Below are 72,089 nucleotides of genomic sequence, written 5' to 3' on the forward strand. Positions count from 1 at the left end.
TGCCGGTAGTGTAAAATGCTGGGTCCCAGTTAGCCAGTCTAGTATGTATTTAATTTGGGCTGCCCCGCAATATGCCTCGAAGTTGGGAAGCGCAAATCCCCCTGAACCAATCTCTGCCATCATCCTGGAAGCTTGTATTTTATGCTTTTTCTTTGCCCACACAAAGGAAAGGCATGTTTTGTTTAGCTGAACTAGGTCAGTCTTATGTATATTTTCCGGTATCATTTGGAACAGATAAAGAAGCTTTGGGAATATAATCATTTTAATTAAAGCTATCCTTCCCGCCATCGAGACAGGTAATTTACCCCATCTAAGCAACATCTCTTGTATATCCTTAATTAGGGGGTGATAGTTCAGTTGATACCATTTTTTGGGGTCTATCGAGAGTTTAATTCCCAAATATGTGAAGGAGTCTGTGACGTGTTTGAAGCTAAATGGTAAGTCTATGTGTGTGGACTGTTTGTTCAACCAGATCAATTCCGATTTGTCCGTGTTTACTTTGTAACCCGAAACAAGGCCAAATTGGTGTATGATTTGCATTATTTGTGAAATGTTTTCTTTCGGGTTCTGGATGTAGAGTATCATGTCGTCCGCAAAAAGCGACAAGTGACACTTTACTTCTCCCACCCACAACCCTTCTGTTTCTGTCCTTATTTTTATGGCCAGGGGCTCGATCGCCAGATCGAAAAGCAGGGGTGAAAGTGGGCACCCCTGTCTGGTCCCCCTGCCCAGTTGGAAGGGGGGAGAGGGGGTCCCATTGACTAGTATGGATGCCTTAGGGTTAGCGTAAAGTGCCCTGACCGTGTGCGCGAAAAGACCTGTGATACCAAATTTGTGCAGTGTGTAATAAAGATGATCCCATAGGACCATGTCAAAGGCCTTTTCCGCGTCCACCAACAGCGCACACGCTGCCTGCGTCCCCCCTCCCCTCTCCCCTCTCTTGTTCCAGAAGTGTGTTAGAATGAATTTGAGTTTTCTGAGGTTCAAAACTGACGAGCATCCCTTTACGAAGCCCGTCTGGTCCGTGTGTATTAGAGTGGGTAAGGCTATTGCCAGTCTGTCTGCTAGAATTTTTGTCAGTAGTTTATAGTCCTGATTCATTAACGATATAGGGCGGTAAGATTGAGGTAAGAGTGGATCTCTATTCGCTTTGGGAATAATGCTAACATTAGCTTCTGTGAAACGGTCATTTGGGGTGACTTTACCTGTCATAATTCTGTTATAAAGTGCGGTTAAAGTTGGCGTCACATTCACTCCCAGCAATTTATAATTGCTTGTATGCTCAGTGTGGTTGTATGTATTGTGTCTCCCCCTCTAATGGCCATGATATATCTGTTGGGTTTGGTAAGTTTGGTAAGTCTAGCTAGGAACTTTCCCATTTTGTCTCCAAATCTGTAGAATTTAGCTTGCATTGCTGTCATTCCCCTCATTGTGTCTTGGTTGAGTGCTGTGTCTCTCTCAGCTTTTGCTGTTATGTAATTGTGTTTAGTGGTGGTGGTAGGATTACGCAAGTATTTGTTTCTGGCACTCAACACTCTTCTAAGTAATAGCTCCGTTCTTACTCTCATCTTTTTTAATTTGCCTGCCGCGTATGAGGTTATTACTCCCCTCATGACTGCTTTGCTTGCCTCCCAAAACAATTGGATGTGATCTTTATGTGCGTTGTTTAAGTTCATATATGTTCTCCACTCCCCTACCAGTGTATTTTTGAAGTTAACATCCCCGTAGAGATATTTCGGGAAGAACCATCTATGGGGTCCCTCCCTTCGTGGTACCAGGTTAATTTTGAGACTGATAGGTGCATGGTCTGAGATTGTGGGAACGTCAATGTTTACGTCGGTGATGTTGGGTCCCAGTGAGTGGGTTGTCAAAAACAAATCTATCCTTGAAAGTGTGTTCTTAGCTGGGGTTGAGCAGGTGTAATTTCTCTCTTCTGGGTGTTTGTCTCTCCATATATCTGCTAGTGCTAATGAGTTTCGGAATTTAGATAGGATGAGGGATTCCCTTCTAGTGTTGCGTAAATTAGTGGTATGCATGATGTTGGATGTGGGGTCTCTGAACCTGTCTGCTGGGGTCTGCGGGACTATGTTGTAGTCGCCACCCAAAATCAATTGGGTGTCTGCAAATTGCAATATTTTGCTGCTTAAGTCTCCCCAAAACTCTTTTTTGTTAGTGTGTGGGCCATATACCCCCCCAATAGTTAAGGGTTTTTTTCACACTGTACTTTAATGAGTATGTACCTCCCATCCGTGTCTACTTGTTGTTTGTCAATAGTATATTCAAGGTTTTTCCTAAAAAGGATAGCAACTCCTCTTGCTCGCTTTGCCTCATATGTTGTATGGATCACCTCCCCTACCCACCCCTGTCTCAATTTTTGGTGTTCGATGTTTGATAAGTGGGTTTCTTCAAGGATAGCAATGTCAGCTTTCTGATTCCTAAGGTATTTAAGTATGGCCTTTCTCTTTATAGGGGATGTGATACCCCCCACATTCCATGACACAATTTTCATGTTTTGTATCTCTAGGTATATGCAAGCTAGTCAGTTTAATAGTAATTTATTTTTGTGATTGTGTTTTGTGGTGTTCTTACTTACTGCTGGTTGGTAGAGGGAGAGAGTACAGTCTTACCAAAATGCCTGGATTTCGATCAATTCCCTTTACCCTGGCTCTGCAAGTAGAATTCACAGTTAGATGTCTATCAATTTCTTTAGCTGTAATGGTGAGTTATAGTATGTAGGCAGGAAGTTAGATATCCTTTGTGAAACAATAACACAGATACAACAAGTTAGCAACTAAATAAACAAGCTAACAAAAACACAGAACAACTGAATAACTGTATAAATGAACTTCAAATAATCCCACTAGCCCTCCCCCCCTCCCTAGTCTCTAGTTTGGTTATTTAATCCGTGGTAATACCACTTTGAGTTCTTAACAACCCTCTTTTAGGTCAGTTAAGGCTGTTAAGCCTTGGATGTCATTTGTCCCAAGAGTCTTAAAATACTTTCCTGTTTCAAGTTTCAGTGTCCTCTTCACTTCTCTCTCTTTGCATGTTGCCTAGGGGTCTTTTCACTTGGTCCAAAAATATCTGTAAATGTTGTGGGGTTTCAAACACTTTCGGACCTTGCGTTGTTTGCAGCCTTAGTTTGGCTGGGTATAGCAGCGCCACTGACTCTCCTTGAGCTATTAATTCTTTACAGTATGGCTAGAATTCTCTCCTTTTCTTCGTGACTTCTGCCGAGTAATCTTGAAAGATGTATATCTTTTTCTCTTCGAATGTGACATTTGGCATTTGTCTGTAAGCTCTAATCATCGACATTTTGTCCTTGTAGTTAAGGTAATGCACCATTATCTGTCTTGGGGCTCTTTCCTCTACATTATCTCTCTGCAACATTCCAATTCTGTGGGCCCTTTCAACCACACATGGTATACTAGAGGTTGGGAGTTTTAAGAGGCCTGGGAGAATTGTTTCTGCAAATTCTATCAAGTCCCTTGATGGGACGGATTCTGGAACTCCAACTATACGGATATTGTTCCGCCTCGACCTGTTTTCCAAGTCTTCCAGCTTGGCTTGTAGCATCTTGTTTTGTTTTTGGAGGTTGGTGATAGATGATGAAGTTTCTCTGTGTCTTTCCTCACTCTCTTCCACTTTCTGCTCTACACTTGTGAGACGTGACGAGAAAGCTTTAAAGTCTGTTGAGAGCGTGTCCATACCAGTCTGGAGCTGCTCAATCTTGGGTAAGAAAAGGGCAGAGAGTTGGGATACTATTGGGTGTGTATCTTGTGCAGGAAGATCAGAGGCATCTGTTCTTGTATGTTCTATTTCTGGAGTTTCTATGTGGTTTTTATTGCGCCTATCTGGCTGTTTCTGCCTTCCCGACATTGTGTCAGTCTTTTTATGGTATGGCGAAAAATATCTTTGCATGCAAACAGGTCTAGTTTCAAGGACTACTAAATGAAGAGTGAAGTTTTCTAGGTTCAAAACATGTGTCTGAAATCAGTATTTTCCGGCGATACAGAGGGTTTTCAGGAGGGGGGGGATTATGGCTGTTTTTTAGTGTGCCATATTCGCTGCTTGTCTCACAGTTTAGAAATTCAAGAAAAGGGGAGCAGTGCGAGTGGAGCAGATAGTGTGGCTGTTTTTGTCAATCTCTACTGTTCCCTGCGATCTATTTGTTGTGTTTTCTGTTGTCCCCTTCCTCCCCTTTAGAGTGGGTCTTGTTTTACTCTTGTCCGAGTGATGTAAAGGGTTGAGAGTTCTGGATGTCCTGTGTCTTGACGTACGGTTTTCCGGGAGTTAAACCGCAAATGTTTTGTTTTTTACTTTTCTATTTTCTAGCTTGCAGTCTCTAAATTTTTTAGTGGGTAGTTATTGTGCAGTGCTTTATTAAGTCTCTAATTGCCACAATTCCTGAACTACTGTATGAGGGATCTGTGGTAAGTGAGGAGCTGAGCTCAAAATGGCACTTGATTTCGCGCCCAAATGCTTATCGCTGTAGGATATGTGTGTCGCTTGTCCCTTCAGACCCAGCTTTAGTGCCCCAATCACTTACAATGTCTCTATTCGCTCACTAGTGTTGAAGTTTTTTCCTTCCCAGTGAGTGGTAGCAGCTGCTGCCGTCCACCATTCGGCGATATTTCGTGTGTCCCTCCGATGTGGAGCTTGATGGTTGCTCCGTGCTCTATCAAGGGTCCGACGGTTACCTTGGGAGATACCGCCTAGGATTTGAGCCGTGGGGCGCTTAAAGCAGTTAATTCACTCGCTTTTGTTCTCCGTTTACACGGAGCTCCTTTCCCCTGCGTCTTGCTGGTGCGCCCGCCCACCGGAAGTCTCTAAGTTATTTAAAATGTTATGCTCTATCTGAATCATGAAAGTTTAATTTTGACTAGACTTTTCCTTTAAGCACCAGACTCCTCCTCCAGCCTCCTGCACCTTCCTCTTAAAGGGACAGTCAACACCAGAATTTTTGTTGTTTAAAACGATAGATAATCCGTTTATTAGCCATTCCCCACTTTTGCATAACCAACACAGTTATATTAATATACTTTTTACCTCTGTAATTACCTTGTATCTAAGCCTCTGCAGACTGCCCCCTTATTTCAGTTGTTTTGACAGACTTGCATTTTAGCCAATCAGTGCTGACTCCTAGGTAACTTCACGTGCGTGAGCTCAAGGTTATCTATATGACACACATGAACTAACGCCCTCTAGTGGTGAAAAAACGGTCAAAATGCATTCATATAAGAGGCGGCCTTCAAGGTCTAAGAAATAGCATATGAGCCTACCTAGGTTTTTCTTTCAACTAAGAATACCAAGAGAACAAAGCAAAATTAGTGATAAAAGTAAATTGGAAAGTTGTTTAAAATGACATGCCCTATTTGAATCATGATAGTTTATTTTTTACTTGACTGTCCCTTTAAGGAGATATGAATGTAGAAAGTCCTCAGCACCTAAGAGTAAAACTCATAATTATTTTATTTCAGCATCCAGATAAAACAAGCTGCAACGTTTCGGCCATCTTGGCGTTAATCATGCATATACCCCACACTTCACAACCTTAATTTATAATCAGTAATTTTATTCAAACATTATACAGATGAGTTTAAGGGACCGATTTATCAAGCTCCGTATTGATGCCCCTGTTTCAGCGCGGTCTAAAGAGCGCTGCTCCATAACTTGTCCGCCTGCTCTGAGGCTGCGGACAGAAATCAACCCAATCGAATAAGATCGGGTTGATTGACTGCCCCTGCTAGTGGCCGATTGGCCGTGAATCTGCAGGGGGCGGCATTGCACCAGGAGTTCACAAATGCTGTCACCATTTATCGATGTGCAGCGGACATGATACGCTACTTCATACCCCTAAGTGATCAAGTTGCTTTAACAAATCTCTATTGCCATCTAGTGGTCTTTCAACTTATAACATGTCGATATCAACTACTGTTATATGGAATAAGCTAGAACACCACTGCATAGAGTTAAAGCACAATACAATACTCCTATTGCCAAAAAAAACAATAATGAAAATCAATAACCTGATCAAATACTATTAATAACAAACTGAATGGCTGAAACGTTGCAGCTTGTTGTATCTGGATGCTGAAATAAAAGAATTATGAGTTTTACTCTTTGGGGCTGAGAACTTTCTATATTCATTTTTGATTTGAGGGGTAAACAGTAACCCAGCCTGGAGTAGGGCCTTCCTTGCTAGTTACTAGTTCATGTGCGCCATATAGATAACATTGTGCTCATGCCCCTGGAGTTACCTAGGAGTCAGTACTGATTGGCTAAAATGCAAGTTTGTCAAATAAACTGAGATAAGGGTCAGTCTAAAGTGGTTTAGATACAAGGTAATCACAGAGATAAAAAGTATATTAATATAACTGTGTTAGTAATGCAAAACTGGGAATAGGTAATAAAGGGTAGACTGTCCCTTTAAGGAGAGGGAGTTTGCTAATTAAGAGTGAGCAGTGGTGAGGCTGCACAGTCTCCTCCCTTTTCTTCTTCTTCTGCTGCATAGAAGCACATCGTAACTGTATCCTAGCAGTGCCAAGCTGTATAATCAGTGGTTTTAATTTGGCTGGAACCTCCATTAGATAGGACTTACTAGCTGTATATCAGCATTGCAGGAGTCCATTGCTGCCCCCTGCAGTTGATTGCTCAGCAGTAACTGCTAAAATACAAAAGTGTTCTTGTATTCACTCTAACTTCTTGTTTCTCAGCCTGTGTACAAGTTCCCTGGGGGTCCCTTAAACACTGACAAGGGGTACTCCAGCACTTGCATTTTATTCTTGTTTGCCCTGATGCAGAAATCAATGGTACTCAGTTGTATAATAAAGAACTCCTAAGTGGCCTAATTGGAATTCTCTGACTGGCCTGGTTTCCAATTTACTTAAATTATCATATTTTGCACAGTCTTTTTATATTCAAACTTTCTGCGGTAAAAGATCTACTAAGCATGTGAACAAGCTCACAGGGTATATGTATACTAGTCTGTGATTGGCTATTGGCTGTCACATGATATAGGGTGCTGGAAAATGGAAGAAAAAATAAATTTGGCACAAACAAATCTACTGCTTATTTGACATTCAGAGTAGGTGTTATTGCATTGTCTTTATTATGCACTTGTTAATTATTCAATTCTGCTGCTCACTTACTGTGACTAACTCACCTGCAATAAGGTAGGGAAATCTACAGTTCCTGGCTGGTTAGTGACATTTGAGAACAAGAGCTGAGAAATGATAATAAAAAATGTGTCACAGGGAAAGTGCCAAGTAAAGTGTTCTATACCCAGGTATGCCACATGTCATGTCATGTGACATAGACATAATTTAATATTTGCTGCTCCAAAATGTACACAGAATTGTTACATTTGCATTCAGTAAAACTTGATTTTAAAATAAATTCCTGAATACACAAAATATATCAGATACCATGGCCTCTAGTTATGAAGGTCTGTCGGATCTGGAATCAGGTCCGACAGACCTCGCTGAATACGGCGAGCAATACACTCTCCGTATTCAGCATTGCACCAGCAGCTCACAATAGGCCGCCAGCAGGGGGGTGTCAATCAACCCGATCGTTCTCGATCGGGTTGAATTGCGGCGATGTCTGTCCGCCAGGTCAGAGCAGGTGGACAGGTTATGGAGCAGCGGTCTTTGTGGCCGCTGCTTCATAACTGCTGTTTCTGGCGAGCCTGCAGACTCGCCAGAAACACAGGGCATCAAGCGCCATACGGAGCTTGATACATATGCCCCTATATGTCAAAATATGTCACTTTCTGGCTTTCTGTGGTATTCAATAATATTTACGTGTTGCACTTGAGGTACTTGGTACTACAAACATGTATACCTGCAGGGGTACATGCTACAAAAAAGGTTGAGAAACATTGATATAACTAGCTGTGCATTGGCACTGCAAGAGTGGTACTGCCCTGTTTAAAGGGACAATCTAGTCCAAAATAAACTTTCATGATTCAGATAGAGAATATCATTTTAAACAATTTTCCAATTTACTTTGAGCACCAATTTTCTTTGTTCTCTTGGTATTCTTAGTTGAAAGCTAAGCCTAGGAGATTCATATGCTAATTTCTAAGCCCTTGAAGGCCGCCTCTTCTCTCAGGGCATTTTGACACTTTTTCACCACTAGAGGGTGCTAGTCCATGTGTGTCATATAGATAACACTGTGCTCACGCACATGGAGTTCAGGTGAGCCAGCTCTGATTGGCTAAAATTGATGTCTGTCAAAAGAACTGAAATAAGGGGGCAGTGTGCAGAGGCTTAGATACAAGATAATCACAGAGGTAAAAAGTATATTATTATAACTGTTATTTTATTAGGGAGCTTAGAGTAGGTGTAATTAGCTTAAAATTCTTGTAATCTTTTTTTATTTTTTGTAATTTAGTGTTTGTTTTTTGTAATTTAGTTTAGTTTATTTAATTGTAGGTAATTGTAGGTACTTGTAGTTAATTGATTTAATTTATTTATTGATAGTGTAGTGTTAAGTTAAATTGTAACTTAGGTTAGGATCTATTTTACAGGTAATTTTGTAATTATTTTAGCTAGGTAGCTATTAAATAGTAAATAACTATTTAATAGCTATTGTACCTAGTTTAAATAAATACAAAGTTGCCTGTAAAATAAATATAAATCTTAAAATAGCTACAATATAATTATTTGTTATATTGTAGCTATATTAGGGTTTATTGTACCGGTAAGTATTTAGCTTTAAATAGGAAGACTTTAGTTAATAATATTTAATTTATTTCTTTAGATTAAAATTATATTTAACTTAGGGGGGTGTTAGGGTTAGACTTAGTTTTAGGGGTTAATACATTTATTAGAGTAGCAGCGAGGTCCAGTCGGCAGATTAGGGGTTAATAAGTGTAGGTAAGGTAGCAGCGATGTTGGGGGGGCAGATTAGGGGTTAATAAATATTATGTAGGTGTCGGCGATGTTAGGGGCAGCAGATTAGGGGTTCATAGGGATAATGTAGGTGGCGGCGGTGTGCTGTCGGCAGATTAGGGGTTAAAAATATGTATTATAGTGGCGGCGATGTGGGGGGACCTTGGTTTAGGGGTACATAGGTAGTTTATGGTTGTTAGTGTACTTTAGAGTACAGTAGTTAAGAGCTTTATAAACCGGCGTTAGCCCATAAAGCTCTTAACTACTTACTTTTTTCTGCGGCTGGAGTCTTGTCGGTAGAGGGTCTACTGCTCACTTCAGCCAAGACTCTAAATACCGGCGTTAGGAAGATCCCATTGAAAAGATAGGATACGCAATTGGCGTAAAGGGATCTGCGGTATGGAAAAGTCGCGGCTGGAAAGTGAGCGTTAGACACTTTCCTGGCTGACTCTAAATACCAGCGGACGGACAAAAGCAGCGTTAGGAGCCCTTAACGCTGCTTTTGACGGCTACCGCAGAACTCTAAATCTAGGCGTTAGTTATATCTAAGTAAGATTACAAACACAGAGATTTTTCTAAAATAAATTGGCTCCAAAATTCACTTTCTGTTATAAATTGCTCCATCTAGTGGCTAAAATCAGACATTTCATCTCTTAAGTTTTATATTGTCATATAGCAACATGGAAAATGTCCTACAAAATTACCATACTCTGAGTAGTATATGGGGTAGATTTATTAAGTAGCAGATGCTTGCTGGAAACATAAGTTAAGAAGCAGCGGTCGCCAGATGTCTGTCACAAAAATACCAGAATTAATACAAAGAAATTGTTTATATATATATATATATATATATATATATATATATATATATACAGGTGGCCCTCGTTCTACAACGGTTCAATTTACACCGTTTCAGAATAACAACCTTTTTTTCCAGTCATGTGACTGCTATTGAAAAGCATTGAGAAGCAGTGCATTTATTAAAATAGCCAGTAGGTGGAGCTGTCCACTTGTGTTGCAACAAAGCCAAGCAAGCTGAAATTAATCAGTTTAACCAGACCTGAGCTATCGAGCAGATTTCAAAGGAACAAGATCTTCCTGTCTGTAAAGCAGTGCAGATTGGAATGCATAGAAAGAACCGTTTGCAGAAAAATGCAAGTGAAGTCTGTGTTGTGTGATTATTTTATTAGGTTTATAATGCTGTTTAGCAAAATAGCAAAAAAAAAATTAATTCAACTTAGTTTAATTATATATTCTGTGTTGTGTGATTATTTTATTAGGTTTATAATGCTGTTTAGTATTTAAAGTCTTAATTTCAAAGCTTTAAAAATAATATATTAGGTGTTACTTATGACAATTTTAAGAGTGGTTTGGAACCTAACTCCCTCACTTCCCATTGACTTACATTATAAACTGGGTTTCAGTTTACAACGGTTTCGATTTACAACCATTGCTTCTGGAACCTAACCCCGGCGTAAACTGAGGGCTACCTGTATATATATTAGTATTAGTACACAATATTATTATATCATACATATATTATTAAATATGCTTATATAAATTGTATATGTATATATATATATATATATATATATATATATATATATATATATATATTTATATTTATGAATACAATATATTATATTTATATATATTTATATCAATTATTTTTTTGTGTGGGTGGAAGGGCGATATTAAAATATAACAATTCTGAGACTGAGGCATACCACATTGTTTGATTGTATTTATTTTTTTGTAGAGACTAAGGCATCTACTTATCAAGCCGTCAACTTACTTGCATTCAACGGCACCAATACACTCGCCTAAGATCGTCTAACATCTCTGCCGCGGACCTGAATACGTTCTCCAAAATTATAAAAAAAAGCAGAGGACTGTTGTTAACTAACAGTCATCGATCTTGCTGCTCTTCGTCTTTTTCCCAGCTTTATTGGTACCCTGTCCACTTGTGTTGCAGCAAAGCCAAGCAAGCTGAAATTAATCAGTTTAACCAGACCTGAGCTATCGAGCAGATTTCAAAGGAACAAGATCTTCCTGTCTATAAAGCAGTCCAGATTGGAATGCATAGAAAGAACCGTTTGCAGAAAAATGCAAGTGAAGTCTGTGTTGTGTGATTATTTTATTAGGTTTATAATGCTGTTTAGCAAAATAGCAAAAAAAAAAAATTAATTTAACTTAGTTTAATTATATATTCTGTGTTGTGTGATTATTTTATTAGGTTTATAATGCTGTTTAGCATTTAAAGTCTTCATTTCAAAGCTTTAAAAATAATATATTAGGTGTTACTTATGACAATTTTGAGAGTGGTTTGGAACCTAACTCCCTCACTTCCCATTGACTTACATTATAAACTGGGTTTCAATTTACAACGGTTTCGATTTACAACCATTCCTTCTGGAACCTAACCCCGGCGTAAACTGAGGGCTACCTGTATATATATTAGTATTAGTACACAATATTATTATATCATACATATATTATTAAATATGCTTATATAAATTGTATATGTATATATATATATATTTATATTTATGAATACAATATATTATATTTATATATATTTATATCAATTATTTTTTTGTGTGGGTGGAAGGGCGATATTAAAATATAACAATTCTGAGACTGAGGCATACCACATTGTTTGATTGTATTTATTTTTTTGTAGAGACTAAGGAATCTACTTATCAAGCCGTCAACTTACTTGCATTCAACGGCACCAATACACTCGCCTAAGATCGTCTAACATCTCTGCCGCGGACCTGAATACGTTCTCCAAAATTATCAAAAAAGCAGAGGACTGTTGTTAACTAACAGTCATCGATCTTGCTGCTCTTCGGCTTTTTCCCAGCTTTATTGGTACCCTGTCACTAAACACCCACACTATACTATACTGTTTAACCCCTATACCGCCACTCCCGGAGCCCACCGCAATTCTAATAAATGTATTAACCCCTAAACCGCCGCTCACGGACCCCGCCACAACTAAATAAAGTGTTTAACCCCTAAACCGCCGCTCCCGGAGCCCACTGCCACCTACATTATACTTATTAACCCCTAATCTGCCACCCCCTACACCGCCGCCACCTACATTATACTTATTAACCCCTAATCTGCCGCCCCCTACACCGCCGCCACCTACATTATACTTATTAACCCCTAATCTGCCGCCCCCTACGCCACCGCCACCTACATTATATTTATTAACCCCAAATCTGCACCCCCCCTACACCGCCGCCACTATATTAAATTTATTAACCCCTAAACCTAAGCCTAACCCTAACACCTACTAACCTAAATATAATTTAAATAAATATTCCTATCATTAAGTAAATTAAATATACCTGTAAAATAAAACCTAACCTAAGTTACAATTACACCTAACACTACACTATAATTAAATAAATTCCCTAAACTAAATACAATTAAATAAAATTATCTAAAGTACAACCCCCCCATTAAATTACAGCAAATAATAAACAAATTACAAGATTTTTAAACTAATTACACCTAATCTAATCCCCCTAACAAAATATAAAAGCCCCCCTCCCAAATAAAAAAACCCTACCCTACACTAAATTACAAATAGCACTTAAAAGGGCCTTTTGTGGGGCATTGCCCCAAAGTAATCAGCTCTTTTGTAAAAAAAAATTACAACCCCCCCCAACATTAAAACCCACCACCCACACAACCAACCCTACTCTAAAACCCACCCAATACCCCCTTAAAAAAAACTAACACTAACCCCTTGAAGATCACCTTACCGTGAGAAGTCTTCACCCAACCGGGCCGTAGTCCTCAACGAATCCGGCAGAAGTGGTCCTCCAGACGGGCAGAAGTGGTCCTCCAGACGGGCAGAAGTCTTCATCCAGACGGCATCTTCTATCTTCATCCATCCAGCGCGGAGCGGGTCCATCTTCAAAACATCCGACGTGGAGCATCCTCTTCTGACGACGTCTTCTTGTTGAATGAAGGTACCTTTAAGTGACGTCATCCAAGATGGCGTCCCTTCAATTCCGATTGGCTGATAGAATTCTATCAGCCAATCGAAATTAAGGTAGAAAAAATCCTATAGGCTGATGCAATCAGCCAGTAGGATTTACGTTCAATCAGGATTTAAGCCAATCAGCCAATAGAATGCAAGCTCAATCCTGTTGGCTGATTTGATCAGCCAATAGGATATTTTCACCTTTAATTCCAATTAGCTGATAGAATTTTATCAGCCTATCGGAATTCAAGGGATGTCATCTTGGATGACGTCACGTAATGGAACCTTCATTCGGGAAGAAGACTTCGATTGAAGAGGATGCTCCGCGCCGGATGTCTTGAAGATGGACCCGCTCCACACCGGATGGATGAAGATAGAAGATGCCGTCTGAATGAAGACTTCTGCCCGTCTGGAGGACCACTTCTGCCGGCTTGGATGAAGACTTCTCCCGGCTTCGTTTAGGATGGATGTCCGATTGTCCGGTCTTCAAAACTGGAAGTGGATCTTCGGGGGTTAGTGTTACTTTTGTTTAAGGGTTTATTGAGTGGGTTTTAGTTTTAGATTAGAGTTTGGGCAATTGAAAAAGAGTGAAATGCCCTTTTAAGGGCAATGCCCATCCAAATGCCATTTTCAGGGCAATGGGGAGATTAGGTTTTTTTAGTTAGGGTTTTATTTGGGGGGTTGGTTGTGTGGGTGGTGGGTTTTACTGTTGGGGGGGTGTTTGTATTTTTTTTACAGGTAAAAGAGCTGATTTCTTTGGGGCAATGCCCCGCAAAAGGTCCTTTTAAGGCTATTGGTAGTTTAGTTTAGGCTAGGGGTTTTTATTATTTAGGGGGGGCTTTTTTTATTTTGATAGGGCTATTAGATTATGTGTTATTAGTTTAAATATCTGATCATTTTTTTGTGTAATTTAGTGGATTTTTTTGTAATTTAGGTAATTGTATTTAATTTAGGTAATTTATTTAATTTTAGTGTAATGTTAGGTGTTAGTGTAACTCAGGTTAGGTTTTATTTTACTGGTAAATTTGTATTTATTTTAGCTAGGTACTTATTAAATAGTTAATAACTATTTACTAACTATTCTACCTAGTTAAAATAAATACAAACTTGCCTGTATAATAAACCCTAAGCTAGATAACACCCTAACATGAACGGGGTTCATGTTAGGGTGTGAGGTGTAAACATACATTTTGTTTCCCCATAGGAATCAATGGGGCTGCGTTACGGAGCTTTATGCTGCTTTTTTGCAGGTGTTAGACTTTTCTTCAGTCGGCTCTTCCCATTGATGCCTATGGGGAAATTGTGCACAAGCACGTAAAACCAGCTCATCGCTGCCTTAAGCAGCGCTGGTATTGGAGTGCGGTATGGAGCTCAATTTTGCTCTATGCGCACTTCTTGCCTGTTAACGCCGGGTTTTTGTAAACCTGTAATACCAGCGCTGTAGGGAAGTGAGCGGTGACAATAATGTGCAAGTTAATACCGCACCCCTGATAACGCAGAACTCGTAATCTAGCCAAAAGTAACTTACCTGTGAAATAAAACCTAAGCTAGCTACAATATAACTAGTAGTTATATAGTAGCTAGCTTAGGTTTTATTTTTATTTCACAAGTTATTTATTTTAAATAGACTAGTTAGTAAAAAATAGTTATTAACTATTTACTAACTACCTAGTTAAAATAAATACAAACTTACCTGTGAAATAAAAATAAAACCTAAGCTGCCTTACACTAAAACCTACAAAATAAAAAAACAACCATTACAAAAAATAAAAAACACTAAAATTACAAAAAATAAAAAAAAATACCATTAACAAACAAAATTATCCAAAACAATAAAAATTATTTTAAATCCTATTGGCTGATTCAAATTGAACAGCCAATAGGATTTAAGCAGCTCTTATTCCTATTGGCTAATTCAAAATGTTCAGGTAATAGGAATGCAATAGTACCCCAGTATAAAAGGGGTACCTTGCATTTCAATCCTCAGTGTGCGGTGGGCGATCGCATGAAGAGGACCTCCACGTCGGATTGATGGACCTCTGCCTAGACCTCATATATATATTATATATATATATTATATATATATATATATTATTTATATATTATATATATATTATATATATATATATTTATATATTATATTTATATATATTATTCATATATCTATATAAGTTGAAGGGAAAACCAGGCGTGTGGCTGGGCTGGAGGGGGCGTGGCTAAGCTAGAGGGGGCGAGGCTGGGCCAGTCTCTACAAATTTCCAGGGCCGGCCCTGACCTCCTCCCGGACTTCGGCCTGGACCTCCGCGTATCGCCGCTCTGCCTCCGCAGGGATGAAGAAAATGCTGGTCCCGCAATGGATGAAGATGTAGCCACCTGAATGAAGATTGAGCCGCCGGGATGAAGATCTTTCAAGCAGGACTTCAACAACTGTGAGTACCTAAAAAGTGGTTAGTGTTAGTTATTTTCAAGGTTTTTTGGGGTGGGTTTTTTTTTAGATTAGGGCTGTAAAAGGTCCCTTTTAAGGGCTGTAAAAAGAGCTGAATGCCCTTTTCAGGGCAATGCCCATACAAAAGCTCTTTTCAGGACAATGGGTAGATTAGGTTTTTTAGATATTTTTTTATTTTTATTTTGTGGGTTTGGGGGTGGGTGTTTTTTTTTTAATGTTATTGGGTCTTTGTATTTATTTGTGAGCAAAAGAGCTGTTTAACTTCAATGTCCTAGAATAGGCCCTTTTTTAAGGCTATTGGTAGTTTATTATAGATTAAGTTTTTTATTTTGGGGTGTTTGTTTTTTTAAATGGGTATTAGAATATGAATAATTTTTATTACTTTTGATAGTTCGTTTGTTACTTTGTGTAATGTTGTTTTTTTTTTCGTTTTGGGGTGGGTTTTTTTTTAGATTAGGGTGGGCACTCTTAAAAGAGCCGAATGCCCTTTTAAGGGCAGTAAAAGTACTGAATGCCTTTTTAATTTGTGGGTTTGTGGGTGGGTTTGTAATGTTAGTGGGTCTTTGTGTTTCTCTTTTTTTAGCAAAAGAGCTGTTAACTTTAGGCCTTTTAAGGGCCCTTGGTAGTTTATTATAGATTAGGGAATTTTTTTATTTTGGGGTGTTTTTTAAAAAAAAAGGTTTTTAGAATAGGAATAATTTTTATTGTTTTGGATAATTTTGTTTGTTATTTTTTTGTAATGGTAGTTTTTTTTATTTTTTGTAATTTTAGTGTTTTTTATTTTTTGTAATGGTAGGTTTTAGTGTAAGGCATCTTAGGTTTTATTTTTATTTCACAGGTACTTTTGTATTTATTTTAACTAGGTAGTTAGTAAATAGTTAATAACAATTTACTAACTAGTCTACCTAGTTAAAATTAATAACTTACCAGTGAAATAAAAATAAAACCTAAGCTATCTACAATATAACTATTAGTTATATTGTAGCTAGCTTAGGTTTTGTTTCACAAGTAAGTTACATTTAGCTAGATTACGAGTTTTGCGTTATGGTGAAAAAGCAGCGTTATCAGGTTATACACTTTTTTGGCCTTAACGGAAATCAACTTACGCAAATTGCGTAAACTCTTTTTTCAATGGGATTTTTATAGCGCCGATATTACAAGCTTTTCCTGGGAGGCCAAAAAGTGAGCAGTACACCCTATACCATCAAGAATTGTAACACATTCTAAAGTCAGTAGTTATGAGCTTTACGCTACAAAGCTTTAACATAAAACTCATATCTAAAGTGCTAAAAAGTACACTAACACCCATAAACTATTTATTAACCCCTAAAACAAGGCCCTCCCACATCACAAACACTAAAATAAAATTATTAACCCCTAATCTGTCGCTCCGGACATCCCCGCCACTATAATAAACATACCCCTAAACCGCCACACTCCCATATCGCAAACACTAAATATTATTAACCCCAATCTGCTACCCCTAACATCGCCGCCACCAATCTACATTTATTAACCCCTAATCTGCCATCCTCAACGTCGCCGCCACTATACTACATTTATTAACCCCTAAATCTAAGTTAAATTGTATCTAGCTTAGAGTTTATTTTTATTTTACAGGCAAGTTTGTATTTATTTTAACTAGGTATAATAGTTAATAAATAGTTATTAACTATTTAATAACTACCTAGCTAAAATAAACACAAATTGACCTGTAAAATAAAACCTAACCTGTCTTACACTAACAACTAACCTTACACTACAATTAAATAAATTACCTAAATTAAATACAATTACCTAAATTACAAAAAACAAACAAACACTAAAGTACACACAATAAAAAACAAATGACAAGATATTTAAACTAATTACACCTAATCTAATAGCCCTATCAAAATAAAAAAGCCCCCAAAAATAAAAAAAGGGCCTTTTGCAGGGCATTGCCCCAAAGAAATTGGCTCTTTTACCTGTAAAAAAAAATACAAACAACCCCCCAACAGTTAAACCCACTACCCACACAACCAAATCCCCAAATAAAACCCTAACTAAAAAAACCTAAGCTCCCCATTGCCTGAAAAGGGCATTTGGATGGGCATTGCCCTTAAAAGGGCATTTAGCACTATTGTACCCAAACCCTAATCTAAATCTAAAACTCACCCAATAAACCCTTAAGAAAACCTAACACTAACCCCCGAAGATCCACTTACAGTTTTGAAGACTGGACATCCATCGTCAACGAAGCCGGGAGAAGTCCTCAACGAAGCCGGGAGAAGTCTTCATCCAAGCTGGGAGAAGTGGTCCTTTAGACGGGCAAAGTATTCATCCAGATGGCATCTTCTATCTTCATCCTGATGGCATCTTCTTTCTTCATCCATCTGGTGCGGAGCGGGTCCATCTTCAAGACATCCAATGCGGAGCATCCTCTTCTTCCGACGACTCCTGACGAATGAAGGTTCCTTTAAGTGACGTCATCCAAGATGGTGTCCCTTAGATTCTGATTGGTTGATAGAATTCTATCAGCCAATCGGAATTAAGGTTGAAAAAATCCTATTGGCTGATGCAATCAGCCAATAGGATTGAACTTCAAGCCTATTGGCTGATCCAATCAGCCAATCGGATTGAGCTCGCATTCTATTGGGTGTTCCAATCAGCCAATAGAATGCGAGCTCAATCCTATTGGCTGATTGCATCAGCCAATAGGATTTTTTCAACCTTAATTCCGATTGGCTGATAGAATTCTATCAGCCAATAAGAATCTAAGGGACGCCATCTTGGATGACATCACTTAAAGGAACCTTCATTCATCGGGAGTCGTCGGAAGAAGAGGATGCTTTGCGCCGGACGTCTTGAAGATGGACCCGCTCCGTGCCGGATGGATGAAGATAGAAGATACCGTCTGGATGAAGACTTCTGCCCATCTGGAGGACCACTTCTACCGGCATGGATGAAGACTTCTCCCGGCTTTCTTGAGGACTTCTCCTGGCTTTGTTGACAATGTATGTCCGTTCTTCAAAACTGTAAGTGGATCTTCGGGGGTGAGTGTTAGGTTTTTTTAAGGGTGTATTGGGTGGGCTTTAGTTTTAGATTAGGGTTTGGGCAGCAATAGAGCTACATGTCCTTTTAAGGGCAATGCCCATCCAAATGCCCTTTTCAGGGCAATGGGGAGCTTAGGTTTTTTTAGTTAGGGTTTCATTTGGGGGTTGGTTGTGTGGGTGGTGGGTTTTACTGTTGGGGGGGTTGTTTGTATTTTTTTTACAGGTAAAAGACTAAATTTATTTGGGGCAATGCCCCGCAAAAGGTAGTTTAGTTTAGGCTAGGGTTTTTTTGTTTTATTTTGGGGGGGCTTTTTTTATTTTGATATGGCTATTAGATTAGGTGTAATAATTTTAAATATCTTGTAATTTGTTTTTTTATTTTGTGTAATTTAGTGTTTGTTTTTTTTGTAATTTAGGTAATTGTATTTAATTTAGTTAATTGTATTTAATTTAGGTAATTTATTTAATTGTTGTGTAAGATTAGGTGTTAGTGTAAGACAGGTTAGGTTTTATTTTACAGGTACATTTATATTTATTTTAGCTAGGTAGTTAGTAAATAGTTAATAACTATGTACTAACTAGTCTACCTAGTTAAAATAAATTCAAACTTGCCTGTAAAATAAAAATAAACCCTAAGCTAGATACAATGTAACTATTAGTTATATTGTAGCTACCTTAGGGTTTATTTTACAGGTAAGTATTTAGTTTTAAATAGGAATTATTTCGTTATTAATAGTAGGTTTTATTTAAATTTATTTTAATTATATTTAAGTTAGTGGGTGTTAGGGTTAGACTTAGGTTTAGGGGTTAATAAAGTTAGTATAGTGGCGGTGATGTTGGGGGCGGCAGATTACAGGTTAATAAATGTAGATAGGTGGCGATGTTAGGGGTTAATAAATGTAGATAGGTGGCAGCGATGTTAGGGGCGGCAGATTAGGGGTTAATAAATGTAGATAGGTGGCGGCGATGTTAGGAGCGGCAGATTAGGGTTTAATAATTGTAGGTAGGTGGCGGCGATGTTGGGGGTGGCAGATTAGGGGTGTTTAGACTCGGGGTTCATGTTAGGATGTTAGGTGTAAACATAAAATGTGTTTCCCCATAGGAATCAATGGGGCTGCATTACTGAGCTTTACGCTGCTTTATTGCAGGTGTTAGGCTTTTTTTCAGCCAGCTCTCCCCATTGATGTCTATGGGGAAATCGTGCACAAGCAGGTATAACCAGCTCACCCCTGACTTAAGCAGCGCTGGTATTGGAGTGCATTATGGAGCACAAGTTTGCTCTATGGTCACTTCTTGTCTTTTAACCCTGGGTTTATAAAAACCTGTAATACCAGCGCTGTAGGTGAGTGAGTGATGACAATAACGTGCAAGTTAGCACCGCACCCCTCATAACGCAAAACTTGTAATCTAGCCATTTGTGTTTCGATTTAATTATTTTAAGTTAGGGGGTGTTAGGTTTAGGGTTAGGTTTAGGGTTAGGTTTAAAGTTAGGGGGTGTTAGGTTTAGGGTTAGGTTTAGGGTTAGGTTTAAAGTTAGGGCGTGTTAGGTTTAGGGTTAGGTTTAGGGTTAGGTTTAGGGTTAGGTTTAAAGTTAGGGGGTGTTAGGTTTAGGGGTTAATATAGGTAAGTTACTTTGTATTTAGATTTAGGGTTAGATTTATCAAAGTGATTCGCCTGTAATTGCGGGCAAAATAAGGCATACGTTAGGTTTAGGGTTAGGTTTAGGGATTAATATAGTTTAATTTATGCTATTGCGATCGGGTCTTCAGACCGCTGCTCTATAACTTGTGTTTCTGGCGAGTCTGAAGACTTGCCAGAAACATGGCCCTTCAAGTTCCATACGGAGCTTGATAAATGGGCCTCTATGAGTGCTAAGCACTTTCCCACCTGGGTGCTAAGCTGTTTAAAGTTTTTTTTTATTTTTTATATTTTGAAATATATATATTTTTTTAACTTTTTTTCAGACCCTCAAGACTTAGTTAGGTTAGGCGATTACCTTTAAAATGGTGGGTCTTGGGGGTCTGTAGCTGCTTAGATACCTGAGATACAGGCTTCTAAGCATCATGCCCCTTTTTCCTATTCTCTACATTGTTATTTTTAAATAAAGTTGCGCGGTAACGTCATCACATCATTGTGCGTGACGTCAACGCACATAACGTGAACCCCCAGCGATGCCTGTCACTATACAGGCCCGATCACCGGGGTGGGAGTGGGTGGAAGCCCCCAGATCTCCTTCAAGGTGGGAAAGTGCAAGTGACGGCTCTGAGCCGTCGTTAGCACCAGAGTGGGAAACTCTGCGACGGCTCAGAGCGGTCATTAGCACTAAAAGGGTTAGGCTATGTGAAATAAATAGTAACTGTTTTATAGGGCTTTACTTTTTTTTTTTTACGTTTGCCAGGTATTTTGTATTGGGCTATGATGTAGGATACTTGGAACAGTTCTGCTCTATGCATGGGTAATTCCTAATTATTTAAAAAAATTGGGGAGAGGGGCAGAGGTATCATGTGGCACACTTAGGATAAGAGCCTAGAAACACTGATTGATTGACTGATCCAACATAAAATATAACTTTTATTAGTATAATTGTAAAATCAGTGAAAACACCAAATAAATAAAATAAAATTATATAAGGCAAACACATAAAGAATATCCTGATAGGAATAATTTGTTCCAAAATTTAATATGTGTGTGGTTAGCTAGTTAGCACTGGTTCTCATGACCCGAAACACAAATATATGTCGTTCCATAAAGTATTAGAGACACACAGGGCTCCATGTACGAAGCAGTGAAAGCTGCTCCGGAGCCTTTGCGGGGCAGGTTCGCATATGCGAGCCTGCTTCCCGCAATGTAAGAAGCAGCGGTCATTAGACCGCTGCTTCCTACACCCTACGCCACCTCTTAGGTGGTGAAGCAAAATCACAGAGAGCACACTCGCTCTCGGTGATTGACAGCCCCTTCAGTCGCATGATTGGTCGCGTGATTGAAGGGGCGGGCATTACACACTCCAATGAGTGTGTAATGATACATATGGGCAAGCGGATCAACAGATCCGCTGCCTGTGTGTAGCGGAGGCGGGCGGACAGCTTCGCAAGTTAAGAAGCTGTCTGCCCGCCGTTTAGTACATGATGTCCACAGTCTCTTATGCCAAAATTCAAATATATAGGGTCATGGTGAGACTCAATCTAGCATAATTACAGTCTAGCATAACCTAATCTAAAATATACAAAGATTAGCCCTTAAGTCAGTTATATCAGGCACCAGATTCTAACCTTCAATCCAAGATCTCTTAAAGGGACAGTAGCCAAGCACCAAGACATGTGTTGAGTTAAACCTTTCTCTGTTTCACTATAAACATATTGGGCCATATTATGAGTGGAGCGCTATTTAGCTCTTCGCTAGAGCGCTAATTGCGCTGTAAGTGAACTTTTTGTGCTTGTTGGGTTGCACTGGTATTAGGAGTTGAAAGTAAAAAGTTATCACTCTTGTGCTAACCCGACATGCGCAAAAAGCTGAGCTTACAATACTGCGAGCTTAATAACTTATTTCACATAGAATTCAATGGAGGAAAAAAAAGGAAAAACCCTAACACACTATTTGCACGCAAACCCGATTGCATATTCTCATGTGCGGTAAACCGACAGGAGAATATGAATATTTCCCATTCCAATGTTCTTCACATAAAAGAATATATTTTATTAATTCATAAGTATATATATATATATATATATATATATATATATATCACAAAAAGGGATATATATATATATTCTAGTTCTAGTTCCTGTGTGCTGTAAGTTTTTGGCAGCCCGTCTGGAAAGAAAGGTGATCTCCCGCTGGGCGAGGTTCCTCTTAGGTATCTGAAAAGTATGGAACAAGACAGGTGCACAGAGGCACACTTCGTGTACTACGTTCAAGCTGTATAGACAAATAAAAAGGTGAAAAATCCACGCTCACCTGATGTATCCTCACAATATGAGGTATATAAAGTGCCTTTGTGTTAGTGTGGTCTTCCTCCTTTCGATCCTCTGCTCCTCCACGTCTCCTCAGATGTCCACAAGCTGCTTCAGGCAGCAGGCCTCTTTTTCTGAAGTATAGCTTCGTGTAGATGGATATGGGGATAAGGGGTTGGGATAGACCTATATGTTTATATATACTATAACCATATAAACACCACTAACAGATAATATATAACCATAAATTTAATAGTGTTGTAAAAGTTCACATCAAATACCCAATTAGGGGCATAAACAAACAGTATGACGATCAACAATTACATATAATTAAAAACTAAAGAGCCGTAGTCAGACCGGTTATAAGATCCAATGTGCAGATCGATAAACCTGGGCCAGCTAATTCGCTCTATTCTGTAGAAATCCAACTAAGGAGCACTAAAGGATATTCTCCAGACTGCCACACTGAGATCAATTGTGCAGCAGCTGAGTCCTTATGCAGCTCCGTTTGCGCTCTCGTGTAGTGTACTGACGTTTGGTGGGGGCGGGGCCTAACGCGTTTCGTAACTAATGGGTTACTTCATCAGAGGTCAATTGATCTCAGTGTGGCAGTCTGGAGAATATCCTTTGGTGCTCCTTAGTTGGATTACTGCAGAATAGAGCGAATTAGCTGGCCCTGGTTTATCGATCTGCACATTGGATCTTATAACCGGTCTGACTACGGCTCTTTAGTTTTTATGTATATGTAATTGTTGATCGTCATACTGTTTGTTTATGCCCCTAATTGGGTATTTGATGTGAACTTTTATAACACTATTAAATTTATGGTTATATATTATCTGTTAGTGGTGTTTATATGGTTATAGTATATATAAACATATAGGTCTATCCCAACCCCTTATCCCCATATCCATCTACACGAAGCTATACTTCAGAAAAATAGTCCTGCTGCCTGAAGCAGCTTGTGGACATCTGAGGAGCCATGGAGGAGCAGAGGATCGAAAGGAGGAAGACCACACTAACACAAAGGCACTTTATATACCTCATATTGTGAGGATACATCAGGTGAGCGTGGATTTTTCACCTTTTTATTTGTCTATACAGCTTGAACGTATTACACGAAGCGTGCCTCTGTGCACCTGTCTTGTTCCATACTTATATGTATTTTGGTACTATATATATCAGATATATACAGATATATATAGGAATATCTATTTAGAAATACTTAGAACATATTCTGCTATGTTTTCAGTAAATACAGAGTTAAACCCTTTATTGAAAATAAATATTGCATAAATATGTTTTTACATGTTTTCATCTACTTAACTGCAAAAGGCTCCAATGTCTATATATGTGTACATATGTATTTATGTGTTTTTCATGTGTATATATATATATGTCTGTAAATACATATATACACATATAAATAAATAAATACATAAATTCATATGTACACAAATATATATATAGACATATAGACATGTATGTTATATGCATACATATATATTTTTAGATATGTATATGTATGTTAATATTGAAGCCCTTTGCCTGCCTTTTTTACTAACACCTGAGACCTCATATCTTTGATAGTGATGTCGCGAACCTAAAATTTTGCGTTCGCGAACGGCGAACGCAAACTTCGTCAAATGTCCGCGAACCGGCGAACCGGGCGAACCGCCATTGACTTCAATGGGCAGGCGAATTTTAAAACCCACTTGGATTCTTTCTGGCCACAATAGTGATGGAAAACTTGTTTCAAGGGTACTAACACCTGGACTGTGGCATGCCGGAGGGGGATCCATGGCAAAACTCCCACAGAAAATTACATAGTTGATGCAGAGTCTGGTTTTAATCCATAAAGGCCATAAATTACCTAACATTCCTAAATTGTTTGGAATAACGTGCTTTAAAACATCAGGTATGATGTTGTATCGATCAGGTAGTGTAAGAGTTACGCCCGCTTCACAGTGACAGACCAAACTCCCCGTTTAACGCACCGCAAACAAACGCAAACAGTCCATTTGCACAACCACGAGATCGATAGATTTGATAGATAGATCCATAGATTACATAGATCAATAGATGCAATATACATTTGATAGATACCAATTACATAGATCAAAAGATGCAATATACATTTCATAGATACAAATTAACATAGATCAAAAGATGCAAAAAATATGTAATTATTTACACTACTGTTATAACAAATATGATTGGTGGCACTAGTTGGCAAGTGGGCCTGGCACACACGCTGGCAGGCAGGCAACTGTAATTAGATTACACTAGCTGACTGATATTTCACAGTCAAAAAATTTATTTTTTAAAATATTTACAATACTGTTATAACAAATATGATTGGTGGCACTAGTTGGCAAGTGGGCCTGGCACACACGCTGGCAGGCAGGCAACTGCAATTCAATTGCACTAGCAGACTGATGTTTCACAGTCAAAAAAGTTTTTATTTTAAATATTTAAAGTACTGTTACAACAAATATGAGTGGTGCCACTAACTTGGCAAGTGGGCTTGGCACACACGCTGGCAGGCAGGCAACTACAATTAGATTACACTAAAAGACTGATGTTTCACAGTCAAAAAAGTTTTTATTTAAAATATTTACACTACTGTTATAACAAATATGATTGGTGGCACTAGTTGGCAAGTGGGCCTGGCACACACGCTGGCAGGCAGGCAACTGTAATTAGATTACACTAGCTGACTGATATTTCACAGTCCAAAAATTTATTTTTTTAAATATTTACAATACTGTTATAACAAATATGATTGGTGGCACTAGTTGGCAAGTGGGCCTGGCCCACACGCTGGCAGGCAGGCAACTGCAATTAAATTGCACTAGCAGACTGATATTTAAGTTTTTTTTTTTTTTTAAATTTAAACTAATGTTACACCAGATAGGAGTGGTGGCACTCAGGATGGAAGTAGGCGCAGTATGTGCTGTGAGCCTGACACACAGGCTGGCACTAGTGGCACGCTGGCCTGGCAACTAAAATTAAATAACAATAGCAGACTGATGTAAAAGTTTTTTTTTTTTAAATTTACACTGTTGTTACACCAGATATAAGTGGTGGAAAACAGAGCTATTAATCACAGTATATGATGTGGGCCTGACACACAGGCCTGATGGAAAATTAAATTAGATTACACTAGCAAAATTATGTCAAAGTTTTTTTTTGTTTTTTTTTTTAATTTACACTAATGTTACACCAGATATAAGTGGTGGAAAACAGAGCAATTAGGCACAATATATGCTGTGTACCTGACACACAGGCCTGATGGAAAATGAAATTAGATTACACTAGGAAAATGAGGTAAAAAAAATTTAAAAAAAATTTACACTAATATTAAGCAGATATAAGTGGTGGCACAGAAGAATTAATCACAGTATATGCTGTGAGCCACAGGCTGACAGGCAGGCAAATGCATATAAAATTACCAAAACCCCCCCAAAAAGACGACTAAAGTTATAGCCCTAAAAAGGGCTTTTTGGGCTGAAGTTCTAGCCCTAAAAAGGGCTTTTTGGGGTGCTGTCCTTACAGCAGAGACTAGATGAGTCCTTCAGGACTGTAGTGGACACTAAATACACTAGCCTAGCTATCATTTCCCTATAATATCAACAGCAGCAGCACTAAACCTCCTCTCACTAAGACAGCAGGATCGTTATGACTCTAAAATGGCTGCTGCCCAGTAGCTGGGAGGGTCTGGGAGGAAGTGTCTGCTGCTGTTTGGCTGAAATGTGTCATCAGACTGTGAGACACAGGGTCAAAGTTTCATCAATGATGACTAATATGGGGCGGATCGAACATTGCATATGTTCGCCCGCCGCGGCGAACGTGAACAAGCTAAGATCGCCGGGAACTGTTCTCCTGCGAACAGTTCGCGACATCACTAATCTTTGAGTCTTTTTTTTTTTTTTGCAATATGTTTTAAAAATAATTTTTATTAGATGTTGTTATTATGAGCGTAACTGTACTTTGTAATGTATTTTTAATGTGTTTTGTAAAACATTTTTGTTTTGTGAAACAGTTAAGCAGAGCTCTAAAGGACGCAAAACGAACGAGAAAACCCAATATCACTTGCACGCAAATGTTTGAGCTTCACTCGTAATCTGGCCTAGTATAGATAGTTTTTTATGTTAATTTGCCAAGGGTGAAAAGTGGATTGATTTTAACAAAGTAGAATCAGTGATATTTAATTTAATTTCTTATGTATGTATGTTTTATGTTGTACAATAAATTACAATATCACCTTACTACTGTATTTGCTAGCTGAAAAACCTTTAGCCCAGTGAGAGAAATCTTTTTAGTTATACAAAACCTATTGCTCAAAGGGACATTTCTTTCAAGTGTCTTATTAGTTTCCAAATCAGACATAGGGGTAGATTTACTGTAGCGAATCATGTCCGCCCAATATCGCTAAATGACAACAGCATTTAACATTACACAAGCATTTCTTGTGAAATGCTTGTGCAATGCCGCCCCCTGCACATTCGTGGCCAATCGGCCGCTTGCAGGGGGTGTCAATCATCACAATCGGATCGGGATTATTGCAGTCCGCCACCTAAAAGGTGGTGGCCAACTTAAGAAGCAGCGGTTTTAAGACTTAACGTACATTTCCGGCGACCCGTAAACTTTGGGCGTAGAAAGCAGCATCCGATGGTTGTTAAATCTACCCCAAGTTTTATTTCACCTTAAAAAAGTAGTTGAGAATGTATTTTATAGTCAAGAGCCACCTAGAACATTGAACCAGTCCCACTCCTGGTAGACTAATTCAAATTGTTATGAGACAGAAGTAAAATTCTAAGAACTAGAATTCTAGATTGAAAATTTCCAGGCTCATGGGTTTGTCAAAGTTTGTCTTAAAAAAAAGCAATGCATACAAATCAAATTATTGGGTTAATTTGAGCAAACTTGGATCTGTGCTTCAAGAGGAGCCTCATACTTTGGCTTTGCCTAAGGCCTCATTAACTCTAGAACCACCTCTGCTGACCACCTTCAAAGTGTTGTTCATGGTTCACACAATGTGGTGCCTTCTTGACTTATACTTTATTGTGGAATGGCTCTGTCTATTATGCTCTGGCCTCTTTTGATTTCTCCTTGGCCTTTCACACTTTATCAGATACCAACTCTGTTTCTCTCTGACCTCTCTATATTTAATATCTCCCATGTCTTGAGCTTGGCAGAGTCTTGGTCATCTGCTGGCCGTACTGTGGTGGCACATGTAGGGACACACATAGGATCCTGCAAGCCAAAAAATAATATAGTACTTGCAGCAGTACCCCCTGGTATTCCTGGTCGATAACTAGTCATGTCGGCATCAGTTAGGGGTACTCTCGGGTGCAGGCTCCAAAATGGGAAAACAAATTATAAGGAAAAATGCTACACGTTTCAGCCTGTATACGGACCTTTTTCAACCCTATATTATGAAAAAAGTTTTTTTTTCTTTTTTTCTCTCCAAACGTTTTTCATAATATAGGCTTGAACAAGGTCCGTAAATGGGCCGAAATGCATAGCATTTTTTCCTTGTAATTTATTTTCCCTTTTTTGGATCCTGCACCCAAGCGTAAGAAATAATTAAAAGTTAATGTTTTAACTCTGTTACTCTAGGGAGCTGTTAGTGCACTCGTAACCTTCTAATTTGTGACACCCTCAGGGGTGCGACACTATTTGTATGTTGTACCTTGTTTAGAGAGCGGAAGCACCAGGTCATTTTACCTGATATGCCCTTTAATTTGCATAGTGCCACACTACATAGTATGGGCACAGAGGTGGTCCCTTCCATAACACTTATTAAAGGGTAGTGGGAATCATGGGAGGGAATGTTAGACAAAGATGCCATCTGTCACCTCCCTGAAAAATTTGGAACGTTTGTGAGCCCTTTTACTTCTCATTAGACTTTTTTTTTCCTCTCCTACATACCTGTCTGTTTACCTCTGGAATTTTTAGCTCACTGTGGCTCCTCATAGTTTATCTACTCTTTCTCCGATTTCTTTGTAATTAAAGGGTATACACTAATTTTCATATAACTGCATGTAATAGACACTACTATAAAGAATAAGATGCGCAGATACTGATATAAAAATCCAGTATAAAATGGTTTAAAAACGTACTTAGAAGCTTTCAGTTTAGCTCTGTTGAAAAGGTAGTTGGAAAGCCCACTGCAAGTGGGAAATAAGACACTCCCCCCTCCCACTTCTTTTGCATATGAAAAGACCCTTTACACAAACAGGAGTAGCTGACGGTATTCAAATAAAACTTTGGGGCTTGGTTAAGAGTCTGAAAATCAGAGCAATGTTCTTTAAAAATAAGCAAAATTATAATTTTTTTTAAAAAACAAACTTTATGGGCTTTATAAATATATCATCTACAAAACATTTATGCAAAGAAAAAATGAGTGTATAATGGCCCTTTAAATATCTCCTCTTATTTTGCAAGATAAATTAATGTAACTAAATTTAATGTATGTTTTAGCCAAAACAGGAAACCTCATGGTTTCTTTTAGGCTACAGTATCTGTTCCACTGGTCTACGCATCAGAATAATTGTACTTTTTTATACTAGTGAGGTTTTCTCTTAAACCTCTGTCACTTTCCTATCACCTCTCTCTGTAACATGATGAATGCTTTGTTTCTGCTCTTTATAGTTGGAGTCTTGCAAGGTAAGACCTGGGGAGAAAATATTTTAGTAAAGAATGGCTTTATCTTGTTGCATTTCAGATACGTTATGAAGGGACCTCATGAGTTGTGGTATTGTGCAATGTTTAGATATGATAAGACTCATAATTCTTTTGTGTTGTCTCTACTCATTTAGGGATGATTCCAATATGTTAGTAATGCTGTCTAAAATCCTTGTATTCAGCCCAGGGGATCTTAGGCTTTCTTATCTAAGGCATTTCAAACCATTGATGCACAGCCACTTAAAGAAACAATCCACACTAAAATTGTTATTGTTTAAAAGATAGACAATGCCTTTACTACCCATTCCTCAGCTTTGCACAATCAACATGTTATATTAATATACTTTATAACATTTAAACCTCTAAATGTCTGCCTATTTCTAAGCCACTACAGAAAGTCTATTATCACATGCTTTTTGTATTAGCTTTTCACAACAGGATACTGCTAATTCATGTGAGCCATATAGATAATATTGTGCTCTTTCCCGTGGAGTTGTGCAGGACACAGCACTAATTGGCTTAAATGCAAGTCAATAGATAATGAATAAATAACCATGTGATCAGGGGGCTGTCAGAAGAGGCTTAGATAGAAGGTAATCACATAGGTAAAAATTATATTAATACAACCATGTTGGCTGTGCAAAACTGGGGAATGGGTAATAAAGGTATTATCTATATTTGTAAACAATAACAACTTTGGAGAAGTCTGTCCCTTTAAATTTATCAGCCCACACAAATTACAAATATAATATGACAAGAAAATAGAATATAACAAGAAAACCTGGTTTTCTTATGCTCCAGTTGGGTAAACATGAAAAAAATATATATATATAAAACAGATTTGTCTGATTTTTTCAAGAGGGTTTATGCACATTATCATGGAAATAAAATATACATAGTCTAGTAAAATATGACAGCTAATTGATTCATTAATGGTGATAACGGCTTTAAAGGGACAGTATACACTCATTTTCATATAACTGCATGTAATAGACACTACTATAAAGAATAAGATGCACAGACACTGATATAAAAATCCAGTATAAAACTGTTTAAAAACTTAATTAGAAGCTTTCAGTTTAACTCTGCTGAAAAGGCAGTTGGAAAGCCCATTGCAAGTGGGAAATAAGACACTCCCCCCCCCCTTCTTTTGCATATGAAAAGACCTTTTACACAAACAGGAGCAAGCTGGAGAAGGTAGCTGACGGTATTCAAATAAAACTTTGGGACTTGGTTAGGAGTCTGAAAATCAGAGCAATGTTATTTAAAAATAAGCAAAATTATAATTTAAAAAAAAAAAAAAAAACTTTATGGGCTTTATAAATAGATCATCTACAAAACATTTATGCAAAGAAAAAATGAGTGTATAATGGCCCTTTAAGAGTTTGAATGCAGGTTGTTCAATTAACCAATACAATTTATTCAAGACATTTGAAAAAAAATATATGATTACATTTAGTTGTTTATTAATTATTATTAATTATTATTAACATTAACTTTCAAGAAAAAAAAGTGCACCGTTAAGATAATAATAATACATAATTTATTTGGAACTCAGAAGCAGATTTGCAGATAGGATAGCACATAACAGTGTTATATTACAGAATACAGTATATAATACAGATGCAAATAAACATGTAATAGCTAGTAAGCTCAACAATGAGTCTGGCTAATTAAAAGGATACTAAACCAAATGATTTCTTTCAAAATTCAGATAGAGATGCCGATTTAGCAAATGCATCGCTAAATGAAATGCTTGTGCAATGCCGCCCCTACACATTTGCGGCTAGCAGGGTGTGTCAGTCATCCTGATCGTATCTGATTGGGATAATCGCGGTCCGCCACCTCAGAGGTTGCAGACGAGTTAAGGAGCAGCGGCCTTATGACCGCTGCCTCTTAACGCTTGTTATTATTATTATTGTCAGGTACTTGTAGGGCGCCAACAGATTCCACAGCGCAGATTCCGCAGTGCGGCGATCGGGAAACATCAGGGGGTAGATTGCAGCATCCGTTGCTACAATAAATCTACAATAGAGGGGCATATTTATCAAAATAATAAAGACCGCTGCTCCATAATCTGTCCGCCTGCTCTGAGGGCGGTGGACAAAAATCAACAGAAATCAATCCAATCGTATATGATCAGGTTGATTGACTCCCCCTGCTTGCTGCCAATTGGCCGCAAATCTGCAGGGGGTAGTTCACAAGAACTGCTGGTGCAATGATAAATGCTGAGAGTGTATGCTGTCGGGATTTATCAATGTGCAGCGGACATGATCCACTATATCGGATCCTGTCCACTCGCACCATCATAAATAGGCCAGAGAGCATGCAAATTTAAGCAACTTTCTAATTTACTTCTATTGTAAATTTTTCTTCATGCTCTTGGCATCTTTATTTTTTTTTAAAAAAAGAAATGTAAGCTTTGGAGCTGGCCCATTTTTGGTTTAGCACCCTGGGTAGCGCCTGGGTAGCCAGCTCCTAAGCTTACATTTCTGCTTATTCAAATAAAGACAATGAAGAAAAATTGATAATAGAAGTAAATTAAAAAGTTTCTTAAAATTACATGCTATGGGGCCTATCTATCAAGCTCCGAATGGAGCTTGAGGCCCCGTGTTTATGGCGAGTCTACAGGCTCGCCAGAAACACCAGTTATGAAGAAGCTGTCTAAAGAACGCTGCTCCATAACGCTGTCCGCCTGCTCTGAGCAGGCGGACAGACATCGCCGGAATTCAACCCAATCGAGTGCGATCAGGTTGATTGACACCTGATTGGCCGCGAGTTTGCAGGGGGCGGTGTTGCACCAGCAGCTCACAAGAGCTGCTGGTGCAATGCTGAATACGGAGAGCGTATTGCTCTCCGCATTCAGCGATGTCTGTCGGACCTGATCCGCACTGTTGGATCAGGTCCGACAGACATTTGATAAATTGCCCTCTCTATCTGAATCATGAAAGAAAAAATGTGGGTTTAAGCAAACAAACAGTCCCACTCATTTTGCACTTTATCTGGCAGGGTCTCACTCACAGACTGTCTACGTATCTCAGATCTCTGCAGTGACCACCACAGAAGGTAGCTCAGTCACCCTACAGTGTAACTACACCCTCAGTGAGGGAGAGATGGCAATCAAAGGCTGGTTAAAATGGTATCGACATTTTCTAAATGGGCCTGAGGTCTCTGATAAGAACCCAGATTTTAAAGGACGAGTTGAGAGAACAAGTCAGAGCGATTTCTTCAATAAAAGATCAGCCAATATCGTGTTGCACAGAGTGGAACCCACAGACACTGGGATGTACATCTGTAATGTTGCCTTTAGCCTTGAGAAATCAGCATACGGCAACGGGACATTCCTTAATGTGACAGGTAGGTTATAACTTCATTTCTGCTTCATATAACAGTGTGTGATGCAAATGTATTGTAATTACCAAAAGATAAAAAATATTTGTACATGGTCTACGAAGAGCTAATCAGAACATTACAAATAGAATGAGAGGGGCACACACCTTACCTACATCAGGGGCTAATGTGACAGCACAGGTACTAACAGTTACATTAAAAATAAATGACAGCACACCTCCCTATTAAATTTATCCTTTCTTCTTTATTCCATAGGAAGCAATACAATGACAGCAGTGCACAGGCAATACAATGACAGCAGTACACGGACAATACAATAGTAGCAGAACACAGCAAAACAACTGCAGCAGTACACAGGCAATAAAAGGACTGCAGTACAAAGGCAATACAAAGACAACAGTACACAGCATTGCAACGGCAGCAGTAAATAGGCAATACAAAGACAACAGTACACAGACAAACAACATCAGCAGTACACAGGCAATACAACAGCAGCAGTACACAGACAATACAACAGCAGCAGTACACAGATAATACAACAGCAGCAGTACACAGGTAATACAACAGCAGCAGTACACAGACAATACAACAGCAGCAGTACACAGACAATACAACAGCAGCAGTACACAGATAATACAACAGCAGCAGTACACAGGCAATACAACAGCAGCAGTACACAGACAATACAACAGCAGCAGTACACAGATAATACAACAGCAGCAGTACACAGGTAATACAACGGCAACAGTACACAGGTAATACAACATCAGCAGTACACAGGCAATACAACATCAGCAGTACACAGGCAATACAAAGACAACAGTACACAGACAATACAACAGCAGCAGTACACAGGCAATACAAAGACAACAGTACACAGGCAATACAAAGACAACAGTATACAGGCAATACAACAGCAGCAGTACACAGGCAATACAAAGACAACAGTACACAGGCAATACAAAGACAACAGTATATAGGCAATACAACAGCAGCAGTACACAGGTAATATGTTGTCTAATTAAATAGGGGGCGCCCTTATAGTTATAACGATACAATATATTGTTGTTACAAATGTCAAATAATATACTAAAGAGTTACTTTAAATGTGGACCTATCCACTCAATTGCCAAAACGGGCTATTACCCAATTCTTATACAAGCTATTTTGTTAAATATTAAAACAACAGTTGGTATGATACCACAGATATATATGGCACAATTTTGATAGAAATATATATAAACAGAGACAGTAGTGTATAACCATATATATAGAAACATGAAGTAGTGTATAACCATATATATAGAAACATGAAGTAGTGTATAACCATATATATAGAAACATGAAGTAATGTATAACCATATATATAGAAACATGAAGTAATGTATAACCATATATATAGAAACATGAAGTAGTGTATAACCATATATATAGAAACATGAAGTAGTGTTTAACCATATATATATAGAAACATGAAGTAGTGTATAACCATATATATAGAAACATGAAGTAGTGTTTAACCATATATATAGAAACATGAAGTAGTGTATAACCATATATATAGAAACATGAAGTAATGTATAACCATATATATAGAAACATGAAGTAGTGTTTAACCATATATATAGAAACATGAAGTAGTGTATAACCATATATATAGAAACATGAAGTAATGTATAACCATATATATAGAAAAATGAAGTAGTGTTTAACCATATATATAGAAACATGAAGTAATGTATAACCATATATATAGAAACATGAAGTAGTGTATAACCATATATATAGAAACATGAAGTAGTGTTTAACCATATATATAGAAACATGAAGTAATGTATAACCATATATATAGAAACATGAAGTAGTGTATAACCATATATATAGAAACATGAAGTAGTGTATAACCATATATATAGAAACATGAAGTAATGTATAACCATATATATAGAAAAATGAAGTAATGTATAACCATATATATAGAAACATGAAGTAATGTATAACCATATATATAGAAACATGAAGTAATGTATAACCATATATATAGAAACATTAAGTAATGTATAATCATATATATAGAAACATGAAGTAGTGTATAACCATATATATAGAAACATGAAGTAGTGTATAACCATATATATAGAAACATGAAGTAGTGTATAACCATATATATAGAAACATGAAGTAATGTATAACCATATATATAGAAACATGAAGTAATGTATAACCATATATATAGAAACATGAAGTAGTGTATAACCATATATATAGAAACATGAAGTAGTGTATAACCATATATATAGAAACATGAAGTAATGTATAATCATATATATAGAAACATGAAGTAGTGTATAACCATATATATAGAAACATGAAGTAGTGTATAACCATATATATAGAAACATGAAGTAGTGTATAACCATATATATAGAAACATGAAGTAGTGTATAACCATATATATAGAAACATGAAGTAGTGTATAACCATATATATAGAAACATGAAGTAATGTATAACCATATATATAGAAACATGAAGTAATGTATAACCATATATATAGAAACATGAAGTAATGTATAACCATATATATAGAAACATGAAGTAATGTATAACCATATATATAGAAACATGAAGTAGTGTATAACCATATATATAGAAACATGAAGTAGTTTATAACCATATATATAGAAACATGAAGTAGTGTTTAACCATATATATAGAAACATGAAGTAGTGTATAACCATATATATAGAAACATGAAGTAGTGTATAACCATATATATAGAAACATGAAGTAGTGTATAACCATATATATAGAAACATGAAAGTCTCTTATGATGTTGATGTGATCGATGGAGGCAGCAATCTGTGAAGGACCCAGCCTAGATCCAAGAACAGCAGTCTAGAAGAACAAGAAGAAACAGATGCACCACATGGCCCAATATTGCTTGATCCAAAGATATAATAATAGTGTTTATGGTTACACTTACATGTGTTGTAGCACTCCAAATAGTGCAATGGGAGCAGTCTGGGATCTTTAACAGTCACCTAGAAGACCGACCTCTTAAGATAAATGTATGACCTGTGATAGAAAGATACAAAAGACACAGAGGTGCCTATATGGCCTAGTATAGCCAAGGGTAATGCAGACAGATGGTATAATATGCTTAAGCCTGATGAAACAGCCACTGGCTGAGAAAAGCGTTGCTTGTTTTTAACTTTGTTTTAAATAACGTAAGTTTATTACTTTCAAACACTTGCTGCCTATATTTGAATTTATTGGACCAACTTTTTGGCCCCTTGGATCTTCTGGAGGTTTGGTGTCTCCTGCTTGCCCTGAACAAGTCTGTTGGGTGACTGAATTGATCCCATCCTGTTTTACTAGCATCATTGGAGATGCTACAACAAATGTGAGTGCATATTATACCATCTGTCTGCATTTCCCTTGGCTAAACTGTACTAGGCCATATAGGCACCTCTGTGTCTTTTGTATCTTTCTATCACAGATCATACATCTATCTTAAGAGGTCGGTCTTCTGGATGACTGTTATAGATCCCAGACTGCTCCCATTGCACTATTTGGAGTGCTACAACACATGTAAGTGTAACCATACACACTATTATTATATCTTTGGATCAAACAATATTGGGCCATGTGGCGCATCTGTTTCTTATTGTTCTTCTACACAGGTAATACAACATCAGCAGTACACAGGCAATTCAAAGACAACACTACACAGGCAAAACAACAGTAGCAGTACACAGGAAATATAACAGCAGCAGTACACAGGCAATACAAAGACAACAGTACACAGGCAATACAAAGACAACAGTACACAGGCAATACAACAGCAGCAGTACACAGGTAATACAACAGCAGCAGTACACAGGTAATACAACGGCAACAGTACACAGGTAATACAACATCAGCAGTACACAGGCAATACAACATCAGCAGTACACAGGCAATACAAAGACAACAGTACACAGGCAATACAAAGACAACAGTACACAGACAATACAACAGCAGCAGTACACAAGAAATACAACAGCAGCAGTACACAGGTAATACAACAACAGCAGTACACAGGCAATACAACAGCAGCAGTACACAGGCAATACAAAGACAACAGTACACAGGCAATACAAAGACAACAGTACACAGAAAATACAACAGCAGCAGTACACAGGTAATACAACAGCAGCAGTACACAGGTAATACAACATCAGCAGTACACAGGCAATACAAAGATAATAGTACACAGGAATTACAACAGCAGCAGTACACAGGTAATACAAAAGCCACAGTACACAGATAATACAACATCAGCAGTACACAGGCAATACAAAGACAGCAGTACACGGACAATACAATAGTAGCAGAACACAGCAAAACAACTGCAGCAGTACACAGGCAATAAAAGGTCTGCAGTACAAAGGCAATACAAAGACAACAGTATACAGCATTACAACAGCAGCAGTAAATAGGCAATACAAAGACAACAGTACACAGACAAACAACATCAGCAGTACACAGACAATACAACAGCAGCAGTACACAGACAATAAAACATTAGCAGTACACAGGCAATACAACAGCGGCAGTACACAGGCAATACAAAGGCAACAGTACACAGACAATACAAAGACAACAGTACACAGTCAATACAACAGCAGCAGTACACAGGTAATACAACAGCAGCAGTACACAAGCAATACAACATCAGCAGTACACAGGCAATACAAAGACAACAGAACACAGGCAATACAAAGACAACACTACACAGGCAAAACAACAGCAGCAGTACACAGGAAATACAACAACAGAAGTACACAGGCAATACAACAGCAGCAGTATACAGGCAATACCAAGAGAACAGTACACAGGCAATACAACAGCAGCAGTACACAGATAATACAACAGCAGCAGTACACAGGAAATACAACAGCAGCAGTACACAGGTAATACAACAGCAGCAGTACAAAGGCAATACAAAGACAACAGTACACAGGTAATACAACAGCAGCAGTACAAAGGCAATACAAAGACAACAGAACACAGGCAAAACAACAGCAGCAGTACACAGGAAATACAACAACAGAAGTACACAGGCAATACAACAGCAGCAGTATACAGGAAATACAACAGCAGCAGTACACAGGTAATACAACAGCAGCAGTACAAAGGCAATACAAAGACAACAGTACACAGGTAATACAACAGCAGCAGTACAAAGGCAATACAAAGACAACAGTACACAGGCAATACAAAGACAACAGTATACAGGCAATACAAAGATAACAGTACACAGAAAATACAACAGCAGCAGTACACAGGTAATACAACAGCAGCAGTACACAGGTAATACAACATCAGCAGTACACAGGCAATACAAAGACAACAGTACACAGGTAATACAACAGCAGCAGTACACAGGTAATACAACAGCAGCAGTACACAGGTAATACAACATCAGCAGTACACAGGCAATACAAAGACAACAGTACACAGGAAATACAGCAGCAGCAGTACACAGGTAATACAACAGCCGCAGTAAACAGGTAATACAACATCAGCAGTACACAGGCAATACAAAGACAACAGTACACAGGCAATACAAAGACAACAGTACACAGAAACTACAACAGCAGCAGTACACAGGTAATACAACACCAGCAGTACACAGGCAATACAAAGACAACAATACACAGGCAATACAACAGCAGCAGTACACAGGAAATACAACAGCAGCAGTACACAGGTAATACAACAGCAAACCAAAACAGCAGCAGTACACAGGTAATACAACAGCAGCAGTACACAGGCAATACAAAGACAACAGTACACAGGTATTACAAAGACAACAGTACACAGGAGATACAACAGCAGCAGTACACAGGTAATACAACAGCAGCAGTACACAGGCAATACAAAGACAACAGTACACAGGTCATATAACAGCAGCAATACACAGAAAATGCAACAGCAGCAGTACACAGGCAATACAACATCAGCAGTACACAGGCAATACAACAGCAACAGTTGACAGGCAATAAAACAGATATCTATCTATCTGTCTGTCTATATGTCTATCTATCTATCACCGAGATTACGAGTTTGGCGTTAGCCTTTAAAAGCAGCGTTGAGAGGTCCCAATGCTGCTTTTTACCTAACGCTGGTATTACGAGTCTGACAGGTAGAGGCTCACCGCTCACTTTTCTTCCTCGACTCGAGGCTACCGGAAATCCCCTTACGTCAATTGCATATCCTATCTTTTTAATGGGATTTGCGTAACGCTGGTATTACGAGTCTTGGAAGAAGTGAGCGGTAGACCTTCTCCTGGCAAGACTTCGACCGCATTTAAAAGTCAGTAGTTAAGAGTTTTATGGGCTAACGCTGGAACATAAAACTCTTAACTAAAGTGCTACAAAGTACACTAACACCCATAAACTACCTATTAACCCCTAAACCGAGGCCCCCCCACATCACAAACACTATAATAAAAATCTTTAACCCCTAATCTGCCGACCGGACATCGCCGCCACCTACATTATACCTATGAACCCCTAATCTGCTGCCCCTAACATCACTGCCACCTACATTATATTTATTAACCCTTAATCTGCCACCCCCAACGTCGCCGCCACCTACCTACAATTATTAACCACTAATCTGCCGACCGGACATCGTCGCCACTTTAATAACTGTTTTAACCCCTAAACCGCTGCACTCCCACCTCGCAAACACTAGTTACATTTTATCAACCCCTAATCTGCTGTCCCTAACATTGCCGACACCTACTTACATTTATTAACCCCTAATCTGCCACCCCCAACGTCGCAGCTACTATATTAAAGTTATTAACCCCTAAACCTAAGTCTAAACCTAACCCTAACCCCCCCTAACTTAAATATAATTTAAATTAAACGAAATACATTTAACATAATTAAATAAATGATTCTTATTTAAAACTAAATACTTACCTATAAAATAAATCCTAAGATAGCTTAGGATTTTATATTTATTTTACAGTTATTTTAACTAGGTACAATAGTAATTAAATAGTTATTAACTATTTAATAGCTACCTAGCTAAAATAAGTACAAAATTACCTGGAAAATAAATCCTAACCTAAATTACAATGACACTACACTATCATTAAATAAATTACCTAAACTACCTACAATTAATTACAATTAAATACAATAAACTAAATTATGAAACAAAACAAACACTAAATTACAGAAAAAAAATACAAGAATTTTAAACTAATTACACCTAATCCCCCTAATAAAATAAAAAAGCCCCCCAAAATAATAAAATTTCCCTACCCAATACTAAATTACAAATAGCCCTTAAAAGGTAAGTAATCAGCTCTTTTGCCTGAAAAAGAAAAATACATTACCCCCCCAACATTAAAACCCACCACCCACACTACTCTAAAACCCACCCAATCCCCCCTTAAAAAAACCTAACTCTAACCCCCTGAAGATCTCCCTACCTTGAGCCATCATACTTTCTATGCACCAAACCTAAAGAGATTAATATTGCAAGGAAACACACCGTTTTATTGTAAAATATTTAAGAACTGCCTTTTCAAAGTAACGGAACTTTTTAAATGGATTGAACAAGTTGATTGGCTGAAATACTAAAAAGCTGGTTTTGAGCAAATAACGTCTGGAAAACATCGCATTGTTCAACAATAATACGTTGCAATATTGCTTTGACCATAACTTGTTGCAATTTTGCCTTGAATTTATAAAAAACGACTTTTAAGTACTAAGCAAGTATCCATTTTAAAATAATTGCAAGAATTGTTGCATTTTTGAAAACACATACAGCTAGATTTAGAGTTTTGTCGGTAAAAAGCCACGTAGCTAACGCTGCTTTTTTTGCCAACGCACCCTTCCAACAACGCTGGTATTTAGAGTTGTCTGAGGGGCTGCGTTAGGCTCAAAAAACGGAGCATTGAGTCTAATTTAGCTCCACTTCAACCCTCAATACCAGCGTTGCTTACGGTAGCGGTAAGCTGGCAAAACGTGCTCGTGCACGATATCCCCATAGGAAACAATGGGGCTGTTTGGGCTGAAAAAAAAACTAACACCTGCAAAAAAGCAGCGTTCAGCTCCTAACGCAGCACCATTGTTTCCTATGGGGAAACACTTTCTAAGTCTGCACCTAACACCCTAACATGTACCCCGAGTCTAAACACCCCTAACCTTACAATTGTTGAAGAAATAATTAACATCAGACAGCTGTTCCAAATTAATAAGGTTATAATTGTACAATTAAACAAAATTACAACAAAATGACAACAGGTCATTTTACAGTAATACAGCGTGTGGCGCGCAGCATCAGATAAGGAACAGTGTCTCTTTTTATAGCCCATGTGCTGTGCCTCAGAGAATCTTCACAGTAAGCACCTTGTGGTCTTCTTCTTATCTTGTCCATACAAACTTTGGGTGTTACTGTAGCTGAAAAGTTCTATTTTGTATGCACAACAGAAAAATAGCTGAACTGACAAAAAGAAATGTAACTGTTTATAAATGTCATGTCATTCTAACACATGAGAAAAATATATACAGAATTAAAAAATATTTTTCCTTAACATTTCTCACCCTTTTGATAATTTTATTATCACATGTATTTATCTATTAGCTTGCGTTTATTATCACATGTATTTATCTATTAGCTTGCGTTTATTATCACATGTATTTATCTATTAGCTTGCGTTTATTATCACATGTATTTATCTATTAGCTTGCGTTTATTATCACATGTATTTATCTATTAGCTTGCGTTTATTATCACATGTATTTATCTATTAGCTTGCGTTTATTATCACATGTATTTATCTATTAGCTTGCGTTTATTATCACATGTATTTATCTATTAGCTTGCGTTTATTATCACATGTATTTATCTATTAGCTTGCGTTTATTATCACATGTATTTATCTATTACCTTGCGTTTATTATCACGCCATTATTACTTTGTGTCTCTCATTTGACTAACTAACAACCTTCCTACCTGGAAATGACCCCTTAGACAGACTGTATATCACTGAGTATACAGATAAGCTACATAGACAGTGGGATGCTGAGTCTCCATTCCAGATCTGCCTACATAGTTATCATTTCCTCTAAGCATTCACACATCTTTATTGGTTACACGCAAACACACAATATGCAATCTCTATCTAAACAGATAACAACAGCAGCCAGAACTGCATCCCTTCACAGGCCTGGGTCCAAATCCTGTAGTAGGCCCAAAGCTGATGAGGTGCAATTATGGGACCCCCTCGCAGAGATGAGATCTTCCACCTGTCTCCTAAAATGACTGGAGGGTCTGCAGAGAAGGCAGGTAGCTGAACTAGGTTATCGGTCGGTCATCTCTGTAGCTGTTGTATCATCACCCTAAATAATCGGTATCTTCATCTTTTTCTGCAACGAGAAACACAAATCATTAACAATTTCCAAACAATTAGGCACATTAGAATTACTCCTATCACTACCACTATGGGTTTTAAAAGATTTGTAAGCATATTTTTAAACCAGGTTCCAATCGATCCCATCCTTCCTTAGCTATATCTCTATATCTTTGTTGTAACTCTTTTACTTGCAGTCTCATTAATAATCCCATCCATAATACTAGTATATTTGTTAATTCTATTTGCTATCTCAATTCCCCAACCTGTCCAGGCAGGGAACCACATCCAGGCTTTATCTGCAGATGAGAATAATTCTTATTTATACCTTGTTTAAGGACCATTGGAATAATCTTACCATCTTTCCCAGCCATAGTTGAAACCATCTCATATTGTTATATAACTGAGTTTGACAGCTCCATTCATCATTGTCTGTCTGTTCAAGACAGGAACATCCAGGGGCACACAAAGCTTTTTATGTTAAACAAAAACATAAACTGTTAGAATCAGCAGTTAATGTATCACATGGTTCTTCGTTAGGTTCCATATTAAATGTTAAGGTAGCATTTCTACAATCTGTTTCCCCCCACATATACCTTGGGCAAACTTAATATGCAAGCTTTCATGTTTGCTATGTAATTAACATACATTGGCCCAAGACACATTATAGCTATAGAAACTATACCAGCAAGTTCTAAGTATGTACCTTGATCTGAGATAGCATTATGAACAGAGTTATCTATATCTATTTGAACATCATAGCTGTAATCTGTCACATTTAAATCATTAATTGATATTGGTACACCTATTAAAGGGATTCCTTTATGATTAGCAGGAACATGAGAGCATATCCAACAGTCTGTGGCATTCAGTTGCTTGGCGGTTTGTTGGTGTAAAAGCCAGATGGAATTTGTCCGTTTGTCACCCTTCACTGGTGTATAGAGGTATAAAACACAAAGAAAAGGACACAGAAAAAAACAGGACAGTATATGCATCTTGGTAGTTAGTTAACCCTCTTTGTCCCCAGTGGTCTCACCCTTTTGACACAGGTTTTTATCACCGGCCTGGAAGTTCACTTTCTTACAGTGAAAGGTGTGTATCCAGTTTGGTTTCCCTTCCACTTTGACTGAGGTGGGTGTTGTCAGTAACACCTGGTATGAGCCGTCAAACCGGGGCTCTAAGTGTCCCCTCACGTATCTTCTTATCACCACCCAGTCTCCAGGGTGCAGGTAGTGAGTTCCAGTTATTTGTTCTGGATCTGGTAATGAAGAGAAAACTTTTCCATACAAATTAGTCAGTTGCTCATGCAGCTGAACAACATAAACAGTTAGAGAAGCATACTGCCCATGTTAGTGGTGGCCTACCAAACAAAATTTCAAATGGCGAAAGGCCATGCTTTGCCTTTGGGGGTGTGTCTTACTGCAAACATTGCTAAAGGTAAGGCTTGTACCCAAGTAAGTTTTGTCTGCTCACAGATCTTAGCTATTTTATTTTTTAAAACACCATTGGCTTTCTCTACTTTCCCAGATGATTCATCTGCAACCCTTTCGTCATTTCTGCAAACACTTGCCCAGTAAAATGAGTCCCTTGATCAGATTCTACTGTTTTCAGGTAGACCATATCTGCACACAATTTCAGTTATCATTTTTTTTTCTGTTACACCTGCTGTTGCCTTGGCAACCGGCCAGGCCTCCACCCAAGAGGAAAACATGTCTACAAACACCAAAACATACTCATAAACACCACATTTGGGCAGCTGAATATAGTCTATTTGCAGGTTTTACAAGATGTTTCATCTCCACCTTTGTCAATTTACCTGGATTGTATTTAGCACAAATCATGCATTTCTTGCACCTTTCAGTTACAAATTGTGAGAAACCTGGTGCAAACCAACATTTATTAACACTTGCAATCATTCTTGCAATCATTCCCCCTTTGGAAACATGGAAAGGGAGATGAGATAAACTGGCTAAAACAGGATATAGCACTGTAGGTGCACATAATCTACCATCCCCATGTTTCCAAACCTCATTTTCCAGTTTGCAACCAGCGTTTTTCCACTTGCTCTGAATTAGGGAACCTGTTTAGTCTTGGAGGGTTTTTAAGACCTCCATTGCCCGATTCTCCACAGTTTCAGAGGACTGTGAGAGCTGCCTTCTTGGCTGCTTCATCTACCCTATTATTACCCATAGTGATAGGATCTATTGCTCGCTGATGTGCCTTTAATTTCATAACAGCTATAGCTCTATTGAAAACACTGCGGTCTGTTCCAGTGTCCACCAAACACTCCACAAAATGGTATGGCATGTCAGAGAGGGTCAGGCGAACAAAGGCATCACCCCCTCTGCTCTCAGACATGATTGGTAGCACTGGAAGCCCAGTCCATCAATTGTTCTCCCACAGTTATAACATTTACCTTTTCTGGGTTCCCCCTCATTTATCCCTTAAACTGTTTCTATTGGGGTTTCCCAGGGGCACATACTGGCATTACCGTTAGTATTTTCTTTTTCTATACTTCTATGTTCCTTTGTATTGAGCTCGCTAAGCTCATTAGTGTTGGGACTGATTTATCTCGCCAATCAAAATGGGTGGAAACCAATTTATCATGCATTTCTTTATTCAGTCCAGACACCAATGTGGCAGTGAGCATTTTCCCCATACCTTGGTCTTCAAAGTTACCTCCCCTTGGGGCATATACATCTTGCCATGAGGTGGTATTGGGCACATAAGATACTACAGTCAAAACTGGGGGCACAAATCATTTTCCCCAGCAATACTAAAACCCAACAATTTCCTTTTATTACTTAGAGCATGCAGTTGTAAACAATTTTCCATTTCATGTCTATTAGCAAAATATCATTATTCACTTGGTATTCTTTATTAAAGGAAAGGATCAGCAAGGCACCACTGGGAGTCAGCTGAACACATCAGGTAAACCAAAGAAAAGGTCCATCTATGTGCGGCCTACAATCAACAGCTAGCTCCCAGTAATGCATTCCTCCTCCCAAACCTACCTAGAAAAACATATATATATATATATATATATATATATATATATATATATATATATATATACAGTATATATACACAGTATACACATACATACATACATACATACATATATACATACATACATCTATACATATATACACACATATACAGAGCATACATACACATAGATATACATACACATACATATATATATACACAGTATACATACACAGTATACACATACATACATACATACATACATACATCTATACATATATACACACATATACAGAGCATACATACACATAGATATACATACACATACATATATGCATATACATATACAGCACACATGTACACACTGTGACATAAATATTCACACTCACAAGCATGTATTTACTATCAAATACACTTACAAAGATACTCACTGACAAACTGGCACACAGATTCTACACACTCTATAAAAAAATGCACACAAACCCCAGGACTAGGGCACATAGTCCACAAGGCCTTGGCATGCAGTCACAAATGGCAATAGACAGCTACTTGCCAGTGCCCACATACAATCAGACCCACAACCAAATATCTAACCTTATAAATGCAAGGGCTACCATTAATAACCAAATAACTTTCGGGGGGGGGGGGGAAGTACTAGTGGTCTTATCAGTAGTGAAAATACGTAGTAAAAGTGAAATTACCAATAAAGTAACTAGCATATCAGACCTCTTAAAGATTCACTACTAGAATCTTGTATATATTGTAATTTATATTAATTCTACTGCAAAGATATCACTAGGACCATAATGTACAAAGGGACAATGAGGGGTAGTTATCAACGTGTCAACTTTCCTGCCTTCGCCGGCCCAATACGCCCGCCTAAGCTCGCCTACCTTCGCCGCCACGGACCTGAAAAAATTTGTCTAAGTTATCAATAAATCTGTCAAAAAGCCGCGCACCAAGTACGGGGCGATGAGCAGCGGACTGTGAGAGTTATCACTCATCCGATCTCGCTGCTCTTCGGCTTTTTCACAGCTTTATTGCTAGCCTGTCACTAAGCACCCACACTAACTACACTGTTCTAACCCCTATACCGGAGCCCCCAGAGCCCCCCGCAACTCAATAAAGTTACTAACCCCTAAACCGCCGCTCCTAGACCCCGCCGCAACTCTTATAAATGTATTAACCCCTAAACCGCCGTTCCCGGACACCGCCGCAACCTACATTATACCTAGTAACCCCTATCCTGCCCCCCATACCGCCGCCCTCTATAATAAAGTTATTATCCCCTATCCTGCTGATCCCGCACCTCGCCGCAACTAAATAAATAGTTTAACCCCTAAACCGCCGCTCCCGGACCCTGCCGCAACCTATATTACATTTATTAACCCCTAATCTGCCCCCCCTACACGGTCGCCAAGAATAATAAATTTATTAACCCCTATCCTGCCCCCCACTACACCGCCGCCACTGTAATAAATTTACTAACCCCTAAACCTAAGTCTAACACTAACCCTAACACCCCCCTAACTTAAATATTAATTAAATAAATCTAAATAATATTTCTATTATTAACTAAATTAATCCTATTTAAAAATAAATACTTACCTTTAAAATAAACCCTAATATAGCTACAATATAAATAATAATTATATTGTAGCTATTTTAGGATTTATTTTTATTTTACAGGTAACTTTCAATTTATTTTAACTAGGTACAATAGCTATTAAATAGTTATTAACTATTTAATAGCTACCTAGCTAAAATAAACTGAAATTTACCTGTAAAATAAATCCTAACCTAAGTTACAATTACACCTAACACTACACTATACTTTAATAAGTTATTTATATTTAAAACTAAATACTTACCTGTAAAATAAACCCTAACGGCTAGATTTAGAGTTTGTCGGCCAAAGGGGTGCGTTAGCTACGCGTGCTTTTTTTCTCCTGCACCTTTTAAATACCGCTGGTATTTAGAGTTCACAGAATGGCTGGGTTTTCAGTGCGTTAAAAAAATGCAAAAAAGTAGCGTTCAGCTCTTAACGCAGCCCCATTGTTTTCTATGGGGAAACACTTCCTACGTCTGCACCTAACACTCTAACATGTACACCGAGTCTAAACACCCCTAACCTTACACTTATTAACCCCTAATCAGCTGCCCCCGCTATCGCTGACCCCTGCATATTATTATTAACCCCTAATCTGCCGCTCCATATAGCGCCGCTACCTACATTATCCCTATGTACCCCTAATCTGCTGCCCCTAACACCGCCGACCCCTATATTATATTTATTAACCCCTAATCTGCCCCCCACAATGTCGCCGCCAGCTACCTACAATAATTAACCCCTAATCTGCCGATCGGAGCTCACCGCTACTATAATAAATGTATTAACCCCTAAAGCTAAGTCTAACCCTAACACTAACACCCCCTAAGTTAAATATAATTTTTATCTAACGAAATAAATGAACTCTTATTAAATAAATTATTCCTATTTAAATCTAAATACTTACCTGTAAAATAAACCCTAATATAGCTACAATATAAATTATAATTATATTGTAGCTATTTTAGGATTAATATTTATTTTACAGGCAACTTTGTATTTATTTTAACCAGGTACAATAGCTATTAAATAGTTAAGAACTATTTATTAGCTACCTAGTTAAAATAATTACAAAATTACCTGTAAAATAAATCCTAACCTAAGTTACAATTAAACCTAACACTACACTATCAATAAATAAATTAAATAAACTACCTACAATTATCTACAATTAAACCTAACACTACACTATCAATAAATAAATTAAATACAATTCCTACAAATAAATACAATTAAATAAACTAACTAAAGTACAAAAAATAAAAAAGAACTAAGTTACAAAAAATAAAAAAAATATTTACAAACATTAGAAAAAAATTACAACAATTTTTAACTAATTACACCTACTCTAAGCCCCCTAATAAAATAACAAAGCCCCCCAAAATAAAAAAAATGCCCTACCCTATTCTAAATTACAAAAGTTCAAAGCTCTTTTACCTTACCAGCCCTTAAAAGGGCCCAAAGAATTCAGCTCTTTTGCCTGTAAAAAAAAACATACAATACCCCCCCAACATTACAACCCACCACCCACATACCCCTAATCTAACCCAAACCCCCCTTAAATAAACCTAACACTAAGCCCCTGAAGATCTTCCTACCTTGTCTTCACCATGCCAGGTATCACCGATCGCTTCAGGCTCCAAAATCTTCATCTAAGCCCAAGCGGGGGCTGGCGATCCATAATCCGGCGGCTGAAGAGGTCCAGAAGAGGCTCCAAAGTCTTCATCCTATCCGGGAAGAAGAGGCGATCCGGACCGGCAACCATCTTGATCCAAGCGGCATCTTCTATCTTCATCCGATGACGACCAGCTCCATCTTGAAGACCTCCACCACAGACCCATCTTCTTCTTCCGACGACTTCCCGACGAATGACGGTTCCTTTAAGGGACGTCATCCAAGATGGCGTCCCTCAAATTCCGATTGGCTGATAGGATTCTATCAGCCAATCGGAATTAAGGTAGGAAAATTCTGATTGGCAGATGGAATCAGCCAATCAGAATCAAGTTCAATCCGATTGGCTGATTCAATCAGCCAATCAGATTGAGCTCGCATTCTATTGGCTGTTCCGATCAGCCAATAGAATGCGAGCTCAATCTGATTGGCTGATCGGATCAGCCAATCGGATTAAACTGGATTCTGATTGGCTGATTCCATCAGCCAATCAGAATTTTCCTACCTTAATTCTGATTGGCTGATAGAATCCTATCAGCCAATCGGAATTCGAGGGACGCCATCTTGGATGACGTCCCTTAAAGGAACCGTCATTCGCCGGGAAGTCGTCGGAAGAAGAAGATGGGTCCGCGGTGGAGGTCTTCAAGATGGAGCCGGTCGTCATCGGATGAAGATAGAAGATGCCGCTTGGATCAAGATGGTTGCCGGTCCGGATCGCCTCTTCTTCCCGGATAGGATGAAGACTTTGGAGCCTCTTCTGGACCTCTTCAGCCGCCGGATAATGGATCGCCAGCCCCCGCTTGGGCTTGGATGAAGATTTCGGAGCCTGGAACGATCGGTGATACCTGGCATGGTGAAGACAAGGTAGGAAGATCTTCAGGGGCTTAGTGTTAGGTTTATTTAAGGGGGGCTTGGGTTAGATTAGGGGTATGTGGGTGGTGGGTTTTAATGTTGGGGGGGTATTGTATGTTTTTTTTTACAGGCAAAAGAGCTGAATTCTTTGGGGCATGCCCCACAAAGGGCCCTTTTAAGGGCTGGTAAGGTAAAAGAGCTTTGAACTTTTTTAATTTAGAATAGGGTAGGGCATTTTTTTATTTTGGGGGGCTTTGTTATTTTATTAGGGGGCTTAGAGTAGGTGTAATTAGTTTAAAATTGTTGTAATATTTTTCTTATGTTTGTAAATATTTTTTTATTTTTTGTAACTTAGTTCTTTTTTATTTTTTGTACTTTAGTTAGTTTATTTAAATGTATTTATTTGTAGGTATTGTATTTAATTAATTTATTGATAGTGTAGTGTTAGGTTTAATTGTAGGTAATTGGAGGTATTTTATTTAATTAATTTATTGATAGTGTAGTGTTAGGTTTAATTGTAACTTAGGTTAGGATTTATTTTACAGGTAATTTTTGTAATTATTTTAACTAGGTAACTATTAAATAGTTATTAACTATTTAATAGCTATTGTACCTGTTTAAAATAATTACAAAGTTACCTGTAAAGTAAATATAAATCCTAAAATAGCTACAATATAATTATAATTTATATTGTAGCTATATTAGGATTTATTTTACAGGTAAGTATTTAGCTTTAAATAGGAATAATTTATTTAATAATAGTTAATTTATTTTGTTAGATTTAAATTATATTTAACTTAGGGGGTGTTAGGGTTAGGGTTAAACTTAGCTTTAGGGGTTAAAAAATTTATTAGAATAGCGGTGAGATCCGGTCGGCAGATTAGGGGTTAATGTTTAAAGTTAGGTGTCGGTGATGTTAGGGAGGGCAGATTAGGGGTTAATACTATTTATTATAGGGCTATTGAGGCGGGAGTGAGGCGGATTAGGGGTTAATAGCTTTATTATAATAGCGGCGCGGTCCGGTCGGCAGATTAGGGGTTAATAAGTGTAGGCAGGTGGAGGCGACGTTGAGGGGGGCAGATTAGGGGTTAATAAATATAATATAGGGGTCGGCGGTGTTAGGGGCAGCAGATTAGGGGTACATAAGTATAACGTACCTTGCGGCGGCGTGCGGACGGCAGATTAGGGGTTAAAAAAATTTAATAGAGTGACGGCGATGTGGGGGGACCTCGGTTTAGGGGTACATAGGTAGTTTATGGGTGTTAGTGTACTTTAGAGCACAGTAGTTAAGAGCTTTATAAACCGGCGTTAGCCCAGAAAGCTCTTAACTACTGTTTTTTTTCTGCGGCTGGAGTTTTGTTGTTAGATTTCTAACGCTCACTTCAGCCACGACTCTAAATACTGGCGTTAGAAAGATCCCATTGAAAAGATAGGATACGCAATTGACGTAAGGGGATCTGCGGTATGGAAAAGTCGCGGCTGGAAAGTGAGCGTTAGACCCTTTAATGACTGGCTCCAAATACCAGAGGGCGGTAAAAACCAGCGTTAGGAGCCCGCCCAACTCTAAATCTAGGCCTAAGATAGCTACAATGTAATTAATAATTACATTGTAGCTATTTTAGGATTTTTATTTATTTATTTTACAGGTAACTTTGTATTTATTTTAGCTAGTTAGAATAGTTATTAAATAGTTATTAACTATTTAATAACTACCTAGCTAAAAGAAATACAAAATTACCTGTAAAATAAATCCTAACCTAAGTTACAAATAAACCTAACACTACACTATCATTACATTAATTAAATAAATTAACTACAAATAACTACAATTATTTTAAAGGTAAGTATTTATTTTTAAATAGGATTAATTTAGTTAATAATTGAAATATTATTTAGATTTATTTAATTAATATTTAAGTTAGGGGGTGTTAGGGTTAGTGTTAGACTTAGGTTTAGGGGTTAATAAATTTATTACAGTGGCGGCGGTGTAGGGGGGGCAGGATAGGGGTTAATAAATGTATTATAGGTGGCGACGGTGTAGGGGGGGCAGATTAGGGGTTAATAAATTTAATATAGGATGCGGCGGGGTCCGGGAGCGGCGGTTTAGGGGTTAAACTATTTATTTAGTTGCGGCGAGGTGCGGGATCGGCAGGATAGGGGTTAATAACTTTATTATAGAGGGCGGCGGTATAGGGGGGCAGGATAGGGGTTACTAGGTATAATGTAGGTTGCGGCGGTGTCCGGGAGCGGCGGTTTAGGGGTTAATACATTTATTATAGCTGCGGTGGGGTCTAGGAGCGGCGGTTTAGGGGGTAATAACTTTATTTAGTTGCGGCGATGTAGGGGGGGCAGATTAGCGGTGTTTAGACTCGGGGTACATGTTAGGGTGTTAGGTGTAGACAGCTCCCATAGAAATCAATGGGATGTCTGGCAGCAGCGAACTTGTACTTTCGCTATGGTCAGACTCCCATTGATTCCTATGGGATCCGCTGCCTCCAGGGCGATTGAAAACCAGGTACGCTGGGCCGTAAAAGTGCAGAGTGTACCTGCTAGTTTTTTGATAACTAGCAAAAGTAGTCAGATTGCGCCGCACTTGTGTGCGGAACATCTGGAGTGACGTAAGAATCGATCTGTGTCGGACTGAGTCCGGCGGATCGAAGCTTACGTCACAAAATTCTACTTTTGCCGGTCTCTAGCCTTTGATAACTAAGGCGAATCAGTCTCGCCACAAATACGCTGCGGAATTCCAGCGTATTTGATGTTGACGGCTTGATAACTACCCCCCAATGTATGGCTATTGCAGTGTCACTTGTGCAAGTCACAGTAGTGCTAGCCTTTTAAAACTCCAGTTAACCCATATAAATACCAAGCAGGGATGTAAAAGCCCTAGATGCCCCCAAGCATAGCATACACTCTTATGTCTTTTAATGGAAGACTTTCATATGTGTGTGTGCAAAACATACATAATCTTACATTTAATTCAGTTGAACAAAAAGTTTCTAGCAGCACATAAAGTCTAGGACAAAAAAGGGTTAAAAAAAAACAACAACAAAAATTGTTCTGCTGTGTGCTAGAGGGAGGGGGGTTGGAAGCCCCCACCCAGTACAGCAGCTGCAGCACACATCAGAGAAACTGGATTCTAAACATACTTTGTCTTCTACAGAAAAAATACATTGGGCTGTTTCTGATAGGATTCTACAGTTATTTTTATAGAGATTTTGCTAGTGGAATAATTCAAACGTTCCCCCTTTGGAAATCCAACATCCATTCCCTTAGTCAGTTTGCACCATTCAGGCAGATGCCAGCTGACCCACGTACTATATTCCTTATACATTTCCTCCTGTGGGCTATTGAGGAAATTTTGGACATCCATTGCTTAAGGATGACCTCATGTCACCCTTGCTAAAAATCGTTTCTCATAGTCCAACTATGATGGAGGGGACTCTTACCTTTCTCTCTCGACTCTTAGCAGTACTGTGGCTGTCAGGGAAAGTCCCACACTAAAAAATCCCACACTAAAAATCCCTCCTAATTTTCCAACAAACCCAAATAATAAACAGTAGGGAGACAAATCCTAAAAGTACTTGGCCTCTTATATCATCAAAATCAAAGCATGCTAGGGGACTTACATCAACAGTTTTATATATCATTAGAGACAAGTCTACTACAGCTCAGGGATGCGCCTTTCAGTATAGGAGCGTGCAAGCTAATTCTGCACCTACCCAGACTTAACCTTCTGTTGTTCCTTTGCTGTACAGACAATTTTAGTAACAGTTTACTTAACAAACACAGAAAATTGAAAACATTTGTCTCTGAGCACAGTAGAATCCTCTTACTTAACACACTACTGCTCCCACTTGCTTTCTCCGCAGAGGGGCGTCTTGGAGCAGTACATTCACACGCCGTAAAGGACCTCTTAAACTCACACATTCATAACAAAAGATGTTAAAACATAAAACATAAAATACAACTGTCTCAGGTTCTTGGGAGTTTGTACTCACGACAGGACAGAGGGTTTAGGAATCAGAGGATAGGAGAGCAATTTGAGAAACAAAGGTTCTCACCTTTTTGGCGCCTGTGGTCTCCTGTCCTCATAGTTCCGGTCCTGGCTCCGTCCACAATCGCTTTCAAACTCCCGGGTTTCGGCACCAAATTGTTGAAGAAATAATTAACATCAGACAGCTGTTCCAAATTAATAAGGTTATAATTGTACAATTAAACAAAATTACAACAAAATGACAACAGGTCACTTTACAGTAATACAGCGTGTGGCGCGCAGCATCAGATAAGGAACAGTGTCTCTTTTTATAGCCCATGTGCTGTGCCTCAGAGAATCTTCACAGTAAGCACCTTGTGGTCTTCTTCTTATCTTGTCCATGCAAACTTTGGGTGTTACTGTAGCTGAAAAGTTCTATTTTGTATGCACAACAGAAAAATAGCTGAACTGACAAAAAGAAATGTAACTGTTTAAAAATGTCATGTCATTCTAACACATGAGAAAAATTTTCATTAACACACTTATTAACCTCTAATCTGCCGCCCCCGCTATCGCTGACACCTGCATTATACTATTAACCCCTAATCTGCCGCTCCGTACACCGCCGCAACCTACATTATACTTATGAACCTCTAATCTGCTGCCCCTAACACAGCCGACCCCTATATTATATTTATTAACCCCTAATCTGCTCCCCCAATGTCGCCGCTACCTACCTACACTTATTGACCCCTAATCTGCCGACCGGACCTCGCCGCCACTATAATAAATGTATTAACCCCTAAACCGCCGCACTCCCGCCTCGCAAACACTATAATAAATAGTATTAACCCCTAATCTGCCCTCCTTAACATCGCCCCCACCTACCTACAATTATTAACCCCTAATCTGCCGCCCGCACCGTCGCCGCTACTATAATAAAGTTATTAACCCCTAAAACTAACTCTAACCCTAACCCTAACACCCCCCTAACATAAATATAATTTATATTAAATGAAATAATATTCCTAAAATTAACTAAATTATTCCTATTTAAAAACTAAATACTTACCTATCAAATAAACCCTAATATAGCTACAATGTAATTAATTATTACATTGTAGCTATTTTAGGATTTATATTTATTTTACAGGCAACTTTATATTTATTTTAACTAGGTACAATAGCTATTAAATAGTTAATAACTATTTAATAGCTATCTAGTTAAATTAAATACAAAATTACCTGTAAAATAAATCCTAACCTAAGTTACAATTAAACCCAACACTACACTATCATTAAATTAATTAAATAAATTACCTACAATTACCTAAAATAAAATACAATAAAATAAACTATTCTATAATACAAAAAAACTAACTAAATTACAAAAAATAAAAAAGAATTACAAGCAGTTTAAACTAATTACACCTAATCTAAACCCCCTAATAAAATAAAAAAGTCCACCAAAATAAAAAATTTCAGCTCTTTTACCAGCCTTGCCCCAAAGTAATCAGCTCTTTTGCATGACAATAAAAATACAATACCTCCCCCCCAACATTACAACCCACCACCCACATACCCCTACTCTAACCCACCCAACCCCACCCTATAAAAACCTATCACTAACCCCCTGAAGATCTCCCTACCTTGAGTCGTCTTCACCCAGCCGAGCCGAATTCTTCATCCAAGCGGAGCAAGAAGGTGTCCTCCATCCGGTAGAAGTCTTGATCCAAGCGGCAAAGAAGAGGTCCTCCATCCGGGCGAAGTCTTGATCCAAGCGGCAAAGAAGAGGTCTTCCATCCGGGCGATGTCTTCTTCCAAGCGGCATCTTCTATGTTCTTTCTTCCGGATCCATCTTCATCCCGCCGACGCGGAACATATTCCTTCCCCGACGGACTAACGACGAATGAAGGTTCCTTTAAGGGACGTCATCCAAGATGGCGTCCCTTCAATTCCGATTCGCTGATAGAATTCTGCAATCAGCCAATCAGATTGAAGTTCAATCCGATTGGCTGATCCAATCAGCCAATCGTATTGAACTCGCATTCTATTGGCTGTTCCGATCAGCCAATAGAATGCGAGTTCAATACGATTGGCTGATTGGATCAGCCAATCGGATTGAACTTCAATCTGATTGGCTGATTGCATCAGCCAATCAGATTTTTTCTACCTTAATTCCGATTGGCTGATAGAATTCTATCAGCCAATCGGAATTGAAGGGACGCCATCTGGGATGACGTCCCTTAAAGGAACCTTCATTCGTCGTTAGTCCGTCGGGGAAGGAGGATGTTCCGCGTCGGCGGGATGAAGATGGATCTGGAAGATAGAAGATGCCGCTTGGAAGAAGACATCACCCGGATGGAAGACCTCTTCTTTGCCGCTTGGATCAAGACTTCTACCGGATGAAGGACATCTTCTTGCTCCGCTTGGATGAAGAATTTGGCTCGGCTGGGTGAAGACGACTCAAGGTAGGGAGATGTTCAGGGGGTTAGTGATAGTTTTTTTTAAGGGGGATTTGGGTGGGTTAGAGTAGGGGTATGTGGGTGGTGGGTTGTAATGTTGGGGGTGTATTGTATTTTTATTTTCATGCAAAAGAGCTGATTACTTTGGGGCAAGGCCTCACAAAAAGCCCTTTTAAGGGCTGGTAAAAGAGCTGATTACTTTTGTATTTTAGAATAGGGTAGGGAATTTTTTATTTTGGGGGGCTTTTTTATTTTATTAGGGGGTTTAGATTAGGTGTAATTAGTTTAAACTGCTTGTAATTCTTTTTTATGTTTTGTAATTTAGTGTTTGTTTTCTTTTGTATTATAGAATAGTTTATTTTATTTTATTTTAGGTAATTGAAGGTAATTTATTTAATTAATTTAATGATAGTGTAGTGTTAGGTTTAATTGTAACTTAGGTTAGGATTTATTTTACAGGTAATTTTGTATTTATTTTAACTAGGTAGCTATTAAATAGTTATTAACTATTTAATAGCTATTGTACCTAGTTAAAATAAATACAAAGTTGCCTGTAAAATAAATATTCATAGGGATAATGTAGGTGGCGCCGGTGTCCAGTCGGCAGATTAGGGGTTAAACATTTTTATTAGAGTGGCGGCGATGTGGGGGGGCCTCGGTTTAGGGGTACATAGGTACTTTATTGGTATTAGTGTACTTTAGAGCACAGTAGTTAAGAGCTTTATATTCCGGTGTTAGCCCATAAAGCTCTTAACTACTGACTTTTTTTGGTGTTAGGAGTCTTGTCGGTAGAGGGTCTACCGCTCACTTCTCCAAAGACTCCTAATACCAGCGTTAGGCAGATCCCATTGAAAAGATAGGATACGCAATTGGCGTAAGGTGATCTGCGGTAACCTGGAATCGCGGTAGGGAAGTGAGCGGTAGATCCTTTCCTGCCTGACTCTAAATACCAGCGGGCGGCCAAAAGCAGCGTTAGGACCCCTTAACGCTGCTTTTGACGGCTAACGCCAAAATCTAAATCTAGGTGATAACTTTTTATACATATTTGTGTATTTTTTGGGGATTATTCCATTATTTATTCATTTAGATAGTTGTGGCCACAACTGAAATTTTAAAATTGTATTTTATTATAAGCATTAATAAAATCTTTATTTGTATAGTTGATCAAATGTTTTTTATATGTTTTTTTATGAGTTTATATATAATCTTTACTTGTTGATTTAATTGAACATATAGAAATAGTTAACCTTCAGCCCTGATATTCTTAGGGGTGCAACTCTCTATAACTTTTTACTATAACTAAAATTCTGCTTCATATAACAGGTTAACCAAAGTGTGTGATACATATGTACTGTACATACCAAGGGGCCGATTTTTCAAGGGCCGAATGGCCCCTGATGCCCCTGTTTCCTCGCAAAAATAGCAGTTATGAAGCAGCGGTCTTAAGACCGCTGCTCCTTAACTGGTCCGCTGCCTCTAAAGGCTGCAGACATCAATCCGCCCGATCCTATACTATCGGGTTGATTGACACCCCCTGCTAGTCTCCGATTGGCCGCTAATCTGCAGGGGGCGGTATTGCACAAGCAGTTCACCAGAGCTGCTTGTGTGATGTTAAATGCCGACAGTGTATCATGTCCACCAGACATTAGTAAATCAGCCCCCAAAAGTTAAAAAATATTTGGACATGGTCTACGAAGAGCTAATCAGAACATTACAAATAGAATCAGAGGTGCACACACCTTACCTACATCTGGGGCTAATGTGACAGCACAGGTACTAACAGTTACATTAAAAATAAATGACAGCAGACCTCCCTATTAAATGTATCCTTTCTTCTTTATTCCATAGGAAGCAATACAATGACAGCAGTGCACAGGCAATTAAACAGCAGCTATCTATCTATCTATCTATCTATCATCTATCTATCTATCTATCTATCTATCTATCATCATCTATCTATCTATCTATCTATCTATCTATATGTCTATCTATCTATATTTGTATCTATCTGTCTATATGTCTATCTATCTATATTTGTATCTATCTGTCTATATGTCTGTCTATCTATCTATATATCTATCTATCTAATCTATCTACTGTATCTATGTATCTATCTGTCTATATGTCTATCTATCTATGTATCTATCTGTCGTTGAGGCCCATTTATCAAGCTCCGTATGGAGCTTGTGGGCCCGTGTTTTTGGCGAGTCTTCAGACTCACCAGAAACAGCAGTTATGAAGCAGCGGTCTAAAGACAGCTGCTCCATAACCTTGTCCACCTGCTCTAAACAGGCGGACAGGAATCGTCACAATTGACACCTCCCTGCTGGCGGCCCATTGGCCGCGAGTCTTCAGGGGGCGGCGTTGCACCAGCAGCTCTTGTGAGCTGCTGGTGCAATGCTGAATATGGAGAGCGTATTGCTCTCCGCATTTAGCGAGGTCTGTCGTTGTTAAATAGGCCTCTATATGTCTATCTATCTGTCTATATGTCTATTTATCTATGTATCTGTCTATCATCTATCTATCTATCTATCTATCTATCTATCTATGTATCTATCTGTCTATATGTCTATCTCTCTATGTATCAATCTGTCTATCTATCTATCTATCTATCTATCTATGTATCTATCTGTCTATATGTCTATCTATGTATCTATCTATCTGTCTATCTATCTATCTATCTATCTATCATGTGCCTTTCTATGTATCTATCTTTCTATATGTCTATCTATGTGTCTGTCTATCATCTATTTTTTTATATTTGTTTATCAATACTTGAACTCCCTCTAGGACCTATGTGTTTAATCTATTTTGCTTCATATAACAGAGATATAGCTCAGTATGTTACAATATGTTACAGAATTGTATAGTACTATAATACAAATACACATATAAAACTTAGTGAGGTCATCAATGAGTCTGGCTAATTAAGCTAACAAACAGTCCCACTCACTCTACACTTTATCTGGCAGGGTCTCACTCACAGACTGTCTACGTATCTCAGATCTCTGCAGTGACCACCACAGAAGGTAGCTCAGTCACCCTACAGTGTAACTACACCCTCAGTGAGGGAGAGATGGCAAGCACAGGCTGGTTCAAATGGTATCAACATATAGTAAATGGGCCTGAGGTCTCTGATAAGAACCCAGATTTTAAAGGACGAGTTGAGAGAACAAGTCAGAGCGATTTCTTCAATAAAAGATCAGCCAATATCGTGTTGCACAGAGTGGAACTCACAGACACTGGGATGTACATCTGTAATGTTGCCTTTAACCTTGAGAAATCAGCATACGGCAACGGGACATTCCTTAATGTGACAGGTAGGTTATAACTTAATTTCTGCTTCATTTAAAAGTTTAACCAAAGTGTGTGATGCAAATTTACTAAAAGCTAAGAAATATTTGGACATGGTCTGTCATTGTAATTAATTCTATGACAAGCTAAATATCATAATATTGTATCTAGCTCGGATGAGCGGGTTCGTGAATATGGAGTTTATGCAAGGCGGTAGCAGGCTTAGGACTGTCTGGAATACTGAAAGGGGCCAGCGGTATGTGTTTCTTTCTTAAATTACCCCTATTAGGCATGCTTAAAGTGATGGTAAATCCTAGCGCTTGTGAAATCATACCAAATAAAGGGGACTTTCATTCATGAAGTATTAAATACTTCATTCTGAAAGTCCTTTTATTTGTTAGCAGTGTTCGCTGCGCTGAGCTGATAAAGGCAGCCCATGGCAGAACGCTATTTGGCTGAGAGGTGACGTTTCCACCTCTTAGTCAATAGCTGTGCAGGAAATTCAGCTTGGCGCCATGTTTTGCAGTGCCAAGCTGGATTTCCTGCATGGCTATTGGCTAAGAGGTGGAATCCTAGCATTTCACAAACTCTAGGATTTACCATCAGTTTAAGTAAGTAAGTTTATTGCACTGGAACAGGAAACATAGAGGCTGGAAGCAGGATAGGTGAGCAGGTGTGATCACACCAGAACCGGCGTCTGAGGTAATGCCCATGGTAGGGCCAGGAACAGGAGTGCAAACTTGCTGCTGAGACTGAAGGTGCTCACTTGCGGCCCAAGACTGGAGATGCCCACTTGACGTTGAGGCCAAGACTGAAGGTGCCCATTTGAGGCCAAGACTGGAGGACAGGATAGGAGCAGGACGCAAATGTTTTGCAGGGGCCCACTGCAGGGCGCGGATACTCGAATACTGGTAGCAGAGACTCTATGCAAGACTTGGGACACGTGCAGGATACTGGAACTTGACAGAGTTTGATGCAGGAGTAGGTGACTGGAACTTTGCAGATATGCTTAGCAGCTCTTGGATACATGCGCTGGATAAAGGATCTTGGTAAGTGTCCTCTGTAGGGCTAGGCACTGAAACAGGATCCTAGGGAAGCAGGGCAGGCTGCTACAGAGAGGATATCCAGGAGACAAGCCAAGGGTCAGATACCTTAGAGCAGTCAGAACAGTCACCAAATCCAGTGAAAATCCAATTGAATAGACAGGGTACAAGGCCAGGTTTGGTAAACAGAATAGCAGTCCAATCTTTCATCAAAATCTAGGGAGATCCAAAAGGGTAGTCAGAGAACAAGCTGGATTCATGAACCAAACAGGAAATACAGGAATCACAGGCAAGGTCAGAGGCACTAACACTGGAAAAGGATGAACCACTATGTCAGAGCAGGTTGTGGATTGTAAAGCAGTCTTTTATAGGACAGCTGATTGCAAAACTACCTGCAGCTGACAAGCAGATGGAGCCAGAGCGCAATCCACTGCAGGTAACATGTCTCCAAAAACTTCAATATAAGTTAGTACACGGGCAATACAACAGCAGCAGTACACAGGCAATGCATACACAGCAGTACGCAGATAATACAACAGCAGCAGTACACAGACAATACAACGGCAACAGTACACAGACAATGCATGGACAGCAGTACACAGACAAAACAACGGCAACAGTACACAGACAATACATGGACAGCAGTACACAGACAATACAACAGCAGCAGTACACTGACAATACATGGACAGCAGTACACAGACAATACAACAGCAGCAGTACACAGACAATGCAATATCAGTTAGTACACAGGCAATACAACAGCAGCAGTACACAGACAATACATGGACAGCAGAACACATGCAATACAACAGCAGCAGTACACAGACAAAACAACAGCAGCATTACACAGACTAAACATGGACAGCAGTACACAGACAAAACAACAGCAGCATTACACAGACAAAACATGGACAGCATTACACAGACAAAACAACAGCACCATTACACAGACAAAACATGGACAGCAGTACACAGACAATACAACAGCAGCAGTACACAGACAAAACAACAGCAGCAGTACACAGACAATACAACGGCAACAGTACACAGACAATACATGGACAGCAGTACACAGACAATACAACAGCAGCAGTACACTGACAATACATGGACAGCAGTACACAGACAATACAACAGCAGCAGTACACAGACAATGCAATATCAGTTAGTACACAGGCAATACAACAGCAGCAGTACACAGACAATACATGGACAGCAGAACACATGCAATACAACAGCAACAGTACACAGACAAAACAACAGCTGCACTACACAGACAAAACATGGACAGCAGTACACAGACAAAACAACAGCAGCATTACACAGACAAAACATGGACAGCATTACACAGACAAAACAACAGCAGCATTACACAGACAAAACATGGACAGCAGTACACAGACAATACAACAGCAGCAGTACACAGACAAAACAACAGCAGCAGTACACAGACAATACATGGACAGCATTACACAGACAATACATGGACAGCAGTACAGAGACAATACAACAGCAGCAGTACAGAGACAAAACAACAGCAGCAGTACAAAGACAATAAATGGACAGCAGTATACAGAGAATACATGGTCAGCAGTACACAGACAATACAACAGCAGCATTACACAGACAAAACATGGACAGCATTACACAGACAAAACAACAGCAGCATTACACAGACAAAACATGGACAGCAGTACACAGACAATACAACAGCAGCAGTACACAGACAAAACAACAGCAGCAGTACACAGACAATTCATGGACAGCATTATACAGACAATACATGGACAGCAGTACACAGACAATACAACAGCAGTACACAGACAATAAATGGACAGCAGTACACAGAGAATACATGGTCAGCAGTATACAGACAATACAACAGCAGCAGTACACAGGCAAGATAACATTGCATTTGTATATAGGTAATATTAGAATAGCAGTAAACAAATAGCAGCAATATCTATCTATCTATCTATTTATCTAGCTATATGTTTTTATCAGTACTTTGAACCCCCTTTAGAGACCTAGGTGTCCAGTTTTTAGTCTATTTTGATTCACATAGTAAATCTTAAATGCTGTTTCAGCTTATCAGTTTTCTATTAACACTTTTTAAATCCCTGAACCTACCCTGGTATATAGAACACAGTAGCTATATTAAAAGGTAAAGGAACAAGTACTCAAGGTAGTAAACTTAGGGCCAAGTTACAAGTGGAGCGCTAAGTTACATGCAAGCGAATAGAGGTTTATCACTGGTGTTTTTGCGCTCGTCGGGTTTTTCACTCGTATTACAAGTTGAAAGTAAACACTATTGCTTGAGATACATACATATACATATCTAAAGATGTATATGTATATATATATATATATATATATATCCAAGCGGCTGTGGGTAAAGCTCGATGTAACATCATAAATCTCCTTTCCCCCCCCCATTTTTTGCTCCATTGACTTCTATGGGGAAACATGTTATTGGGGGGGGCTATATTCTTAGTTTGGATTTTTACACGTGTCCAGTTAGAGTGCCTGCGAAAACAGTTAACTTTCAACTTGTAGCACAAGCACTTTCTGAGGTGTGCAAAAGCTTACTTCTAGTGGAGTTAACACTCGAACGGGAGCATTAAATACTGCTTCTCTTGTAATCTTTCTCTTAGTGCTATATATATCATCACAGGTACTAATTGTCAATCCAATGGAATGAGAGGGAGACCAACTCAAAATATTCAGGAATGTATTGTACCAGATACTCAGCAAACAATGCAATTGTAATTTTTTCTGCTTGATAATTCAAAGGTCCAAATCCTCAAAGATCAAGGGCTAGACTATGGCGGGAATGCTATCGTTTGCGCATAAGCGATATCGGGTTTTCAAGGTTTTTGAAGTTCTGCTCGTATTACAAGTTGAAAGTAAATGTGAAAACTTGAGCGCAATTATGATTTTACACAAGAAGGATTATCGTGACCATAGAGCTCTGGTTAACTGCTACGCTTGAATAAAAAACTACACAAAACACATAAAAAATACATTTAACAGTATGGCGACACTCATAATAACACTGTCTGATAATAATTATTAAAAAAATGTGCAGTAAGAAGTTATAAGGACCCAAAGATATGAGGGGGGATGCCCCCTGTTTCTGACGAGCCTTCAGGCTCACCGGAAACAGAAGTTATGAAGCAGTCGTCTAAAGAACTCAACCCAATCAAATACAATCGGTTGACTGACACCCCCTGCTAGCGGCCGATTAGCTGCAAATCTGCAGGGGGCAGCATTGCAACAGCAGTTAACCAGAACTGCTGGTGCAATGATAAATGCAGACAGCGTATGCTGTCGGCATTTATCAATGTGCAGCAGACATGATCTGCAATATCAGATCATGTCCGCTTGCACCATATTAAATAGGCCCGAGGTCTCAAGTGTTAGAGAAAAAAAAGGACCGCAAAGGACTTTAACATAGAGATACATACATATACATGTTTATATATGTGTGCATATGTATTTATGTATTTATATGTGTATTTATGTATTAACAGGCCTATATACACATATAAACACATAACTACATATGCATACATATATAGACATATATAAAAGTGTATTGGATCCCTTTGCAGTCACGTAGTTGAAAACATGTAAATCAGATTTATGCAATATTCATATTTAATAAAGTGTTATACTGTGTAATTACTGTAAATATTTCCCATTGCAATGTTCTGCACATAGCAGAAAATGTTATATGTATTTACAGATATTCATATATATACAGGTGGCCCTCGTTTTACAACGGTTCAATTTACACCGTATCAGAATAACAACCTTTTTTTCCAGTCATGTGACTTCTATTGAAAAGCATTGAGAAGCAGTGCATTTATTAAAATAGCCAGTAGGTGGAGCTGTCCGCTTGTGTTGCAGGAAAGCCAAGCAAGCTAAAATTAATCAGTTTAACCAGACCTGAGCTATCGAGCAGATTTCAAAGGAACAAGATCTTCCTGTCTATAACTCAGTCCAGATTGGAATGCATAGAAAGAACTGTTAGCAGAAAAATGCAAGTGAAGTCTGTGTTGTGTGATTATTTTATTAGGTTTATAATGCTGTCTAGCATGTAAAGTCTTAATTTCAAAGCTTTAAAAATAATGTATTAGGTGTTACTTATGAGAATTTTGAGATGTGCCTGGAACCTATCTCCCTCACTTCCCATTGACTTACATTATAAACTGGGTTTCAATTTCCAACGGTTTCGGTTTGCAACCATTCCTTCTGGAACCTAACCCCGGCGTAAACTGAGGGCTACCTGTATATATATATATATAGAAGCAAACACAAGGGGGAGTTGGTTAAGCACACCACAAAAAAACATTTTTACGTTTTTAAAATACTAGCACACATATTGTGGGAGTGCTGCCAAAAAGACCAAAACAATAACAAAACAACAGAGAGGGTTGGCGCACATCTAAATACTAGAATCCACATGTTTATAACATTTACAAGCAAAATTATATTTATGCTGCAAGACTTAAAGTCTATGGCCTAGATTTAGAGTTCGGCGGTAAAAGGGCTGTTAACGCTCCGCGGGCTTTTTTCTGGCCGCACCATAAATTTAACTCTGGTATCGAGATTTAAAACAAATGCTGCGTTAGGCTCCAAAAAAGGAGCGTAGGGTATTTTTACCGCAAATGCAACTCTCGATACCAGAGTTGCTTACGGACGCGGCCAGCCTCAAAAACGTGCTCGTGCACGATTCTCCCATAGGAAACAATGGGACTGTTTGAGCTGAAAAAAAACCTAACACCTGCAAAAAAGCAGCGTTCAGCTCCTAACGCAGCCCCATTGTTTCCTATGGGGAAACACTTCCTACGTCTGCACCTAACACCCTAACATGAACCCCAAGTCTAAACACCCCTAACCTTACACTTATTAACCCCTAATCTTCCGCTCCGTAAACCGCCGCAACCTACGTTATCCCTATGTACCCCTAATCTGCTGCCCTAACATCGCCGACCCCTATGTTATATTTATTAACCCCTAATCTGCCCCCCACAACGTCGCCGACACCTGCCTACACTTATTAACCCCTAATCTGCCGAGCGGACCTGAGCGCTACTATAATAAAGTTATTAACCCCTAATCCGTCTCACTAACCCTATCATAAATAGTATTAACCCCTAATCTGCCCTCCCTAACATCGCCGACACCTACCTTCAATTATTAACCCCTAATCTTCCGATCGGAGCTCACCGCTATTCTAATAAATGTATTAACCCCTAAAGCTAAGTCTAACCCTAACACTAACACCCCCCTAACTTAAATATAATTTACATATAACGAAATAAATTAACTCTTATTAAATAAATTAATCCTATTTAAAGCTAAATACTTACCTGTAAAATAAACCCTAATATAGCTACAATATAAATTATAATTATATTTTAGCTATTTTAGGATTAATATTTATTTTACAGGCAACTTGGTATTTATTTTAACCAGGTACAATAGCTATTAAATAGTTAATACCTATTTAATAGTTACCTAGTTAAAATAAATACAAAATTACCTGTAAAATAAATCCTAACCTAAGTTATAATTAAACCTAACACTACCCTATCAATAAAATAATTAAATAAACTACCTACAATTACCTACAATTAACCTAACACTACACTATCAATAAATAAATTAAATCCAATTGCTACAAATAAATACAATTAAATAAACTAGCTAAAGTACAAAAAATAAAAAAGAACTAAGTTACAGAAAATAAAAAAATATTTACAAACATAAGAAAAATATTACAACAATTTTAAACTAATTACACCTACTCTAAGCCCCCTAATAAAATAACAAAGCCCCCCAAAATAAATAATTCCCTACCCTATTCTAAATTTAAAAAGTTACAAGCTCTTTTACCTTACCAGCCCTGAACAGGGCCCTTTGCGGGGCATGCCCCAAGAAGTTCAGCTCTTTTGCCTGTAAAAGAAAACATACAATACCCCCCCCCCCAACATTACAACCCACCACCCACATACCCCTAATCTAACCCAAACCCCCCTTAAATAAACCTAACACTAAGCCCCTGAAGATCTTCCTACCTTGTCTTCACCATACCAGGTTCACCGATCCGTCCTGGCTCCAAGATCTTCATCCAACCCAAGCGGGGGCTAGACATCCACTGAAGAAGTCCAGAAGAGGGTCCAAAGTCTTCCTCCTATCCGGCAAGAAGAGGACATCCGGACCGGCAAACATCTTCTCCAAGCGGCATCTTCGATCTTCTTCCATCCGGTGCGGAGCGGGTCCATCTTGAAGCAGGCGACGCGGATCCATCCTCTTCTTCCGATGTCTCCCGACGAATGACGGTTCCTTTAAGGGACGTCATCCAAGATGGCGTCCCTCGAATTCCGATTGGCTGATAGGATTCTATCAGCCAATCGGAATTAAGGTAGGAATTTTCTGATTGGCTGATGGAATCAGCCAATCAGAATCAAGTTCAATCCGATTGGCTGATCCAATCAGCCAATCAGATTGAGCTCGCATTCTATTGGCTGTTCCGATCAGCCAATAGAATGCGAGCTCAATCTGATTGGCTGATTGGATCGGCCAATCGGATTGAACTAGATTCTGAGTGGCTGATTCCATCAGCCAATCAGAAAATTCCTACCTTAATTCCGATTGGCTGATAGAATCCTATCAGCCAATCGGAATTCGAGGGACGCCATCTTGGATGACGTCCCTTAAAGGAACCGTCATTAGTCGGGAGACATCGGAAGAAGAGGATGGATCCGCGTCGCCTGCTTCAAGATGGACCCGCTCCGCACCGGATGGAAGAAGATAGAAGATGCGGCTTGGAGAAGATGTTTGCCGGTCCGGATGTCCTCTTCTTGCCGGATAGGATGAAGACTTTGGAGCCTCTTCTGGACCTCTTCAGCACCGGATTATGGATCGCCAACCCCTGCTTGGGTTGGATGAAGATCTTGGAGCCAGGACGGATCGGTGATACCTGGATGGTGAAGACAAGGTAGGAAGATCTTCAGGGGATTAGTGTTAGGTTTATTTAAGGGGGGTTTGGGTTAGATTAGGGGTATGTGGGTGGTGGGTTGTAATGTTGGGGGGGGGGTATTGTATATTTTTTTTAACAGGCAAAAGAGCTGAACTTCTTGGGGCATGCCCCGCAAAGGGCCCTGTTCAGGGCTGGTAAGGTAAAAGAGCTTGTAACTTTTTTAATTTAGAATAGGGTAGGGAATTTATTATTTTGGGGGGCTTTGTTATTTTATTAGGGGGCTTAGAGTAGGTGTAATTAGTTTAAAATTGTTGTAATATTTTTCTTATGTTTGTAAATATTTTTTTATTTTCTGTAACTTAGTTCTTTTTTATTTTTTGTACTTTAGCTAGTTTATTTAATTGTATTTATTTGTAGCAATTGTGTTTATTTAATTTATTGATAGTGTAGTGTTAGGTTAATTGTAGGTAATTGTAGGTAGTTTATTTAATTATTTTATTGATAGGGTAGTGTTAGGTTTAATTATATCTTAGGTTAGGATTTATTTTACAGGTAAATTTGTTATTATTTTAACTAGGTAACTATTAAATAGTTCTTAACTATTTAATAGCTATTGTACCTAGTTAAAATAAATACCAAGTTGCCTGTAAAATAAATATTAATCCTAAAATAGCTATAATATAATTATAATTTATATTGTAGCTATATTAGGATTTATTTTACAGGTAAGTATTTAGCTTTAAATAGGATTAATTTATTTAATAAGAGTTAATTTATTTCGTTAGATTAAAATTATATTTAAGTTAGGGGGGTGTTAGTGTTAGGGTTAGACTTAGCTTTATGGGTTAATACATTTATTAGAATAGCGGTGAGCTCCGGTCGGCAGATTAGGGGTTAATAATTGAAGTTAGGTGTCGGCGATGTTAGGGAGGGCAGATTAGGGGTTAATACTATTTATGATAGGGTTAGTGAGGCGGGTTAGGGGTTAATAACTTTATTATAGTAGCGGTGCGGTCCGCTCGGCAGATTAGGGGTTAATAAGTGTAGGCAGGTGTCAGCGACGTTGAGGGGGGCAGATTAGGGGATAATAAATATAATATAGGGGTCGGCGGTGTTAGGGGTAGCAGATTAGGGGTACATAGGGATAACGTAGGTGGCGGCGCTTTGCGGTCGGAAGATTAGGGGTTAATTATTTTAAGTAGCTGGCGGCGATGTTGTGGGGGGCAGATTAGGGGTTAATAAATGTAATATAGGGGTCGGCGGGGTTAGGGGCAGCAGATTAGGGGTACATAAGTATAACGTAGGTGGCGGTCGGAAGATTAGGGGTTAAAATTTTTAATCGAGTGTCGGCGATGTGGGGGGACCTCGGTTTAGGGGTACATAGGTAGTTTATGGGTGTTAGTGTACTTTAGGGTACAGTAGTTAAGAGCTTTATAAACCGGCGTTAGCCAGAAAGCTCTTAACTCCTGCTATTTTCAGGCGGCTGGAATCTTGTCGTTAGAGCTCTAACGCTCACTGCAGAAACGACTCTAAATACCAGCATTAGAAAGATCCCATTGAAAAGATAGGCTACGCAAATGGCGTAGGGGGATCTGCGGTATGGAAAAGTCGCGGCTGTAAAGTGAGCGTTAGACCCTTTAATCACTGACTCCAAATACCAGCGGGCGGCCAAAACCAGCGTTAGGAGCCTCTAACGCTGGTTTTGACGGCTACCGCCGAACTCTAAATCTAGGCCTATATATCTTTAAATAAAGTTGGGATCTTAGTCACACAATATGGCCATATTCTGCTAAGCCAGTCTACCACTTACAAGGTGTCCCAAAATCAGACTGGTCCTAACACTAGTCTGTTTAGCTTTGCTGGGCTGAGTCATTCGATTCTAATATTAAATACAGAATTCCAACATTGCAGTGCTATGCCTCAAATCATGACTGCCCAGAATGAAACTCCCTAGCTTTATATGTATATATATACCATAGTCACATTATACTAGTCAGTTTACCTTTGCTGGGCTGAGTCATTCGATTCTAATATTAAATACAGAATTCCAACATTGCAGTGCTATGCCTCAAATCATGACTGCACAGAATGAAACTCCCTAGCTATATATATATCAAGATCACATTATATGGAATACACCTGGGCTCCTGGGCTGGGTGGTGTGCATTAAGCAAAGGGATTTGGTCAACTCCCTGTATTTAATATTAGAATCGAATGACTCAGCCCAGCAAAGCTAAACAGACTAGTGTTAGGACCAGTCTGATTTTGGGACACCTTGTAAGTGGTAGACTGGCTTAGCAGAATATGGCCATATTGTGTGACTAAGATCCCAACTTTATTTAAAGATATATAGACTTTAAGTCTTGCAGCATAAATATAATTTTGCTTGTAAATGTTATAAACATGTGGATTCTAGTATTTAGATGTGCGCCAACCCTCTCTGTTGTTTATATATATATATATATATATATATATCTGTATATATCTGTCGCGGATACCAGACAGCTAAGGCTACCCCCAACCCCCCTACAACCTCACCCCTGTTGTTTCTCAGTGGTTTTGGGCTCCTCATAGCAACCACAATCTCTGGAAGCTTTTGTTTGCTTGTTTTGTGAAGAGCTTGTGTATGACCAGGAAAACCCTCCTAGGCTTCTCCGGGCTCCTGGAACTCCCGGTCGACCACAGGACAGCAGGACACCCGCTAACTTTACCCCTGGTCGCTCCAGCAGCCCTTTGCCCCAGAACTCCGCTCTTTTGGGGATTGGTAGCCCCTAGGGAGGACAAGAGCTGTGGCAATTATCAGAGGGGAGCTCCCTTGGGAACTGGGGGTTTTGGACACCCCTAACCCCATAACTTCAACAGACTGTAACTCCGGTCCCCAGTAACAATTCATGATTTTTGGACTGTGGCATCTGGGAACCGAGAGCTTTAAAATGACACCCTGGAAGTGCCGCCGCTCCACCGGGATCAACCCGAAACCGCCACCCTTAGGTATTGGGATTATGTGAGACTATGGCTCCTATGGAGGTGCCGGGCTGTCTGTGGGGGCGGGAATGGCGGGAAAACTGTGGCATTGTCTTCTGTTCTTATCAAGATGAGCTGTCTGTATAAAAGGAGTGTGTGTTTTCAATTAAATCAGTTCTTGTTTCATCTGAATGCTAGTCTGTCTAGTTATTTGGGTGGGCTCCAGCTAAAATCACTATCCTGGGCTACATAGCAGCCTGTTCCAGGAAGAGAAAGGATCCTCAGGCAAAGCTACCCAATTTGATTAGCCGTTGTCTGCCACAGGGTGGGACCCTGAATACTGGTGCTGTCAGGCATCAGGGGTGACTACAGGCTGTGGTTACTTGCCAGCTACATAGCTGCAGTCAGCAGGGAGGAAGCAGGACCCGTTTGGTGGAGCTACCCAGTCGGGGTAGCTGGGGTATCCGTCACAATATCTATACCTATACATAATCATATATATATATATATATATATATATATATATATATATACTGTATATAGGTATAAATATATATCCTTCAAATATATATTTAAATATCTCACTAAGAATAAATAGAACATATTCTGCTATGTGCAGGACATTTTTTTTAAACTTCTTTGGCTCCATTGAAGTATATGGAGTAATGCGATTTGGCGCTTGCGACTTCTCAAAGTTTATTTGTATCCGCGACTTTGCGAACTCGAGAGCATAAACTTTTAACTTTCAACTCGAAATACAAGCGTGAATCTCTGAGCACAAAAAAATATTTCTAGCGGTTTTAACGCTTGAACGCGAACAACTGCTCCACTCGTAATCTAGCCCCAAGTGTGTGTATTTGATGTATTAATGCTACTTTGGAAATATCAGGCTCACTTTGTGTAGCAGGTAAACTGTTAAAGGGACACTGACCACAAATCTCACACCAGGACGTGCCCCTTTCCTTTCTTTGTTGTTTTCTTAAAGGGACACTGACCCCAATTCTTTTTCTTTCATGATTCAAATAGAGCATGAAATTTTAAGCAACTTTCTAATTTACTCTTATTATCAAATTTTCTTCATTCTCTTGGTATCTTTATTTGAAATGCAAGAATGTAAATTTAGATGCCGGCCCATTTTTGGTGAACAACCTGGGTTGTTCTTGCTGATTGATGGATAAATTCATCCACCAATAAAAAAGTGCTGTCCAGAGTCTGAACCAAAGAACGCTTAGATGCCTTTTTTTTTCAAATAAAGATACCTAGCTCTACCTTAATCACAAAAGAAAAAATTTGGGTTCAGTGTCCCTTTAAGAAAACAGCAAAGAAAAAAAAGGCGCAAGTTCTGGTGTGAGATTTGTAGGAATCTGCTCACACAATTGTGTAATAAAAAATTAAAAGCAAGAAAATGCTTTTAACGCATTAACACCGGTTTCCTGTGGATTAAGCACAAGAATTTGTACATTTTTTTATTGCATTATTTATTATGTATTAAAATCAGCATTGAATTGGGCAGTGCCGTAGTTGAACCAGCTGTTCAGTAACATCTATAAAAAAAATTGTCCATAAATGTCCAAAACATACATGTTTATGATTCATTACAAATATGGCACCAGTGAGGAATACCACTGTCTTTATTACAGTGCATGCGCAGTGTCACTTACGTCTGGCGGTAGCCATATTGGTTGAATATGTGTGTGTGTGTGAAGGCTTGAGTGAAGAGAGTAGAGTAAAGAAAAAAGTAAATACCTCTAAATGTAGACAGTCACAGTTCAATGGGGTCTATTTAACAAGGGCTGAATGGCCCCTGTTCCCCTTGTTTCCACCGAGCCAACAGGTTCGCCGGAAACAGGAGTTAAGAAGCAGCGGTCTTAAGACCGCTGCTTCTAAACTCATACGCCGCCTCTGAGGTGGCGTATAGCAATCCGCTTGATCATGTACGATCGGGATGATTGACACCCCCTGCTAGTGGCCAATTAGCCGCAAATCTGCAGGGGGCGGTATTGCACCAGCAGTTCACAAGAACCGCTGGTGCAATGATAAATGCCAACAGCGTATGCTGTCGGCATTTATCGATGTGCGGAGGACATGGTTCGCTATAGTGGATCATGTCCGTCTGCACATTATTAAATACACCCCAATGTGTCTATGAGTTCCTGAAGATAACGCAACACTATAAACATAGGTGCAATATACAATGGTGGCATTATAAGAGGCAATAATAGATCAGATTATTGGGTAGAGGATCCTGCCTGTGAGTTGTTAAGTATTGTAGGTCACATTGTATGTAGGTGTTTTACAGGACAGCTAAGCTTGTAAGCTTTTAGGCTAAGGGAGTACAAGGTTAACTGATGATTGAAGAAGAGGAACTGGGGGTAAGAATGGGGATAAGAGAGAAGAGAAGTTTTGCGCAGAGCAAAGATGGTGACCATTGAGAG

General features: G+C 38.8%; 1 protein-coding gene across 1 annotated transcript; it reads left to right on the forward strand.

Moving 5' to 3' along the window:
- The first annotated feature begins 28,963 nt into the window (after positions 1–28,963).
- LOC128636393 (natural cytotoxicity triggering receptor 3) lies at positions 28,964–58,527 on the forward strand. Its single transcript, XM_053689413.1, has 4 exons — positions 28,964–29,006; positions 32,034–32,381; positions 58,332–58,461; positions 58,518–58,527. Exons 1-4 carry the CDS (start codon positions 28,964–28,966, stop codon positions 58,525–58,527), a joined length of 531 nt encoding a protein of 176 aa, XP_053545388.1.
- The last annotated feature ends 13,562 nt before the right edge of the window (positions 58,528–72,089 follow it).

The sequence above is a fragment of the Bombina bombina genome, chromosome 7 (genome assembly GCF_027579735.1).
Source record: "Bombina bombina isolate aBomBom1 chromosome 7, aBomBom1.pri, whole genome shotgun sequence".
Classification (NCBI taxonomy): Eukaryota; Metazoa; Chordata; class Amphibia; order Anura; family Bombinatoridae; genus Bombina; species Bombina bombina.

Excerpts from the sequence above, each read along its gene's own strand:
- LOC128636393 (XM_053689413.1), top strand. The coding sequence starts at position 28,964 with ATGAATGCTTTGTTTCTGCTCTTTATAGTTGGAGTCTTGCAAG. Across the intron at positions 29,007-32,033 it reads TATAGTTGGAGTCTTGCAAG|GGTCTCACTCACAGACTGTC; the intron begins GTAAGACCTGGG and ends TTTATCTGGCAG. Across the intron at positions 32,382-58,331 it reads GACATTCCTTAATGTGACAG|GGTCTCACTCACAGACTGTC; the intron begins GTAGGTTATAAC and ends TTTATCTGGCAG.